We start from the raw sequence: 62,261 nt of genomic DNA, 5'->3' as shown, positions 1-62,261 counted from the left end.
TTGTACATATCCGTTTTGGACTGAAGATCTCTGTAAAAAATTTCACTTAATTTGATTGAGTAGTTTTTTTTTTTACAGCGGGGAAAGCACGTTTTTATGACAGCACATTGAAGGTAGCCATCTTTAAATTTTTTTAACATGCCACCAAAAGATAATTCAGTTTAAAGCGCCGACACTCCCTCCCCATCTTTAATACTAGCTTTTCTTTCTAAAAATTGAACCTTTTGCCCTGTATCATAAATTTTTTCGCTGTAAATAAAAAATAAAACTACTTGATGAAATTAAGTGAAATTTTTTTCCGGAAAACTCCATTCCATAACAGATATGTACAATATAAAATTTTCAATATTTTCATTTTTTTAATGTCTTGATTAAACTATACAAGTACCGAAAACAGAAATGATTCTCTTCATAGTCGCGTAAAAACTACATTTTGTATTATTAATGTTATTAACTTTGTTACATTAAAAAAATTCGTCGCAGCTTTCTTTTATTAATGTTTTGATTTAATAAAAAATATCGTAGCACGGAGCGTCCTAAATTGTGAGATGAAAAAAAATGAACAGATTTCTTAGTAAACGAGAGTTGTTTCCCTCTGCACAATGACAAATTGTAAAACAGCGCCAAAAACAATAGTAGTTGTTCTACTCGACTAATTTTCATAGTTTTTGGATATATGGTAAATGTGTATTTCAGCGGCGTAAATTATTTGACAGACAAAAATTTATAAAAATTATTTATTTTATATAAAACACATTATTAAGACCCTAAGGCTGAAATAAAACCTGAAAAAGAATTTAATTTTTATTATTTTTCCAACATTTTTTATTAGACTAAAAGTACAACAATCGAGGCCTCCAACGTTTTGAAAATTTGGCCTTTGTAAGGATTGCCAGATTGGCCCTTTTGAGGCCAAATGTGACCTTTTTTTTTACGCTCCTACATGGATCATAGTTTCACGCAAGAGCGTAAAAAAAAAAAAAAAAAAAAAGGCCCAATTTGGCATAAAAAAGGCCAAAATTTCAAAACAAGATGGCGGTCTCCGTTGTTGTACATTTAGTCATTAGACTAAATGTACAACAACGGAGGCTGCCATCTTATTTTGAAATCGTCGAAAAAATAATAAAAATTAAATTTTTTCGAGTTTATTTCAACCTTAGGGTCTAATAATGTGTTTTATATAAAAATAAATAATTTTTATAAATTTTTGTCCGTCAAATAATTTACGCCGCTGAAATACACATTTGCCGGATATATTACTATTTTCGACATCACAATTAAGTAATTAAGTAATATTGCTTTTGCTTAAAAAATCGATCTGTCTTAATAAGCACCAAAATTTACCGCAATCGAGAAAGATTTCTCCTCTTCTCATCGAAAACTGTTGAACCCCTCCCCTCACCAGCAGCACTTATCTTTCCATTTTATAAAAATGACTGGGCGTCAGAGATTAGTCTCGATCTGGCCACTTTCATTAATGAAAAGGCGTTGGTATTTATTTGCTTTTCCACGAAAGCAAAATGTGACACAAGATCGTCTTTAATGTAAGGGGAAAATCAGCTCTCCTAAAAGATATATTGACTAAGGACAAATTGATTTAAATGTAGCATCAGAACTTGGATCTTAGACAGAAGGCCAGACCTCTTGAAAAAAGAAGGGTGAGAAAAATACAAAGGATAAAGTACCGCGTTAAAAGTTCAAAAATGAATCAAAGGGGAGATAATAACATAAATTAAAAAATTTATTTTCTTTTTTTTTTAAAGAAAGACTTAATGTAATTTCCTAACATTAAAGAGTTCTCCTTGCTAACATGGCTGCTGTTAGCAAAGTTGACTATCTTAAAAGGTATATGTCGGATGGTTCCGACAAGAAGAAGAAACGGAAAAAGATAGGAAAATCAATTAGGTAAGGCGGAATTATCCTAAGGCACTTTCTTGAACATCGAACTTTTCATTTGTTTTCTTGTTGGCATTATTTTTTTTTTCTGCTATTGTCTGTTCCGGCATGTCATTTCTTCAACAAAGGTAAGACGAAGAGTTCATTTTTAAATGCTCGCGTTATATTTCATTATGAAATAAACCCGGACACGTGCATTTTTCATTTATTTAAATATAATTATCTCTATCTTTATTGTCTAAACTATTTGTGTATATTTAGGTGTCTGTTTCTTATTCTCTGTTATATATCTGCTTTTTTCATTTGAGATTTAAAAAGTAAATTTTGATAATGAAAACCTAATCCACGTTTATTTTATTATTGGCAAACCGGAGAACACGACTTTAAAAGTCAGCAGCAAACGGTGTCCATCAGATTTAGTTCCTGATATTAAAGACCCCCCCCCTCCGTTTTAGATCACTTACTCTGTGCTTCACTGCTTATGCGTTTATTGAACCGCGCAATCTTTAAAATAGTATTTTCGTGTTAACTGCAAGTTTTACGATATCTTTTTGTTATCTTTTTAGTGCAGAGAGTGATCCGGACGTAAATAATAACGTTATTATTTTAAAAAGCCATTCTTAACATGGGGGAGGGGGGTGTTTTTGTACCTATTCTATACTTCAACTTTACAATTGAATAAAAAAACATATCATAAAACTTTAATTAAACTTGGAAATACGATTTAAAAAATAGCGCGGATCACTCTCTGCACTAGCGCCCTTTTTGGTAAGACCCCATGGGAGTGGACTCTGCACACGCGCATGTTTTGCGTAAAGACGCTTTAACGACGCTCCCTTGCAGTTTCGTCTGTTTTATTTACTCATTCTTTCATTTTTTTTTTTTTTACTTAAATAATTTTTCTTGGTACTTCTACACTTTATCGCCAAAACTGGAGACGCCATTTTATTTCGCGCACTGTCGTTCAAATCCAAGGGAGAAATCAGTATTTTAAACTATGACCGAAGCATGAAATAAATAACAAAATTAAACTAAATAATGATTTGGCGGAGTTGTACAACCATCACCCCCATGCGTAATTTCTATACTGATAGTTTTTTTGCATTTTTTTCACTGGATTATTATTGATTGGACACTAATTAACCAGATTATGAAAAAAAAAAAAAAAAAAAAAAAATCATTTTGAAAGGGGTGCTCACTTTTGAGATACAACGTTATGGTAAATCAGTCACCCATTTTGTAACCAATAAAAACGCGGGTATATCGAAACCATAGAAAGTAAAAATGACATAAGCCTACCGCATTTGTAAGTCAAATGTTTTTGTTTCTCAAAGAAGAAACGAAAAAAAAACTATAGAATGAACATGACTATTTTTTATTGTTTTTATGAAAATAAAGTTTAGAGCTTTAAAAAAAAATTATTAGTTTTTTGGGGTTTGTTACTGTACACATAGATTCGAAAAATTTGTCAAAAAATAAATATATAACAAATGTTATCAAAAGCAATAAAAATTACTTTTCTACCTAACTGGATATGTTTTTAGTGTTTTTATTTAATGTAGCATGTTTAAAATTTTTTTTTTTTTAAGTAGTGACATGCAATATGGTTTCCGTTCTGGCGGATCTACAATGTGCTACCGGTTATATCTCCTAGGACTTGTGAATTTCTCGACAAAGGCTTCCTTTCTAGGCCAATTGCTCTTGACATATCAAAGGCCTTCAACAAGTTATGGCATAAAGGCCTACTTAACAAGATTTCCAGCTATGGTATAACTGGAAATGTTTTCTCAATCATTAAATCATTTCTCTCTAATAGGCTCATAAGAGTAGTGGTTGATAGGCAGAAATCAGAGGCCCACTGTATTAATGCTGGAGTCCCTCAGGGGTTAATCCTGGGCCCAACTCTCTTCCTGATCTACATTAATGATCTCCCAAAACACATACTTAAATCATTCGTTGACATCTATGCTGATGACATGACCATCTATGGCAACACATCAAAGGCCGTAAATGACAAAGTTCTCTGATTCTCTCTCCTCTGATCTTGAGCGCGTAGTATAGTGGGGGAAGAGGTGGCTGGTTACTTTTAATGCATCTTCCTAAGCGAAACTGGTATAGGGTTGACCACTTTCCTACACGAGTTCATAATTAAAGGATACTCTAACTTAAGATCTAAATTTGGCCCCCAAGATCTCCATCGCCATGGTATATGTGCCTACATTAAAGATGGCTTTCCATGTGGTAGAGATATCTCCAGAAAAGACCCTAATTTACCTTATATGTGCTTTCAAGTTGCACTTGCTTACACCACCGCATTTATATTTGCCTTCTATCGCCCCCACAACAGCGGAGTTACTATCTTTAAGAGTATATCTGAGAAAATTGACCACATCCTGTCTGCTCATCCTTCAGCTAACATCCACATTTGTGGTGACTTCAATGTCCACAATGTGGAATGGCTGACTCACTCGAACAAGACAGATGATGAAGGGAGGTTCTGTCACGATTTCGCCATTGCCTATGACCTCACCCAGATTGTTCACAAACCCACCCATGTGCCTGATACTTCCGGTCAGTACACTAGCCTTCTAGACTTTTTTCTCGCAACTTCCCCTGAGCTATGTTCCGTTCTATCTCCTATCTTTACATCATCAACGCTCTGATCCCCATCTAGCATCAATTGAAATCGGCTCTCGTCCAGGGGAGGCTCCATGTTTTGATAAGCTTCTGGGATTGACCTTTACTCCTGACCTGAAATGGAACACGTATATCAAGTCAGTTTCCAAGGTCGCTGAAAAAATGGTAGGATCCTTTTACCGCTCCAGAAGATATCTCGCTGCTGATGCAATTCTCTATCTATATAAAAGCCAAGTACATTCAAGGATGGAGTACTGTTGCCACATCTGGGCAGGAGCTGTTAAAAACAGCCTATCCTGCCTTGACAGAGTACAAAATAGGCTTTGTGGTTTAGTGGGGATGCCCTTTTCTCTTCCCTGCAACCTCTCTCCCACAGAAGAGACGTTGCGAGCCTGTCTTTGTTTTATCATTACTTCCATGGCAAGTGCTCGTTTGAGCTCCAATATCTTGTCCCCCCTTGCCAGTCTTTCACGAAAAACACCCGTCTAGCTGAAACCACTGTCATAAATTTCCCCACTCTTTATCTATGCCAAAACCAAAACGTAGATTCCATGAACAAAGCTTCTTTCTTAGAGGTGCACACCTGTGGAACTCTCTTCTGTTTGCCTGTTTCCCACCTGACTACAACTTGGATGTCTTCAAGTCCAACATAAACAAATTCCTGATAAACCACCCCCTTAAGTAAGACACTTTATCAAATCTCCATTACAATAATCTTTATCCCTGAATGGCTTCCGGGCCTTGATAAATGGTGACTACGATGTTAAAAAAAAAAAAAAGAAAATATTATACATTTTGCTAACATGCTGGAAAAATGTTTCATAATATTCCATCCTGTTGTCAATTTTCATATTGTACGCCTCCCGATACATTGCTTCATCAACATGGGACCATTTCATATCTCCCGAAGACACTTCAGTATTTAGAAAAAAAAAAAAAAAATGGGTGACTGATTTACCAGAATGTTGTAACTAAAAAATGAGCACCCCTTTCAAATGTCGAAATGATTTTTTTTTTCATAATGTGGTTAATTAGTGTCCAATCAATAACAATCCAGTGAAAAAATTTCAAAAAATCCTTTCTGTATAGAAATTATGCATGGGGGTGATGGTTATACAACTCTGCTAGTGATTTTTCGGTTTCATTAAAATTAATGTTGTTGACCCTTCAAAGTTGCTTTAATTAAAAAATGTTTCATTAAAATTATCTATTTGTTTGAAAAAAAAACAACAAAAAAACAAAAACAAAAGAAACTATTTTATAAAAATCCAGTGTTGCTTTCATTACAAAATTGTTTATTAAAATTGTATTTTCTTCCGCAGACTTTTCAATAAATGTTTTTACAATTATATATTGATAAATTTTTATACAGTAAATGTTTTGATTAGGTTTTCAAATAGCGCTTGCCCAGTTTAGACAATTATGAATATGTCATTTTCATTATCTGTTTTCAATATATATACTTCAGAATAAAAATCTTTTTATCTGAAACTCAAACATTTCACGTCATAAATTTTAAAATTCATTGAATAACTAAAATTTGATAAATATATGTATATATATATACACACGTTTCATGAAAAACTTTCCCGTTTTCATTAATTAAATCGAAACATTTCCAATTAAACATTTACCTTTTTTCATAGTTCTTTCCGGAAGTAATTAATATCTAGTTTAATTATTTTGTTATTTATTTCTAACTTCGATCATGGTTTAAAATACTGATTTCTCCCTTGGATTTGAACGACAGATGTGCGAAATAAAATGGCGTCTCCAGTTTCGGTGATAAACTGTAGAAGCACTTTTTGGGTTTGTATTACTATACACATAGATTCGAAAAAGTTGTCAAAAAACAAATATATAACAAGTAAATGTTATCAAAGGCAAGATAAGTTACTTTTCTACCTAACTGGATCATTTTTTAATGTTTTTATTTAATGTAATATGTTTATTCAGCTCGAAAAACATAGTGTTTACCGATGTATTGGAAAATTTAAAATGGCGCCAGACTCTCTCTTTGACACGGTAAGTTTGGGAAAAGGAGTTACAAATAAAAAATATATAAAATAATGTTAGAAACCCACCGAATATATGTCAGCCTATGTCACGGTAACATATATTGAGCGAATTTCTAACAGTATTTTGTCTAGTTTTTTATTTTTAACTCCTTTTCCCAAAATTAGTGTCAAAGAGAGTCGGGTGCTAGCAGTGTCAGAAGTCGCCATTACAAACTAGTGAATAAACATTTGATTATTTAGGCTCTCTCTGTTTGGAAGCTTATAACAATATGAAAATGTAATGTCAAACCCTAATTTTTTTCAATAAAATGAGCAAAGACCAAATTTTAAAATGAAAGGTTTAATCGAAAAAAATACAATATTTTTTTTTTTCCATTGGTTTTCCAAAGATTTCACGAGATTCAACAAATTTTAACTTAATCTAATAAATATATATAAATGCCAAAAATCACTTACCTGTAAAAAAAAAAACCCTAAGCAATGGGTGCTTCCATTCTTCATTTATAAGAATTGTCCATATTTATATTTTATATTCCATGTATTTTTTAAATAAAAGGATTTTTTAAAGCAAGAGTCCCAGAAAACCGCAGTTTTGCAAGTCGTTATCCGCCATTATCAAAGTGGTGTTATCAAGTTGTCAAATACGGAGGCCTCAAAAGGACATAATTATTTTCAAAACCTAAAAACAACACATTAGACCAAATACATTTCAAAAGTAATCTCGATAGTAACTATATGAAGAAACAAACATTTAATTTATCTCTCCTGGTCTCCCCTTTGTAATTAATTAGATATTTGAAGTCAATAAAGTTGGTTGATATGGGTTACCGTATGTAAAAAATGCTAACATTTCATTCATCAGTTTTCGTCAATTAAACGCAAACCACTCAACGAATTTTTGATTTTTTTCTTCTTCTCTCTAAGAAATACATGAGTTTTTGATTTAATATATTTTAGGTCTTCTTTATGGAGTGAATTTTTTTTTTTTTTTAAATATCTAAAAAAAAAAAAAAAAATATTGAATGAAATAGAAAAAATTGTCGTAATTGTATGAAACAAGATTATAAGGTTTCACTTAAAAAAAAAAAAAAAAAAATCAACCTATTTTTAAAAAAAAAGGTTTAAAAATTTGGACTTTAAAGGTAAATTTGTAAATAACATTTTTGTTTTAAATTACTTTTATTTGATCTTTTCTCTTCAATTTGTGATATATAAATTGGAGGTGAGAAAATTTTCATTTTAAGACATTTCAAAATGGGGGGGGTTAAAAAAAAACCTTGTCTAGAATATTATTTCGGTTTATTGGAAAGAGCATAAAATTTCATGTTGAACCTGAAAATATAAAGATTGAACCAATAGAAAAATTTTGATAGATTTTTAAAGTGAAAAAATTGAAAAAAATTTAACTCGTAAAATTCAATTTCGTTATGTAAACAAAATGGTGCACAGGCACTTTGTAAACACTGTTTTTTAAAATATTTTTTAAATGACTTTAATAGCTTATTTTGGAAGTATATTCCATAAAGAAAATAAAACTCACTTAAAAAGGAGAAATTACAAGTTTTTTATATTTTATTTGCAGTTTTGTGTTAGGGGTGTCAAAAATTTCCAACACACCTAATTGGTCGCCATTTTAAATTTTCCAATACATCGGTAAACACTGTATGTTTTTCGAGCTGAATAAACATGTTACATTAAATGAAAACACTAAAAAATTATCCAATTAGGTAGAAAAGTAACTTATCTTGCCTTTGATAACATTTATTTATTATATGTTTGTTATTTGACGACTTTTTCGAATCTGTGTACAGTAATACAAACCCAAAAGTTCGATATTTGTAAAAATTTGGAAATAAATTAAAACAAACATGCGTGAAAAAAGTTCTGTATCCATTATTCTCGAAGAAAATGAAAAATTTATTTTATTAAAAATTAAAGGTAAATATAGTAATACGCTACAACAGCATACCGACCACTCTAATTTGTAATTTTAGGGGTATTCGAGGTCGCTGACAACGAATCTGATAATCAAACCTGTCGCAAATTTACCGTTTGCATGGTATAATGCTCCCCTTGGAGGAGCAAACAGTTATCCAGGAAAATCCGTTCTGGCAAAAATTTACTTTCACTATGACTAATGTTTGTGCAAAATTTCCCCAAAATTCAAGGTGTGGTTATTTAGAAAAGTGAAAACAAACAAACGAACGGACGAACAATTTGGGGGCATTTTTACCTCTATAATACCCCCTAGGAAGATAAGATATCCCAGAAAATTTGTTCAGGCAAAAATTTCCTTTCACCATGACTAATGTTTTTACAGGCTGTCTGAAGCTATTGGCTTCCTGAGATGAAATGCACCTAACATAGATGTTTTTGTTTTTCTACTTCTTTTTGCAAAACCTAATTATGTTCTCCAAAAACAAAAACAACCCACCTCTTTCCCTTTTTCCTTCCCATTTCCTCTTTCTCTTTCTATCCCCCCCCCACTTCCTGACTGGTTTCTTAACTTAAAATGCACCATACATTAATACTGTAACCCTTTTCCCTCTTCTATTGCAAAACTCCTTTATGTTCTACAGGGTAGTGAACAAAAATGATAAAATCCACTATAAAACAATCAAACATAACACTGCAAACTAATGATTGAAAATGCAAAGAGCTTGAAGAATATAAATCTTCTACAAAATAACTGGATGCAACATGAATACTATTTCCAAAATAACTGGATTTGGCATTAAATAACACAAAAAGGGTTGATATGCCGTAAAACCAAACAACCAAAACAACCATTTAAATCTTTCTTCTTCCAAAAATGCATCTACTTTTTGCAACCTTGCTTCACATGTAGCGTGTTCATCTAATGGCTTGCAAAAAAATAAATCTTCATGAGGATCGTTGTGATAGTAATTTTTTTTTTTTTTTTCTTTTTTACAAAGAAGTCACCACTTATTAAAGCCTGGAGGCCACTCAAGGATAAGGGTTAATAATTGTAGAGTGGAACAATATCATAGGAATCGTTAGTAATGGAAATTTGGTAAATTGGATTACTTAAGGGGACGGCTCATCAAGAACTTGTTTACGTTGGACTTGAAGGCAACCATATTGTAGTCAGTTGGAAAGCAGGGAAATGGAAGAAAGTTCTGCAAGCATGCAATTCTTAGTTCATACACTAATAATTGTGCCATATTTGTGATATCTGCGAGAACTGCAGTTCCACACACAAGCAAACACACGACACAACCCTAAAACATAATTAAACATAATTAGGTAAACATAATTATCGCGCTTTAATTCTGGCAATATCATTCTTGGCCATAAGGAACATAGCACCTTACTTTTGTATTCACTTTACTTCTCTCACTCTCTTTTCCCTTGGACACAGGACCATGCAGATGTGTCAAGGCCACACTCCTGTATTGCACACATGCAAAAAACATTTGCACTCTCGCAGAGAGACTCTCAAAAGATTCACACAAGTAATGTTTTCTTCAGTATTGTTTCTCATTACCAGGGCTCTACGGACAATAAGTTGACCTTTGATAACTAAATATTTTTGTTTACTAGCCAAATAGAAAAGTTACTAGCCAAACGCCTATGATTTTTAGAATATGACATCTTAGTTCTGTAACGAGTATGTACATTATGAAGATTTTTCTGTTTTTTTTTTTTTTTTTAATAAGTGTAATTTTAAGTATACAGCAAATTTTATATTGATACTTGAAGGTATAAACATTCTAATTTCTTCAGATATTTTTTTAAAACAGTCTTTGTTAAAAGAAAAAAGTATATTCTATTAAACCTTTATTTACTATAAATTAAATAATTTAACTTTGTTCGTTTAAAAAAAAAAAAATGTTGAAAAAGACATTTTTCATTCAGTAGTGAGCTTTGGAAGATTGTCGGCGAAAGAAATACAATCACCAAAAGATAAGCATTCATTATTTCTAGTCACCACTTTAAAAAATCACTCACAGATGCGACTGTTTCACTCGCAATGTAGAGCCCTGATTACTCTTGTAAGAATAACTGTAAATAAATGTACATCGGTTAAAATTATAATCTCAATGAATATTGTGTATTCATTCTTGGCTCAGAGGACCATGCGACTTTTCCTTCTATCCTCTACTCAACAGCTGGTGGCTTCGCCCACTACATATCCATGGTTTCATCCAAACACGAATTTTGAATTATCTTTAATTTTTTCTAGTAATTGTTTATATAAATCCTTGTTAATTTTTGAAATTCTTCTGCTCATTATGGTGTCGGCCATAGGAATATTTTTTATTTGTTTGCATATTTTTGTTCGACGAGAATTTTGGTCATTCAGATGGCTATTGGAAGAGCAAGCTTTTCTTCAATTATAAATGATACTTTTCGCTTTTGTCATCAAAAAAAGATGCTTTGTATGATACCCACACATATCTAAAATTTGTGACAGAATGTGCTTCAATATTTGATTGTTTTCTTGTAAATTGCAACAACCTTTCAAAATACTCCATGTGTTTTGTTAACAAAAGATGTTCAGTTTTAAAAAAATGCTTTTTTCAATTTTGTAGACCTCATGCTTTCACTCAGTTGATTATTTATTCAAATGAATGTGAATCCAAATTGTAAATAAGTTTCGTTCTACTTTGTTTTTTTCACATAAGCTTATTCTTTTTTGTTTCCACTTTAAAACTTAGTTCACAAGTTGCGATCGTACTGGCATCACTCAAATCATCAGAGGTTTTTTTGTTGTTTACCAGCCACTTATCAAGCATCAATTTATCTGAAAATGTGAAATTAAAAATAATGGTAAACATAGGGATATGCTACAACAGAACACCGACCACTCTAATTTTTTTTTTTTATTACATTTTCACCCCAAACAAGGCAAATTGCCACTTTGGTGTAGGGGGCTACTGTCAGGGGCAACAACTACTGGGGTACTATGAAGGGATTTGGGCAGCAAGGTGTCGGTTCACGTTACACTTGAACTTCTGCACGTCAGTACTGTTGGGGAAGCAAGGACCTGGAATGGAATTCCAGAGTCTAGCGGTTCTGGGGAAGAAACTATTGGAGTAAAAAGATCTTTTAAATCTAGGGATCTCTACAGTGTGGGGGTGGGATTTAGCAGCCTGTCGGGTTTGTCGAGGGTGCTCACATCGTGGGGGCACAAGTGATTGCAGTTCGTCAGAGCATTCACCACTAAAATACTTGTAGAAAAGGCAGAGGGATGCAACACTTCGTCGATGGGACAGAGGCTGAAGCTTAGATGCCAGTTCAGGGCCTATCAGGTTTGCGACTCTCTTTTGAACCTTGTCAAGGAGCGAGAGACTAGTAGCAGATGCACCAGCCCAGATGTGGCAGCAATACTCCATACAGTGGCGAATGGTGGCCTTATAGAGGTACAGGATACTTTCGGGTGTTAGTAGTTTTCTAGCACGGTAGAGAGAGCCCACCTTTCTTGCAGCGGCCCTGGCAATACCTTCAATGTAATTGTTCCAACTCATGTTTCCTGTGAACGTTAGGCCAAGGAGTTTGAAAGATGGACTCAGATAAAGAGTCGTTGGCCATTGCTATGGGTGGTAGAGAGGGTTTCTTGTAATTATTGAATGAAACTAGTTTAGTCTTGGCAGCATTGAACGCGACCAACCACTTTTGTCCCCATTCCACTACAGATTGGAGGTCTTCCTCTAGTGTTTTTGCCATTTCTTTAGAAATGTGTTCATTCGTCTTCCTGTCGTGCCTGCCATAGAGTGTAGTGTCATCAGCATATATACCCATCTCAGAGGCAATTTTGTCGGGGAGGTCATTTATGAATATCAGGAACAATAGAGGTCCAAGGATAGAACCCTGGGGCACCCCCGCATTTATATCATATTGTTTAGATGTACGACCGTCGAGGACAACCTGGATTTTTCTCTCATCTAAGAAGGATTTAATTATGTTAAGTATTCTACCAGTGATACCGTATGATCTGATTTTACTGAGGAGACCCTCATGCCATACCCTGTCAAAAGCCTTAGATATATCTAGAGCTACCGCTCTGCCCTCCCCCGCTTTGTCCAGTGAATGGTATATACGTTCAGAGATCAGTTAGGATGTCTGCTGTGGAACGGGCTTGTCTAAATCCATATTGTTTGTCAGTCAGTAGTTTAGCATCTGTAAGATGATGGACTAGAGCATGGTTAATTATGGTCTCAAATATTTTGGCAAAAAGTGGGAGGAGGCTAATGGGGCGATAATTTGATGGGTCTGTCCAATCGCCAGAATTCTTGAATACTGGTACAACAGAAGCAGTTTTCCAACAGCCCGGAAAGCAAGCTTCATTAAGGCATTTGTTTTTGTTGTAGAGTTGTTTTTCTAGGGGTAATCAAGGTCACTGACAACTAATCTAATAATCAAACTGGTCGCAAATTTACCATTTACTGAGCCCAAGAACAATTTAAATAATGTCATTTTACAGCCTCCGTTTACGCTACGTGCGAGTGCGCGGTAACATAAACGACGGCTGTTGAATGTGCCTTCATGTAGCAAACTGCCTTTTCATATGGCATATGAATCTTGTGGAACATTTTAAAATTATATGAAAATGAAGAAAAGCACTCCAAATGGGGGGGGGGGGGCATAATGTCGAAAATACTTTTTTTCAGAATAGAATTTAAGTTTTTTTCTTTTTTTCATTAGCGGATAATTTAAAATTTGAAAAAGTTGTCTAAAAATAAAATTTAAAAAAATACATAATACTTTTTTGGGGAGATTTTTTTTTTTTTTGTCTTATGTAGTTTTTAATGCGGTTTACAAAAACATAAGCACCAAACATTTTTATGTTTTTCATTCTTTTTTGCGGGAGGGATTGATTATAGAACTGGTGTGGCTTAACAGGTGCTTCTGTAGTTTAATTAACCGTTTTTCCGTAAGTAACGCACCGACATTTACCGATTAGAATACATTTTAACATTTTTAGGTGATTTTACTGTTTTCTGTTTACATTCGGGGAGCAGGCGGGAGTAGTGTTGGGGCGTGTGCCCCAACACCATCCCGCCCCCACCTCCTCCCCTAATGTAAACAGTAAAATCTAAAAATGTTAAATGGTGTTCTAATCAGTAAATGTCGGCCTCTTACTTACGAAAAAAGAGGTTTATTAAACTGCAGAAGCACATGTTAAGCCACACAAGTATTATAATTGTAGCTCCCCCCACCACCACCAAAATAAAAAGAATGAAAAACATAAAAATGTTTGGTGCTCATATTTTTGTAAACCGCTTATGAAAACTTTGTCAAAAATGCATTAAAAACTACGTAAGACAAAAAAAAACAAAACGAAAAAAAAAAAAATCCCCCCCCCCCCCAAAAAAAGTACTATAATGTAGTTTTTAAAAATTTTGTTTTAGACAACTTTTTCTTCAAATTTAAATTGTCCGCCAATGAAAAAAAAAAAAAAATTTTTTTTAAAAACTCTGTTCTGGAAAAAAAATAACGTGATTCTGACATTACCCCCCCCCCCCACCCCAACCCTCTACACACACACACTTGGAGTGCTTTTCTTCTTTTTCATATAATTTTAAATGTTCCACAATAGATTCGTATGCCATGTGAAAAGGCAGTTTGCTACATGGAGGCACACTCAACTGCTGTTGTTTATGTTACCACGCGCTTGTGTGTAGTGTAAACGGAAGCTGTAAAATGGCGGAAAGTATTTTGTGGGTTCAGGGGTTAATACCATGCAAATGGTAAATTTGTGACCGGTTTGATTATCAGATTTGTTAGCGACCTCGATTACCCCTAAAAAAAAAAAAAAAAAGAAAAAAAAAAATTAGAGTGGTCGGTATTCTGTTGTAGCATATTCCTATATTTACCAAAATAATAAATACTATTAAAATATTTTTTAAATTTTAATTAAAATATTAGGTGCTTATGTAGTTTGGGACGATTATGTAAGGGGGATAACCAGCATCGACTAAGCAAAAATGGTTCTTCATTATTGTAGCGAAATTCGAAAATTGAAAGAGTGAATTTAAGGTGAAATCAAAGGTATCTACTGAATTGTGTTGTCACAATAATGAAAATATCCAAAAGTTATGAAAAACGTTAAGGTAGAAAATTAATGAAAATAGTTTTCAAAGACAATTAGTAAAATTAAGTTTTGCAAAAAAAAGAAACCGAGCGTTCTAATTGTAAAAAAAAAAGGAGATAAATCTTTTCTGAAAACTGAAAATCTTTGACCAATTTAGCAAAACCTAACCTAAACTTCAATGAATTTGTTAATGAAAAAAAAATCATTGATTCCTGATCACTAGTATTATGAGATGGAATACTTCTCCCTTTTCTGCCAAAGAAATTCTATGAGATAAAAACCTTAATTCTAAAATAAGACATTTCTTTTTTTTTTTTTTTTTTTTTTTTTTTTTTAGTTAATCATAAATACTAAAAAAAAAATGTGAATTTCAATGTTAATTATATATATATATATATATATATACTGTATAATAGATATAATATAGAAATGCTGATTTTATTAGTTTATTAGTGAAGATGACAGGCTTAACCAACTGTTCACAACCTACATGGCTGATCCCTGTTACAGCAAAATGCTTCAAGTTGTGAGGACTATTCTGGTATTCTTTCATGGCCAGGCCAATATTGAGAGAGGATTCTTGGTAAACAAGGAAATAGAGGTGGAGAACATGAAGAATGAGGCTCTAGTGGCACAGAAGGTCATCTGTGACTAGGTCAAGGCAGCAGCAGGAGTGTCTCAAGTGCCACTAATCAACCCCCTCATTGTTTCATGCTCCATGGCCAGGCAAAGGTATGCAATGTACTTGGAAAAGAGAAGAGAAAGAGATGAAAACTCAAGAGAAAGACAGACCTTCAGTAGGTGCAACAGCGCATATGAGCATGTATGAAAATAGCAGCAGCCGCTGAAGGATGGATAGCAAACGATTGTATTAGCAGCAGGAGCAGCATTTGAACGTGTATGCAAATTGGCAAGTGTGCTCGGGCTTGTGCCTGAAGAAAAAGAAAGGACACCACGTGGTAGAGAAGAAAACAATCAACGCTGAAGGAGACTGACGTGTAAAGTGAAGGCGAAAATGGGCTGGCTGTGACTAGCATGCAGTCAGAAGAAAGCGATTGAAAAAGACAGATGTATAAGAAATGGCTGTCTACGGTTGGCGTGTAGTGGAGCAGAAGTGAGACTTTTAAGCTGATGTTGAGTCGGAGGAGTAATGGTGATAAACGTATTTTGTTAGAAAAGAATGCCGATTCGGATTTTATTTATTTATTTATTTCCAGCTTTTTATGAATTACTAAAGTAAAGTGTAACACCACGTAATGTTACACAGGTAGAAAAATTGAATAAGAAAATGGAGACTTAAAAGTGATATATCATTGACTTCATTAGTAGATACCTTGCTCTGAAAGCAAAGAATTCTGATAACTTGACTCTCTTGACAAAGTCAAATGGTTCAGAAAGTCAGCCTGTGAAAAAAAAAAATAGTGTTTTGTTGGTCGCCAGATTTATCGGAGAGGGACCTATGTTTTCAGTGGCATCCATTCATTAGTCCGGACGATTGCCAGATAACCGTCCATTAGTTTTTCCTGAAATTTTGCCACAAATTGTATTTCATTAAATAGATGTGCACAGTAAAAAATTTTTTTGCAAAAATTCCTGTTGCTCAAGAGGTAAAAAATGGCATGTTTTGCCCCATAACTTTTGATTCATCCATTAGATTTTTCTGAAACTTGGCCAAATGTACAACCCATTGTTATCTATAAATTCAGTATGGGTGACCCTGGCAAAATTTTGGTTTGCGTCCCCGGAGACTTTTAGTGCACTTTTTCCATATTTCTCAACAAAAACTTTGTCTGACTATTGTGGTTTTCATAATGGTCAAATCAAATATACATGTGTTAAGGCCTGAAACTGCACCATTATCCATTTACACTGGGATTTCGTGTCACCAGGGTCTCTAAAGAGGTAAAAAATGGCCAAAAATGACACTTTTTGCCCCATAGCATTTGATCCATCCATTAGATTTTTCTGAAACTTGGCCAAAATATGGTGGCCATTATTCTTAATATAAATTCAGTATGGGTGACCCGGGCAAAATTATAGTTTGCATCCCTCTGGGACTTTTAGGGCTAAAAAACTTAAGGTATGAAATGGCACCATTTGTTCATTTTCACTGGGATTTGGCATTCCCAGGAGCTCAAAAGTGGTCACAAATGCCCAAAATTGCAAAAAAAAAAAAAAATGACATTTTTTATCCCATAACATTTGCCCCATCCATTAGATTTTTGTGAAACGTTTGTGAAAATGTGAAACTTTGCAAAAATGTGAAGGAAACGTTGGCCCTTCACACTTCTCACATTCAACATTTCTTCACTATTTTTTGTGGCGTCATCTCACATGCAGCACCAGAGGGGGACCACACATGCGTGGCTTGTTTGAAATTGTATGTAGATTCCTAAGTTTAACAAGATGCACATGAAAAATGTTGGCGGTTCATCATCTGAAACATTGTTCGAATAACATCCAAGATGAGAAAAGTGGTCCGAATAATTTAAATAATCCGAACCATCATAAGAACGACAAATCTTAATAATGGAATGACATGCCACCTCCACTTTTAATTCTTGGATGGCATAAGTCTCATTCAATCATTTTATTTGAATTTGAGTTTTAAATTTATCTAAAGTTGTTTTCCTCAGTTCTTTTATTTTTTATTTATTTTTTTTATTCTGTTTAAATCTACTCTCATTTCTTTCAAATAATCGTCCATTTTGCATGCCGGCATTTGGCTTTTAGGTTAGCTTGAAAGTCGATTTCTATCTCTGGCTATTTAAACTGCATAACTTGAAATTCGACAAGATTTTTATGTCATATGCCTTTCTTGACGCCAACCCAGTGAGATGATAGAAATGTTAATGCTAAAGGTTCATTGTTTAATTATCTAGTTCTATCTGCTGAATGAGCCCGCTTTTTTTTTCTTGGTTTTTAGGCAGAATTGCGCTATATTAAAAAGACAAATACAGAAAAATCTCTATGTACATAACTGTGGTGAAACAAAAATAGCATATTCCAAAAATCATGTAAATTGATCAAATAGTTTAATTTTTATAAAGGAGAAATATTTTTAAACTGTGATTGAAAAATTGTAGGCATTACAAGGTTGATCTCGCAAGTTTGAATTATCTCCCCTTGTTTCTTTAAGATTGTGATGCAAGTCAGTACCATCCTCACTTATAAAATTTAACCTTCCTAGTTAAAAATAGAACTGCGCGAACAATTTGTGATTTTTGGATTATGACATTTATTTCTATCTCAGGTACATCCTACAGATTTAAAAATTTTTTATTTTTTTAATATTGAGCGTAATTCCGGACAAGAACACTTTCATAAAGGATGATTATTCAATTAATTTTTTGTATGCAAAAGTCGTTCCAAAAGTAAAGCCTCTTCTTTTGTAACTCCAAAACTAAAATGTTGAAAGGCTATGAAGATGGAAGTAGTACAATTAAAATGAGCAACTATTTGTGTTCCAGAAATTATTTTGTAACTTAGTCCCCACATTTCTCAATGCACTTTTGCAAGCCTCTTTTGATACTTTGGTTTATAACTTGTATCTTTGGTGCCACTCCGAACCCATCTCCAAATAATGCTGACATCAGCTGCATCAGCTTTGTAAACATTGAACAGGTGCCATTGAATATTGACTGGTTCAGTTTTTTTTTTCTGCATTGTGGAATGACACATTTCTTCTTCTGATGCATGCCTATGACAGCGATTATTTTCTTCGTCTCACGCCGTCAGTACAACAGAGATGAAACTTTCAGGTCATGAATGCATAAGTTCGGTCATCATAACAATGAAATTTGCAATTCCGTTTGATCCATTTGAGCAGAATAAAAAATAGGAGGCATTACTTTTGAAACATTCTATTGTATATATAGATTTCATAAAAATAAGCCAGAAAAGAGATGAGATGTCACGAGTTGAAACTCATTTTTGCACTCTGGCTGGTTTGTGATACTTTTAGATTTTATAAATATATTTCTCTGGAATTTCTTTAAAAATAAAACAGACATGTGTCTGTGTTTATGTAAATGTTTAACCGATAAACTCTTAAATTATGGGTGACATTACACTGAAATTAACAGGAAATATTAATCCTACACAAAGGATGGTTTATAATCTGTGTTTCAAAGGACGAATAACGTACAAAAGTTAAGTTAAAATGTTCATCTCAACTTGCCAATATTTCTATTAGTTTTCGCAAGTGTGAAACTAATCATAACTAAAAGTAGTTTAATTTTATAACTTTTTTTTATCTATTTGTCGGTTTAGCCCAAATAGTAGCGAATGCGGCTGGATTGTTAAATGTTTTGGTTTTGATTTTCGCTGATAGCATGCAAGTTTTTTTTTTTTTTTTTAAACTTTTGAAATCAGTACTCTCTCTCTCTCTCTCTCTCTCTCTCTCTCTCTATATATATATATATATATATATATTCATATATTCATTCAATAGAGAATGGTTTCTTTAATAATAAATACAAAATCTGCAATAATTATATTTAAGTGTAGTTGACAACCAGGCAAAGCCTTGTGCCAACCACTTGTCATATTCATATTGAGAAAAAAATAATCTCATTGTTGCAACTTTATTAATTAGCTTATTAAACTGTTTTTATTTTTTTTTTTGACATAAGGAAACTAATGAATCTCCTTTTTAAATGTTTCTCATTTTTTTTTTTTTTTTACAGTCCTCGTATCTTTGATGACGACGTGGACATCAAGTCTTTGCTGCCTGAAAATCAGGATGCTACCGTGGATGATGACTTGGCTGAGAACGCCCCCACTGTAGCCGAATTTGTAGATGAGCGTCCACTCCATGTGCAGCAGCTGGAACAATACCAAGACACAGTCCGATGGAAGTCGGTTGAAGATAACAAAGCTGAAGAAGGTGAAATCGTGTCTGATGAAGAGAATGTTGAAGAAAAGAACGATGTGGAAGATGATGGACATATATCATCCGATGGTGAATTATCGGACACTAATCATAGTCACGAGTCTGGTAGCTCTGATGCCTCTCCATCTAAACCGAAAAAACTGTTTTCTGATGACACCTCACCCCAAAAGTCTTCAGCTCAAGATTCTCTGTCTAACATAAGTTCAAAGACGAAAGAGGGAGTCAGTAAACAGGAAGAACAGAAACCCTGCCATGATTCTGATTCAGATGAGAGCATGGAGGAAGGTCGAATTCATGACGACTCTGGATCGGAGCCGTCTCCTCGCAGACGCGTCCGGCATAACCTGGAGTCAGATAAATCTCCAAAACGGAGACATGATTCTCGGTCAGAATCTGAGTCCTCACCATTGCGAGGTGGTCAGTCCCGAAGAGTGAGACATGACTCTGATTCTGATAGCCGATCAAATCCCCTAAAACGTTCTCTTCAGGACTCCGATTCTGATGGTTCCTCTTCTGACTCTGATCAGCCAGCACCCCGCAGAAGACGGCAATATTCAGACTCAAAGCCAAGCCAGACCACTAGCCCGTTATCAAGTAAGAGAGCATCTAAGGCACGCACAGCGTCCGATTCAGATGCCTCCCCAACCCATCGAAGGAGGCCTGCATCTGACTCTGATCATTCTCCTCCTCGTCGGAGAAGACACTCTTCAGACTCTGACCAGTCTCCGCCTCACCGGAGAAAGCCCACGTCAGATTCAGACCATTCCCCTCGTCGAAGAAGACCCACTTCAGATTCAGACGCATCTCCTCGACGGAGAAAGTCTCCATCCGACTCTGATCAATCCCCTCGTCGGAGAAAGCGGAATTCTGATTCAGATAATTCTCCACCGCGACTACCTCGCCGTCACAGTTCAGATTCAGATTCGTCCCCCCCACGAAGGAGAACTGGCAAAGCTGAGCGCAGCCCCCCACGTCACCACAACCATTCCGGTGCTCTATCAAAAGAGAGACGGACTCAAAGGGACGGTTCAGATTCAGATTTATCGCCCCCTCGGCCTGGTCGCAATTCCTCGCCAGTCAGACGACCTCAACTTGACAGCAGGGGAAGGCGGCAAAAGACACTGGGTGGTGCAAAAGCGGGCTTGTCTACTGCTGAAGACATGCGCAGAGAAGCTCGGCACATGCGTTACAAAGAGGATAAAATGTTCCGACAGGTAAGATGTTTAATCGTACTTGGTATTTGTTAGTGATATAAAAAATTGCATGGTAGTTGACTATTAGAAACGTATCCTAGATGCAAATCTCTCTCTATAAATAAATGTCAATGTGTGTGGCTTCCTTGTAGAAAGATAGGTTATAAAATCTACATAAAAACTGATCGTCGTCTTATGTAAGATTTTCCAGAGAAAGGTTTAATATGTATATCTGATTTTAATGTGATTTAAACTATATCTATAAGAAACCAATTTAGAGTTATTCGGAATTGCAGCTTCAGACTAAATTCGGAAGCAAAAACGAAAAAAAGTAATATGGTTCTATGAGCATAGCAAAAAAGGACATTCAATCCTAAACAACATCAGGTTAATTTAATATTTTGTGCCTGCATATAAAGATTTTTTTTTTTTTTTTAGGTTTTATTTCTCAAAATCCTTCACTTTATAATAAAAATAATTTGGATTTATATATATACTAGCGGGGGTATCCGGCGTTGCCCGAGTGTTTGTTTCCGGGACGGGGGGGGGGGGAGTTTTAAAAAATGTTATGGTAGGTAAGTAGGAAGGATCAAACCCGGAGTCATGAGTAAAAGTAGGAAAATAAAGTGTGAAAAAAAACAAAAAAAAAAAACATCTGCAACGTTAACAGTTCGGCCACCAAGAAAAGTCCATTCCAGTTGTTTAGGAAAAAAAAAAAAAAAAAAAACGACTACGGTAGGTCGGTGTGAACGTGAAAATATAATGTGAATTGTCCAGCACGCTAACCACTATGCCACAGAGCACTGCAGCTTAGTTTAGTGATTTTAAATAACTTCACATGAAAGAACTACGAAGCCAAACCGGTGTTCTCTTCTCAACTGTTCCTTGTGAACGATCCCCAAATGGTGTTAAGTGGTGGCAGGGGGAGGAGGAATTTATTAGAGAGAAAATATTTTACCACTTCCATTGATCTTAACCGATTTTGGCCGTGACTTCTCAGCAGAAAAAGTATAGAAATCTAAGATTATCGAGGAATTTGAGAAATAATAAGCCAATAACACACCTCAGATATTGTTCTGCCGTTTGTGCATATTATATTTGCATGAAATATCTTGATTTTTAATCCTATTAATGTCAAAATCAGACGGGGGAAAAAATGAGTTCATTTTATTTATATATATATATATATATATATATATATATATATATATATATATATATATATTAATTCCAACACACAAGTGAGTAAAAAAATATTGAATGAAACCATTTAAAGTATTTAGGGGAAGGGAGAAAACAAATATTAAGTTAGACTCCACAACCAATATTTTTACTATTATTGGTCAGGCTAAATGGGTACAATGCTGCACAAACTTAACTAAAAACACAACCTTCACCTTGACATAGGTAATAGAATATAATCATGGCTATAAAAATTGTAATATAAATAAATAAAAATATGAAAAAATAAGGAATAGATAAATGCATGTCATCAACTGCAAATAATCAGGTTTCACTCACATCATCACGCTGTAAATATATGTACACTTTCCTTGGTTGATAGTAATAATGCTCTACTAGTAAGTAATGGCAGAAGTTTGCACAGTTTACTCCACTGCTAACTTTTGCAATCAGACTAGTGCTCCTTCTTATGCATCAATGGTTTCATCAAAGTAACTAAACTCAAATAAGTCCCACGCATAACTAATAAAACAACAATTTTAGACAACATCTGGTATAATTCACCAATGTAGTCTCCTTCTAGGGCAAGTGATTTTTTTAAATTTTTTTTTTTTACAAAGGAGTTACCACTTATAAAGACCCAGAAGCCACTTAAGGATAAGGGTACAGTAGTCAAAGGGAACATGTAAGTAATCGTTAGTAATGGAAATTTGATAAATTGGATTACTTAAGGGGATGGCTCATCAAGAAATTTGTTCATGTTGGACTTGAAGATGATCATATTGTAATCAGTTAGAAAGCAGGAAGTGATAGAGAGTTCCACAAGCATGCAGTTCTAAGAAAGAAGCTTTGTTTATGGAATCTACGTTTAGGTTTAGGCATAGATGAAGAATGGAGGAAATTATTGATAGTAGTTTCTGCTAGACGAGTGTTTTTATGAAAGTCAGGCAAGGTGGGACCATAAATTGGAGCTCAGCTGAGCACTTGCCATGAAAATAACAATAAAGCAGAGACAGGCTCGTAACATCTCTTCTATGGGAAAGAAATTGAAAAGGGATCCCCTACGAGGCTACGAAGTCTATTTTGAACTCTGTCAAGGCAGGATAAGCTGCTTCTAACAGCTCGTGCCCAGATGTAGTAACAGTACTTCATCATTGAAGGTACCTGGCTCTTATACAAGTAGAGAATTGCTTTAGCAGTGAGATATCTACTGGAACGGTAGAATGATCCAACCATTTTTTCCAGCAACCTTGGCAACAGATTTGATATGCATGTTCCATTTCAGATCAGGAGGAAAGGTCAGACCCAGAAGCTCGTCAAAACATGGAGCCTCCCCAAAACGAGAGCCATTCATTTCAATTGATGCCAGCCACCTCTTTCCCTAGTGCACCATGTGCTCAAGATTAGAGGAGAGATAATCAAAGAGAACTTGGTCGTTTACAGCCTTTGAAGTGTTGCCATAGATGGAAGTGTCGTCAGCATAAATGTTTACGAATGATCTTAGGATGTAATTTGGGAGATCACTGATGTAGGATCAGGAAGAGAGTTAGGCCCAGGATGGACCCCTGATGGACTCCAGCATTAATACTGTGAGCTTCTGATTTCTGCCCATTAACCACTATTATGACCCTATCAGAGAGAAATGATTTAATAATTGAGAAGACATTTCTAGTTATACCATAGCTGGAGATCTTGTGGCGTAGACCTTTATGCCATATCCTATCAAAGGTCTTTGATATGTCAAGAGCAATTGCCCTAGAAAAGAAGCCTCTGTCAAGAGATTCGCTAATCCTATAACTGTTAACACATCTGCTGTAGATCTAGCAGAACGAAAACCATATTGTATGTCACTGTGGAGGTTATTTTTGCTGAGGTGGATGATATACTAATTCCAATACTTCTCTAACAATTTATTTATTATATTATTATTTATTATAGCTTGATTTATCTTCAACCTCAAAATGCGCCTCAGTTTCTAATATCATTTCTTCATTGGATCTAAATCTCTTTCTCTTGAGCATTTATTTGAGGTCTGAAAATAACTAGTCGCCGGGGACCAGATCTGAAAACATACTTCATTTATGTTTTTTTTTTTTTTTTTTTTTGTGATTTCTTCTGTCAAACGCAATCATAATGCTATGTAATATTCGCTAGTGATGGTTCTTCCTTTCTTGAGCTAATCTACGAACAAAATAGCTTGTAATTTTCAAGAAATAGAAGCCAAAACTTTGCCTGCTGATGTTTGTGTCTTGATGTTGGAGTTCACTCCGCTAATTACTGATTTGACTACAGAATGAAATGGATTCATTTTTCATCTATTGTCATTTATTGACGCAAAGACTTTATTTTGTTGTATTGAAAGAGTTGAAAAAAACGCTTTGATACACTTTTTTTTTTTTTTTTTTTCATCAACTATAAGCAAATGTGACACTCAGTTTTTTAAAACACAGATTTCTCATTGACAAATGTTCATGCAAAATGTTAAATAAATGGCTTTCTGGTATCTGCAACTCTTCTACTTCCTTATGCAGCTTCAATCTATAATCAGTCAAAACAAGTTTGTCAAATTTGTGCCTGTACAACTGTTTTCTTAATCATTATACCACCTCTTAACCATTGTTTCCGATGAAGCCATCTGAATGAAATTTTAAGCTTTGTTTGGTGTAATGGTGTTTTTTTTTTCTACCAGAAAGAATTGCTGGCAATTCTGCATTACACGGACGGCATCATTCACTAAACTGTCACCAGGTGGCACTTCTCTCCATTCAAATTCTTTATTAATGGTAATTACCAGATCTCCTAGAAATTGAAAAGATTTTTGTTTTTTTTCTTTAGTGAATGAAAGCGAATTGTAACATAAAAATCTCCAATCCGTGTTCGCCACTTCTGCATTCCACAGACTGCATTTTTTTTTTTTTTTTTTTTTGCATTTCACTAAACTGTTGTTAGGTGGCACTTCTCTTTATTCAAATTGTTTATTAATTTAAAAATTAAAATTAATATATTGTTGACCCTTTAACAGGTGTCACAAAAAATTTAAAACTATATTTTGTTACAGTGCCAATTTTACTTTAATTCAAAAAATATTTTGGAAACAAACCCCAAAAATCCAATTTTGCTTTCAAAAAATGTTTCATTTAAATTATTAAATTGCTTGAAAAAAACAAAAAAATTCCAATTCCAATTTTGTTAATATATATATATATATATATATATATAAGACATGAAAAAAATGGCTTTACCGATAATAAATAAGTTAAAATAACGGTTTTGATTATTGATAATCAGTAATTATCGGAGGTATTCTGGAACAAAACTTCACTAAGATCACTCCTAGACTTATACACTAAAGTTCTGTAAATTTTAAAGAAAATTTGTTCAGCCGTTTTGGAGTCTATAAGGAACGAACTCACACACAGACAAAGTTATGTTTATATAATTGTGTGTATGTGTGTGTATATGTATGTATGTATATATATATATATATATATATTCCTAAAATATCTGGCCTTGATAGAGGGAAGACTAAAACTTTCTGCTATGATTTCAAATGATCTGAAATAACAGCAAGGGAAGACTTAATTCCAAAGATTTCTCATATGTTTTTGGTTTTCACACATAAAGTAAATTTCACTAGTACTACTACACACAGACAATAAAATGCTTTGAATAATCACAGGTTTCGAGGTAGTTCTACTAAAATAGCCATATTTTAAAAACCAAAGCACTTGAAGTTTTCAGAATACAGCTGTTGTGTTTGGAAATGAATACACGTTCAAATGAATTAATAAATATGAATGCACATTATATATTTTTTAAGAGTTTTAAGCAAATAAAGTGATAAAAATGTGAACGTCATAAAACAGCGTTTTTGGTAAAATTTTATAAAGATCCCCCCAATGTGTAAAGGTTTGTACCGCATTTATATGAAGAATTTTGTCATGAAATTTGGGAACCAATCAGAAGAGGTGCCAATTTTAATAGTTTGGGGTGTGTGAAATATTTTTGACCATTTCTTTTTTGTCATGTTAAAAATAAAACTTCAATATGGCGAGTATCGAACATTTTCAAAAATATTTTCTTCTGAGACCCACTAGTAAGTAAATCAATCTTTTTACTATTTTTATCAATTAAAAGTATAATTGTGTGCTGTGTAAGACCGCGGTAATTGATAACAATTTAAAAGGACCTACCTGAAAAAAAACAAAAACGTTTCTATTTATTGAGTTCGGAAAAATCAAGTTAGTATTAGCGGCAGCAGCTGTAGTATTAGTGATAGCACAGTAGTAAACAACATATGTTCTTTAATTTTTATTCAAGAACAAATTAAAAAGAAAATGAAAATATGAATATAAAAAAATGTTCTTACATGTTTAATTAGAGCTATTTTGTTATCGGAATAACATTAGTTTAGAGCTATTTGGTTTTCAGAATATATAATCACAACAATCCCAACCAATCTGGCATTATGAACCCGTTACAATTTCTCACATTTCTGGTCAAATTTAAAAAAAATATTTATATGGTTGAAAAGACAAGAAAATAAGCTTTTGTAAATATATAGCTTGCATGTACTTTTATTCCTTGCATTAGTTTTGAACAGCGAATTAAAACAGTGTTTTCAAACAGCTGAAAATGGTTTTGTTAAACTTATTTTTTTTACACAGTCGTTTTTTGTTTTGCTTTTTTGTTTTGTTCTTTTTTTTTCTTTGTAAAATAAGTAGCAAAATCCATATCCATATTCTTGAAATTTTATAAGAAGTTAGAAAACACATCAAACTGCAATTAGGAAGTTTTTTTATTTTTTTTTACTTATCTGACCTATTAAGCGAAAGACAAACCAACAAATTGAAGGAATTTTCTTCAAAATTTTGTAATTTGAAATTTTAAAGCTGCTTTTTATTAAATTAAAATTAAATATAATATTTGAGTTATTTACCTGTCAAACACACACACACATATATATATATATATATATATATATATATATATATATATATATATATATACAGGGTGTCCCAAAAGTCGCGCACCATATATTTATATTTTTTTGTTTCAGATTTTATTTGGCTTAGAAGTCGCGCACCATATATTTATATTTATCGATGCATGTATTCAGGCTGAAGGTGAACAATTTGAGCATCTATTGTGCTTTTGATTAATAAAATTGATATTCATTGATTTTCATATTTGTTTTTATATAAATCTACATGGTGCGCGACTTCTGGGACACCCTGTATATGTATGTATGTATATATATATATATATATATATATATATATATATATATATATAAACATAAACCTTTCTGTAAGGTATTTATTTGAAATGGAAACGGCATTTTGTAGTTAAGACAACAAAACAAAAATGGAGTAAAAAAAAAAATATGTGGCAAATAAATTATTAAAGGCAAGGTGAATTACTCTTCTACATATCTGGATAAGTTTTACAAACTACAGAGGTACGAAAAAGTTGTCAAAAAAATATATAACAAATAAATGTTATCAAAGGCAAGACAAGTTACTTTTCTACCTAACTGGATAATTTTTTAGTGTTTTTATTTAATGTAAAATGTTTATTCAGTTTGAAAATTAATATTGAGTGCTACCAGATAACAAGAAAAAAATGGCCAGTGTTTCTTTACATCTTTGAAGTCTCGACAAAGATGTCAAAATAAAAAATAAAACAAAAAGGTGGTAGAAACCCACCTGATAAATGTTACTGTGATATTTATTGGATGGGTTTCTATCACCATTTTGTTCTTATTTTGAAGTGATTATCAAGACTTCAAAGATGTAAAGAGAAATTGTGGCTATATTTTCTTATTCTCGGGTAGCATTCGATGATACTTATTTTTCAGACTGAATAAATATCTCCCTCATATATATAGTTTTTGAAGTTTTTAACATTTGAAACTATACAAAAAATTATTTTTTATCATTCGTTAAGAAAAAAAAAACATCTAGTCAGTAAGTCATTTAACCACCTGCAATCACTGCATCAACTCTCAAATTTACTATAATACCAATTTTTTATTTTTTTTTTATTTTTCAAGGGATCATCAGTTGTTTACCATGAAACACTGTTTCGGGGATTTAAAAACAAAACAGTGTATTACATCATGGCTCCCCAGCAGTGTTGATCAAACACCACCACCCTTAATCTTAGGAAGAAGACAAGTTACAAAAATTTTGATCCAATTTCCTATTAATTGCAATTACTAACCTTTTCATAGTATAAAAATGAATTTCTTACCTGTGCGATTCATCAATTTCCACATTTAAAATGGATTATATTTATTTGCTGTCCACTCAGCAAAATGTGGCACAAGGCCGGAAAGTGGTAACCTAGCAGGCTCCCCTAAAGGAGGGGCACTCCTGCAATTTTAAAAATTGCCTGAGTAACCCCGTCGGCATTCCCCGGTCGGGGCGCCTCAGGCAACAAGCAATAAACTTGCCCCACCGGAAAGCCCAGTGGCAAGGCCTGGGAGGGTGGACCTCCTAGGTATTACCCAGGCGGTGTACCTCAGTCCAACAGGTGCTGGGCCGGTCTCCGGCCCCTCACCTGTTGAGCTGAGTGTCAAGTGACGGATCCTTGACTGGTACTATCCATTTGAAATGGATACATTTTTTAATTTATCAGTCTTGTATTTATAAGATTTGGATTAATCCATTTAACTACTTATCACCCCCACTATAGTTAGTAGTTTGTATATTTACATTCTTATTTATTTAAAATTAGATATATCAAGGTTAAAAATATTTTATTTTTACATATATACATTTTTTTTTTTTTTTTATATATATATATATAAATTTATTATATGTAATTATAAATACATTTATACATTGCTAATATAATTTTGGATTTCCTTTATTAATATAGTCTGGTTTATCTTAAACGATTCAAAAGCATCAGGATAACGAACAAATGCTTTATTTAACTGTTTAAATATTTTATTTTTATCTCCACCTTGTTTTATCATCCTTATTATTAAGCTAGAAACTGGTGGTATAAAATCTGTTAATTTTAGAGTAATACGAGCTATTCTCAAAAACTCTGACATAATGGTTCCATAAAACACAAAAACAGGGCAGGTGCTATCCTTATGGGGCATACGTACTATTTTAAAGGGGAATGCGTTTCTTTTATCAAATATTTTATAAAGAAAAATCCCATCCTCAATTTTTATATCTAAATCCAGAAATGTAGCCTGTTGTCCTCTATGTTCACAATTCAATTTTAGTTCGTTTGGATATATAAGATGTTTATTTTTTTCGAATTCATCATTATCGTTTATGCATATAAGGTCATCTATAAATCTCCTACACCCATGAAAGTTATGTTTTAGATATATCTGTTTTTAATAATGATGACATATATATATATATACTCGAGTCTATGTAAATACATATATATATATATATATATATATATATATATATGTGTGTGTGTGAAAGAGGAAAATAGATTTTGTTCAGCCAGTTGCTACAATATTGTGTGTGTGTGTATATATATATATAATATATATATATATATGAAAAAATTTATTTATACAAACATTTTATTTAATAAGGAAATTTATATTATTATACCCTGCTTTACTTGTTATTGAGCATTGTTTTATAAACACTGTAAGTTTCATTGATCAACATCTAGGAAATAATATAATCAATACTATATATATATATATATATATATATATATATATATATATATGTGTGTGTGTATGTAATGTGAGAGAGAAATAAATGTCACTACTTTTTTATTATAAGTGTGCACAAATAAAAATAATGGAATTTTTTCTTTTCAGTATTCACACTAGTATTCATATAAAATGTTGTCTCAATCATTGAAGTTAAGAAATAAAAAATTGTCTCCAACTAAAAAGTTTAAAAACGAAATAATGTGTCACTTGGTATAAAAAGGACAAGAAATGTAATTGAAAATAAAGTCAAATTGATCCAAAATTTGTGAACAATCAACAAAATAAGCATAAAAATGTCACTGTCCTCATTCTACAATTGAACAAATTTTTTTTTTTCAATTTGTCTGAACCCAAGCTATACATTTAATCAATAGAATACAATATTTTCAGATGTCAGAGATAATGTACAAAATATTATCTTAATGTTTGAAAATTAACTAAAAATGCATGTTTTTTTTCCATTTTAGAATATTAATTACAGGCATAGCAAATATGGGTAGACATAGATATTGGATATGTCACATATTACAAAATACTAATAAAATGTGAAAAATATGTTAATGCGAATGTTGTTAGAAGGAACGTGAAAATTTTGCATATAATGTATATTTCTCCAAAAATAGGTGGAAATATAAAGGAGGGCTGCAAACTATAGTATTTTCTTAATATTTAATCATTCTTGCCATCATCTGCAACAAGAAAGCCATTTTTTTTTTTCATTTGAATATTTACATAGATAAAGTCAGCATAGCATCTAATAACCATACATTTTAATTCTAACGCTGAATGTTATAAAATTAAAATTTATTTTTTTCTCTTCAGCTAAAGATCAAATAGCACTTTATGGTGATGGAAGAAATATTACTAAGTGTATTTCCCATATTGATCGTGACTGCATGCAAAAAAAAAACCAAAAAAAAAACGAGCCTGCCAATATACCAGCCCTAATAGTGTGTGAATGGACAGCCAGTATAGAATGTTTATGAACAAAAATGAAAAGAGTCTTTGAAAGATCAAAAAAACGAATTACATTCAACGCCTTTTGTTCCTTCTTGGGAAACTCTCCCACGATCTGAATCCAGAGAAAAAGAAAATGAGAGCAATAAATGCTCCTGTACTCCAACTCTTTCATCGTCTGTATCAAGTGGCAATAAAGCAATGACATATGAGGAGCACAAAAATTTGAATCTTAAATTTAAAATTGAAAGAGCACAAAAATATCCGAAAAAAAACAAAAACAATTGAAATCTGACATTAAAAAAAATATATATAGAAAAGTCCTGCTTCAAAAATACCTATTATAATCCTGTAAATGTTTGAAGAGTATGGCACAATAATGTTGACACACCGGTTCTTGCCAGATCACCAAGTTAAGCAACATCGAGCCTGGCCAGTACCAGGTGGGTGACCATTTGGGAAGGCGAGGTGCTGTATGTACCTTCTGGGAAGATTGGGCATGGGGCCAGCACCCTGACCCCCAAAAAACAACTTGCTACAAAAGTTGTGGATGGACAAAGTCTCTCCAGGGCTATGGATGGATGGAAATGTTCGAAGAAGGGAAAAGTCCAGCTTATTGCTTCTGGATGACATGAGGAAACGGCTTATTTTGAAAGGATAGACAAACTGATGCAAACTATTTTAAAAGAACGTAAATTAAAAAGTTACTACAAAAGAAAAGCAGAGTGAAAATTACTTTCAAAAATGGAAAAGGAGAACAAGAAGTCAACACAGACAAGAAATCCCCTTAAGGAAAGAAAACAAAGTATAAAATAAAAAATAAGTGTTTCTCTACACTCAAATTCAATAAGAATATGCGTCTTTGTGTGTATGAACTTTTAGCTTTGGAAGTGTCATCATCTCATTTGAGTGATGTCATTAATGCTGTCAGTCAACATATTTTTATTTATAAACTAGCATTTCAGTCCGGTGTTGGCTGGGTGTTTGGAGGTGTATGTTGAGCAAAAAAAAAGAAAAAGCGGTCAATTTTTTTAACTTTGACCCTTACTATGACCCCTTAAAATTTATTGTTTTGGGCTCAAATCAAGTGACTAAGTTAGATCCATGTTCAAGGAACCTATATCTAAAATTTCAAGTGTTTAGACCAAAAATTGTCGGAGTTTGGTAGAGTTCTCAAAGGTCAAATAGTTGAACTTTGACCCCTTAACGGCCAAATTTCTGTCCGAAAACGGATTTCGAAAATTTTCCCAAATCTCAGTACCCTGTATATCAAATTTCGAGTTTTTAGACTGAAAATTGACAGTATTGCGAAGGGAAATGTACACATACACACAGATACACACACACACATTCACTTTTATAGATATATAGATGTAAACCAAAAACTTTGCCTTCCAGACAGACAGTTTTAAGAATGTCCGATGAAGCACATTTTTTAATCAAAGCTTATTACAATGATCGTTTGAATGAAACCTCTGGATTTAGGGTAAATAAAGATGGAACTAGTCAGAAAAAGAAAAAAAAAAAAAATACTAGAATGCAATATTACCTTGGATTTTAATGAGGCTCTAGTGTACAACAAAAGAGGATGCATCCTCTATTACGGAAAACACAGTCAGATAACTTGAGGAACTAGCTGCTTGTTGCATAGATGGAAAGGAGGAGGGAAAAGCTATAATTATTGAAAAGCTAAACTACTTTGAGTGACCGTGCGGAAAATGGAAAGAAATCTTCACGTCAACTTCAACAGTAGATAGAAGAAGAGAGGATCAAGAAGAAAATATTGTAGACCATTCACTGCATGGTTCATGTGCTTTTTTGTTTTCAGCGATATCGTCTTGAAAGATTGTTTCAACTGCAGGATATACGTTTTTAAGACGGTGATCCACTTGGTCGGGATGCTCATCTCCTTTTCAAATTTTGGTAAAAAGAAAATGTGACTGCAAGAATAGTAAGGATGACATCAGATCTTGGACCAAACATAGATGAAAAGAATGGCATTAAAGATCGGTGTCTAACCGACTGTAGATCAAGAAATCAAGTCATTTATTAATTGTTTTAATGGAATGTTCCTTGGTGCTGCACAGATAATTTTTCAATGAAATTCTCAGTTTAGAGAGAAGGTTAAAAAACAATCAAAAAGTAAAATGTATGTTTTCAGACCTTAAGGATTCAAGGATTATTACCATGGTTCAAGCTGTTTCAATTATTTATATAAAAATTACCGAACCATATTGGCGCCTTACAATAAGCCAGGAAATACATTTATCTGAAATTATTTTTTTACATATACAGCCATTTTTTTTTTTTTTTTTAATTTTTTTTTAAAGTAATCTTCAAAATTACTCTGTCACCAAACTGCTTTTGGAAGAAAATTGCTCCTCATTTGTATCTTTTCCACCACATAAAAAAAATCGCCTTTCTTTCAAAGCTCATCTGAAATCCGTAACCCAGATCGTATGAACCTTCTTCTCCAGGCAATCCAGTCAATAATTAATGGAATAGTAAAAAACTGTTAAGAACAAGTTAACAGATTTTCTTGATGGTGGGAAATACTCTACAATGAACTGTGCTGCTTCACCTGCCACTAAAGGCTCAATACTCACAAACATATTCAGTGAACGAAATTTTGGCTCGTTTTAATGCAAGTCAAAAACTACAGAAACATGCAAGTTTGCACTATGACAGTACAATCTTGATGCTGAAGTCCAGTCGCACCATCTTCTTCAAATGGTATCTTTGCAAAACTAAATAACAAGTTTGATTTAATTTTTGAAGCTCAGAGAAAAGGTTGATCGTTGTGTGAGAAGTACAGGACTGAAAAAAAGGAGATGAGACAAAAGGAGATACAGCTACTGAAGGAGACCAGCAACATATAACAAACAGGGATTCCAATACATCAGGTGATGATGAAACTAGTTTTAAACTAATGCATCGTCAGCCCAGGGCAATATGTTGCAGTGGCATATGAAACTAGATGGCTTCCAGGTAAGACCTCTTTATTTTAATAACTTCAGATTTTAAAATCTTATGAATTTTGCATATTGTTTTTACATTTAACATGCAAATCTTTGATAGTTTTTTTTCTTTTCTTTCTAGGAATGGTATTAGATATGTCTACTGGACAAGCAACAATAAAGTTTCTTCATCCATCTGTTTCTCCTGGGGTTTTTAAATGCCCCTCTCAATCAGATATTGCAGCAATTGAAATAAGTTTTTTAATATCTGATGTTGATGCACCAAACCTGTGTCAGGGGGCGGATTGTATGTTTTAAAAGAATATATGCAAGTTGAAGAAAAATTTGTCAACTTTAGCAAAAAGTTTTTTTTGATGTTTAAATAGGTGGGCAAAAATATTTGATACTTTACCAAAAGACACGTTTTCTGATAGAGTAACGTCACTTGTTTTAAATAAATTTTTGTTGTAATTCTTGTTAAGTTTCACACTCCTCATTTACATTTTTTTTTTTTTTTACATAGGCGTCATCAATTATCAAGGCCGAGAGGCCGTTCAAGGATAAGGGTTAAAGAGTGTAGAGTAGTCAAAAGGACAATATAGTAAATGATAGTTCGGTAAATTTGTTAACTTAAGTGTAATGGCTCATCAGAAACTTGTTTACGTTGGACTTGAAGACAACCATATTATAGACAGCTGGAAAGCAGGAAAACGGTAGACAATTCCACAGGCGTGTAGTTCTAAGAAAGAAGCTTTGATCATGGAATCTACGTTTAGGTTTAGGCACAGATAAAGAGTGGGGAAAATTATTGATAGTGTTTTCAGCTAGACAAAGCTCAGGCAAACACTTTCCATGAAAATAACGATAAAGCAGAGACAAACTCGCAACATCTCTTCTGTGAGATAGAGGTTCCAGCGAAGAGAAAAGGACATCTCCCACAAGGTCACAAAGTCTATTTTGAACCCTATCAAGGCAGGACAAGTCCTTTCTAGCAGCTCCTGCCCATATGTGGCAACAGTATTCCATCCTTGGACGTATCTGGCTCTTATATAGATAGAGAATTGTATCAGCAGTGAGATATCTACTGGATCGATAGAAGAATCTGACCATTTTTTCCAGCGGCCTTGGCAACAGATTTGATGTACGTATTCCATTTAAGATCAGGAGTAAAGGTCAAGCTTGTCAAAACTTGAGGCCTCCCCAAGACGAGAGGCATTCATTTTAATTGATGCAAAAACTCGCTTAACCTTACCTCTAATCCCAGCTATGAGTGCCAAGCCTTCTCCTAAAACGTTCTTTAATCCTAACAATAAAACTAGGTTCAAGTGGCAAGCCAACTACCTAATAAAATACCTCTATCCAAAACCCAACTTCTGCGTTTTAAAAATAAAAATGAAAAGGAAAAAAAAAAAAAATCAATCTTGAATTTTGTAAGGGTTATGTCCCTTTAATAGGAAAATACTTTTTATTTCTTTCTGGACATTTTGTTTGCTTTTATTTTAAAAAACAAACACAAAGTTTTGACTAACAATTTTGCTATACAAAATGCACACGAATTTAAAATTTATGTAACTTTTATTTGTAAAAATGTTTATATCTACAGTGTTAAAATATAAATGATAGCTTAAGGGCAAACTGAACATCTACAGAATGCCAACATCAATATATTACATATGAGTCCCCTGTGGAATTTCCACAAGTCCCGCTAGTGAGACATTTTATTTCTGCCTTCTATACCCATTTGTTATTTTCTTTCGTTTTATTTTCAAACTTTCCAGCTTAAGATGTTTTCTCTAACTTTACTGATTCAGCTGTTATTGTATATAAAATTTAATATGAATATTGAGTGGGGGAGGGGCATGTTCCATCAGGTTGAGAAATTCATTTTGATTTAAAATATTTTTTGTCATTGGACACTGGCATCCTTATCTAACCTGTCATCATGTGATCTTCTCAGCCAATCATGTTTTAGCATTTCTTTCCTTCAAAGAAAGAAATGATAATCATAAAGAGTTTAACAGTTTTTTAATTTACTTCATGTTTTTCATTTGTCTTTCAGTTGGATAACACTGTATCTGGGAAGAATGCCGAGACAATTGTACGAGATCGATCAACTGGAAGGCGCCGAGATCTGAAGCAAGAACAGATGAGAAAGAACGAAGAGCAAAAGAGGAAGGAATTGAAAGACCAAAAATATGCTGAATGGGGCAAAGGGTAAGTCTATCTTCATTTGCTTAGATAAAAATATCAATTGCCTTGCAATTCATGAAAGATGTCCCTCTTCAGCGTCTCTCCCTATATCAATAGAACACGTTAAATGATAATTGAGAAACCAGAAAATTCATGATTCAACTGCGTGATCGGGATTTATACTTACAAATGTTAAAGAAAAAAAACATTTTAAAAGTTTTTTCCAATTTACAAAACTCAAAGAATTAACAAAATAAAATATTGACAGTTGAAGTACCAACAGTATCTTTTTACATGCCGATGAAAGTTCAATTTTGTGACAAGATACTTATCACTTCCTCCCATGTCGGGTCAGTGGTGTGCATTCTCTTCTGATGACTCAACATTATCTGGAGACTGAAATGAAATACCCCACACTGTTTCTTCCAAACAACATTCTGTTGATCACTTTATAGCAAGTTTCTGTTACTGTTTTGGTAGCAAATATCGTTCTAATTTTAATTTAACTTTTTAATGATGTCTGGATTCTGATCTATTCATGTCAGATCAATATTATGGACTTTTGATTTATAATTTACTGGCGGGGGTGGCCAGCGTTGTCTGGAGTGTTTGGAGGTGTGTGTTAAGAAAAACAAAGTGTTAGCAGGCAGGCAGGCAGGCTTGAACTTGTGACGCGAAAGCAGAAAAGAAAGTGAAAGAAAACCTGATATCTTACTACTACGCTATGACGCCACAGAAAGTGAAAAGCGTTCAAATTTAGCGATGTCAATCAAAAAGTCGTCAACTTAATGATATTTAAGTTAAGAATCATAGGAGTCAGCGCAGAAATGAAAGTGGCTTTTAAACCTGGCCTGGGGCCAGTCAAGCTTTCGCATTCTCTTGTGGTATTTTTCTTCCTCACAAGGTCGTTCCCCCTGTTTTGGGAGAACTCTGGCAGCATCCAAATAAATAGCAATTGTCTGATATGAAGGGCTTCCTCGACATTGATCAAAGCTGATTACTTTCAAGACGTCCTGGCACGAAAGGCCAGGCGCTGTACCTTCGCTCCAATTAGGTTCGCTTTATTTATATGAAAAAGACCAACAAACACGCGAAAGAACGGAATAGAGGGAATTTCTTAAAAGTCGATGTAATAAATGTAGATATGATATCCATTCACAAATTGTAGATTTTATAATCTAGAGAGTATATAAAAAGTTGTAAAAAAATAGTAACCTCCCTGAGAACCCCAGCGAAGAAAAAAGAAAAAAACCCTTTTTGGATCTACTAAAAAGGGAGTGGCCGTTTTATGAGATTTTGCCATTTGCCTAGGCTTGAATTCATGGACATCATTTTCAATATCGAAGATAATACTTTTTGTTTGTGGATGTATAAAGGCAAATAGATTTTGTTAACGCTTTTCTTGTTGTTGAAAAACTCTTGACTGACCGATAACTGAATACATTGTTGTTCTTATTGATGGTCTCAATTTTACGTACACATTATCAGGTTGAAGCAGAAGGCTAAACAGGACCAGGCCGTTCAGGATACGATGCATGAATTGTCTAAGCCTTTAGCTCGCTATAAGGATGATAAAGATCTGGACCAGATGATGCGGGAGCAGGATCGGGCAGGTGACCCCATGTTGGCCTTCATCAAGAAAAAGAAAAGGCCGGAAAAAGATGGCAAAGGTAAGGAAAAAATTGTTTTAATTTTCCCCTGGAGATGCAATTCAACTAAGATTTCATTTCCGAACTTATTTCATTGCCAATTATAAAAAGATTGTGTGATGAATTAGAAATTTTTTTTTTCTTTGATGTATAAATTTTAACTTGTAAGTTTAAGAAGACAATAAACATTTATTTGAAAATTTTAAATAAACTTTTGATGATATACACCTTCATCAAGTATAGAAATAGTTTTTTTTTTTTTTTTTCTTATTCATATTTGTGGCATGGTGCCACTAAAAAAGCACAGTTCGTGTGTAGTGATTGTATCATAAAAAAAAAACACTAGGATTGCATGTGGCTTGCATGAAATGAATTGGAATTTATTTTATTTTTTTTCATAAAATTGCTTGATGATCTATGAAAGAATCTTTTTAAAATCTGACTAAAAATAAATAACTTATAACTATTTCTGTGCCCTGCATGACTGGATATTTTTCAGTCTTTAAGATCATGTGTGTTTCATAAGATTTTTTTTATACTACTTTTGCAGTAGAAATATTAGGGAAGTTTTTCTACGAAAGATGAATCTTTTTTTTTATAGTCTACTTCTGATTTTAAGAGTTTTTGTAACTTGCCACTCTGACTTATGGTTAGTGGTAGGATTATAGAAAGGTTTTTGGACTTAGAGTTAAGTTTTTTTTTTTTTCTTTAGAGGAGAGATCGTGGCACAACACATTTAGGGGAAGGGATTTTTAGGAGGTTGTCACTTGGACCTAGAGCTTGGATAATTATTTTTTATACTAACTTTAAAGCTTAAAAAAACAAAACAATTTGGAGTGCTAACTGCTCTAAAAGACAAGAGTAACTGGGAAATGGAGGCATCATTTTACTTTAAATTTATATGTGAAACTGATTTCCCTCTATTCTAAATTATTTTTCGCTGTGTTTTCAAGATTTTTAGAGTATTCACACACAATCACCTAAAAAATAGAATTTAGTTTTATAAATTTGCAATTTTTATAAACTGTTGGCAGATTGGCATTATGAGTGATAATAGTGTAGGTAAACAGTAAAATTGTTGATTTTCGTTGAAAAGGCGATATTTTTTTCTGATAGGGTAATTAAAACTTGCTACTACAAAAAGAGAACAACATAAAATTCTAATTTTAATGCATAAAAAGGGTAAAAATATTTTTTTACTAGTTCAGGTACAAAAAATATTTAAAAAATGTTTAATACTCATGTTAAAGTTTATTTTTAAAACAACAAAAAAGAATAGGCTAGTTTATTTTTACCCTCATAATGTGAGATTGATTTTTTCTGATTGGTTTCTAAATTTCATGATAAAATTCCTCATAAGAGTGGTAATGAACTTTTATAAAAGAATGGCATTTGTAAAAAAAAAAAAAATGTTATGAAAATGAATACTTAATGGCGTTAAAATTATCAGTTTATATGTTCAAAATTCTTCAAATATATTCATTTAGGTTAATATTTATTAATGCACATGAAAGGATATTCATTTCTAAATAAAATAGTGGTATTTTGAAGACTTAAATTTTTTTTTTTTTTTTTTTTTTTAAATATAAAAATTTAAGTAAAACTATCTTGAAATCTGATTATCCAAAACGTTATTAGTCGAGAGTATTATTTAAAGCTGTCAAATTCTTAATTTGATTATATCCTTTGATCTGTGTATCCATTGTTTTCAATATAAAATCTTTTTTACTTTTTAGAACGGCCTACTTACAAGGGACCTGCACCACCACCAAACAGGTTTAATATTATGCCAGGCTACCGCTGGGATGGTGTAGACCGTTCCAATGGTTTTGAAAATCAGATCTACCAAAAAGCAGCAGAGAAAAAGGCAACGGCTGCGATGGCATATAAATGGAGTACAGAGGATATGTAAATAAATCGGGGTTTTAAAAAACTAAGAATCTTTAAAAAATTTATTCTTTTAAACACTCAGCTGATGGTATCTGTGCAAAGCACCCAGAAATATACCCTGGCCTCTGAAGGCAAATACATAAATATTAGAATAGTTTGTATTTTTAATATTTATAAATTAATGGATATATAGACATCTTTTAAATATCCATCAATTTATAAATATCAAAAAGAATTCTAAACAATTCCAATTTTTAAATCATCTTTATATGCTCATATAGCTTATGTTTCAATTAGTGTAACCTTCCCTTGGGCAAAGAATTTTAAGTGGAGTGGACCATCTTTATGAATGTGCAAACATGTAGAAAACAGTATTAAACAAAGACTAGTTTTGTTCGTTTTAATTTTTAATAAATCAAATTTGTCTTGTACAATTACATTTGAAATTTTATAAACATGCAAACAATTATATTATATATAAAAAAGTTCTAAAATATATGAAAATGTGAAACACTAAGATTTAAAAAAAAAAATGTCTTTAATTTAAAAATTTTTTTCCCAAAAATATGCATTTAAATTTTTATTTTTTTATTTTTCAATTATTCATACATTTGGCTCCTGCTAGTTAATATACTGAGCCCTGAAGCATAAGCTATATGAGTTAATAAAGAATATTAAAAAACAAAAAATTGTAATTTTGTTTTTCTTTTTATATATGTGGTGACCCTAAGTTCATCAATATTCCTCTTGTTTCAAATCATTAAATTTTTTTTTTTTTTTACATTTTTGCATATGTGCAATTTGGGTTTCCATGTATGAAGAAACACTTTCAGCATCTAAAATATTTTTAACCTCCTTTTAATTTCATTATCAGTAAATTAATTTACAAATAAATGATCTTCAGCTTTGATTTAAGCAGAGTTCAAAAGGTCAGGAATTTTAAAACTGATTTGAGTCTTTTATTTTATTTTATTTTTTTTTCTAAGAGTCAACCATTTTTGTTGGGAGCTAGTATTTACTACAGGAAGATGTGAGACAAGGTTTGAAATTGAGAGTTTAGTGCCTATAAAGGGGGAGCACTCTGGCCTTTTAAAAAATTGGGTCCTTGTTAAGATAATTGACAGCTTGATTCTTTTAAATGTCATTTTAAGCAAAAACAATATTACATACTTAATTGTCATGCTGAAAATAGTAACATATCCAAAAATTACGAAAATTCATTCAGTAGAAAGTTACTTCTAATTAAAAGTAATTTTTATGGAAAATTGGGTAAAATTGCATTTTTCTTAGTTATAAAGTAGGCTATACACAGGGGACATAACCCCGAAAGGAATATTTTAGATTACTTGTCATGGCTGCAATATTTGTTGCCTATAGCGATAGACTTATTTTTTAATTTTTTTTTTTTTTTTTTTATAAAACACAATAGCAGTTGTTCTACTACATGAACTTTCGTAATTTTTAACAAGCACTAGAAATTACCTGAGCAACCTCATTGGCATTCTCCCAGTAGGGGTGCCTTAGGCAGTAAACAATAAACAATAGACTTGCTCCACCTGAAAATGTATTTCATGGAATTGCACACAATCAAAGCCAGTAATACCTCCGCCAACATGGAAAAAAAACCATTTAAACAATAGCATAGATTCTGTTGGGTCTGGGACCAAAGGAAAATCTCCAGTTTGGAAGCTGAAACTGTTCTTTTTTTGTATTGGAATAGGAGTTACATTTCAGACTAGTAGGGCAACCCGACAGTCCGTTGGGCAAAAGTAGGTGCTTATTCAAATTCGCACTTATGGCAGCATTTAAAATTAAAGAAAATGGAGAAATGTCTGTATGATGTTACGTACTAGTTGTGAGACGAAAATGAAAAATTCCAAAAATTACGTAATTTGATCAAGTATTTTTTTTTTATTCAAGAAAATCAAATGTTACTGTTTTGATGTTGATGAAAAAAATAAATGTCCAACGAATCGGAGGACAAGTACAGACGATCCTAATGGTCATGAAATCTGTTAAATCTATTACTAATTACCTCTCATGTTCTCTTGTAAAACATGGCCTCGTCTATCATGGCAAATTTGTTTTTCGCAAATGAAATTAAAACAATAAACTACTTAATTGATATTTCATTTTTTTTTTTTTTTTTTTTTTTTTTATAGAATATAAAATCTTCATTCCGTGACAACTAGTACAATATAAAAGTTTTTTTTTTTTTCTTTAGGCTGTAGTCAGGTAACTTCTGCTACGGGAAGTGGTTACAAAGCAAATCAGTTCCTTCAGTATTTTTTTTTTTTGCTCACGCCTATATCTCTCCTATGCATGTACTCCTTTTTTTTTTTTTTATTACGTTTTTATGATTCAATAATGATTGAAAAGTTTTTTTCTGTCTTATTTTAATTAAGAATTATTATAATTTTTTTTTTTGTAAGAATCATTGAAAACACTTTAGAACTATTTTGGGAATATTATTGAGTACGTTTTTAATGCTTTTTGAAATTTTGTTATTGATTTCAATAATTTTATTTTTATACTTTCATAAATATATTTATTATATAAATATACTAGCAGGGGTGCCCGGCGTTGCTCGGGTGTTTGGAGGTGTATGCTGTGCAAAAAAACAAAAACAATGGTTAATTTTTTAAGACTTTGACCCCTATTATGACCCCTTAAAATTTATAGTTTCGTGCTCAAATCACTTTATTAAGTTAGATCCAGGTTCAAGGAACCTATATCTAAAATTTCAAGTGTCTAGACCCAAAATTGTCGGAGGAGTTTGGTAGAGTTCTTAAAGGTCAAATCGTTGAAATTTGACCCCTTAACAGCCAAATTTCTGGCTGACACCCGTCACATCGATTTTCCCAAATCTCAGTACCCGGTATTTCAAGTTTCGAGTCTATAGACTAAAAATTGACAGTTATTGCGTAGGGAAATGTACACAGACAGACAGACAGACACGTTCACTTTTATAGATATATAGATGTAAACTTATTTTCAGAATTAAAGAAATTTATTTTTATAATTTCATAAACATATTTCTTATAAAAGTGCAAAGACTAATTGTACTATTTTTATCTGTACAGTTTAAAATTTTTTTTATTGTATATTTTACAATAATCTCCTTATCTTATATTTTATTTTAATAAATCGCTTAAAGTGAAGGAACTGATTTGCCTTGTCACCGTTCACCGAAATAATTCAAGATGTAATTATCAAAGTTACGCTAATCTGATAAATACTGATACACACACATAATGTCTCATAATTCTAACATAGGTGATGACGGTCTAGTATGTTTACATAAAACTCAGAATAAACATGTAGGCTTCCACTGTGATGATGATGAAAAGTGATTGTATTACTATTTTCAGCGCTTATTCAGAACCTGCACTCTTCCCCCACCCCAAAATAATTAAGAAAAATCTTTATGAAGTACATACCCGTGATGGAAAAATAATATTGTCCACCAAAAATCATACAAATTGTATTATCTTTATGAGGAATATATTTTAGACGAAATCGAGTTTTTACAATATGCCCCACCCTATGTTAAAAATGGCTTTCTAAAATCTTTCAGGTGCCGTGATGGTATTATGAAATTATGAAAGGCGTCTCTTTTAGTTCTGAGTTTGAATTATTTGGAGTTATCTCCTTTGTGTTCCTTTAGTCTGTTTTTGAGATGATATAGTAAAAGCGTTGTTGTTTTAGTCACAAAATTTCGTTTTCTTATTTAAAAATAAATCTATTTGATCAGTTGACATGATTTTTGGTATGCAATATTTCATGGTGGGGGAAGAGAATTCTGGACAAGCACTCTATTTTCTTGTCTAAGTTACACTAAATTTTTACTGTGCAATCTTGTGATTGGGTTGTGAAATGAACTAGCTTAATGCCTTTAACATTAATCAAAAGAATAAAAGTCCATTTAGTCACCATGATAAATGTTAATTAAAAAAAATGTATCAACGAAACTCTGTTAAAGAAATACACTTCATGATTCTGGGGCCATAACTGCCACAAATTTTAGTATTTATTTTTTTCCCCACCACAAGAGAATGAGACACAGGGTCAGGAGATGGAGATAGTCAAGGCAGCACCCTTAAAGTAGGAGTACTCTGACCTTTTAACAAGGCTGATAGTCATTAGTCACGTGCTCTCGTGTAATGAATGAATGCGTGAATGTAGGATTGACATGAAATTCTTAAAGATAAACTAAAATGACCGAAAAATGCGCTGAAATGACTTAAATAAATAAAAAGTAAATGACTTTAATGAACTTAAGGATGAATTGAATGACCTTAAGAATGACTTGAATGCTTAAAAAATAACTGGAATCCTTCAAAAACATCTTGAATGATCTGGAGAATGACTTGAATGGCTTTGAGACTGACTGGTTGTAAAGTGGGTGATCATTTTACATTAAATTAATACAGAGAAGTGATCCCCCACTTAATATCACAAAGTTACAAATATAATTACAGCATGTAGTAAGAACAGATACTACACTTTGAGATATTAAATCCTTTATTCATGTTAAAAGTACATTGAAAATCAACAATGAACAAAAAACTTAGGCACATGGCCAACTCAAAAGGGGGGGATTGTGGGTGTCGTTGTTCATCCTTGTCACTCCAGAACTAAACAAAATCAAAAGTTTCTCCCAGCTAGTATCTTTCACCATAATACCACATTCACCCTTTCATACTGGGGGACATCCTACTTAACTCCCAATTTTTTTTAAAACATTTTTTATTGACGTGTAAAAACAAAACAAGATAACAATAAAAATGGTGCAATAATTCATTTGTGTCGAGCGCGGGGGAAGAAAAAAAAAAGGGGGGGGATTAGTAGGACCCTCCCAACCCCGTCTAGTTGATAGACTACCCGTTCCACTAGGTTTGTAAAAGGAACCTGGCTTCTGCGGATCAGTCTCTAAGTGGGGATACCCTCTAGATGGGGGTGAATGGAGAAAAGAAAATTTTGTGGGTAAGGAATGGGGGTTAGTTTGTATTTCTTTCTCTCCAAGATGAATGAAATTTAGAGGAGGGGGTCAAAATAAAAATTGCAAGAAAGAGGGGGTGGGGATCTTGGACGCTTCCTAATCAGGGAGGGATGGAACACACACTCAGCTAGCTGAGAGGCTATTTGTTAAATTTTACTTTACGGAACTGCGCGTTCCACACCTAGGTGGGGAACACGTATTCAAATTTGGCTCCTCTTCGTACACACAGACTTGCTACATGTATCCATCTTCTGTCAAATGGCGCGCGATGCAGCCTTCTATCAACTCTGATCTTCACCCGTAGTTGGTGTTTAAAGAAAGCGATCAGATCCTGATTAGAAAAAGACCCCCCCCCCCCCCGCCAATTTTGCAGACGCAACGTCCAAATCACCATTCTCGCCACGGCCAGGATTGTAACGTAGACCATTCGTCTTTCCCGGTCCTACGGTGGCCTCACATTGTCCACAACATTGGATATGGTAATTGGGCGAGGATGCTCAGGATCAATGCGAGCCGTCACCTCACCAACATACGACCAGTACCGGCGGAGTTCGCGGCAATCAAAGAAAGCATGATCAGTCGTTTCTACGGCCGTTGTCCCACAACGGGGACAATCAGGCGACTCCAAAAACCCAGAACTGCATTGTACGTTGTTGAGTGGAAGTGCATTTCGCCAGGTGAGAGAGAACTCTGAATTGTTTAGATGACTCGAACCTGGCGCCCAGCTCCACACGGAGCGGATCTCACTCTGCTGCCAACCCAAACGCGCGCATAGCGGGTCGTCAGCAGCCCCGCTTACTAGATCCCTGTGGAGTTCCCTACGGGTAGCAGTCACAAGGTTGCTGGACCTTGGTAGTTGTTTTAGGGCGGCTCGGCACTCTTTCATGTAGGCAGATTCTCCCCGTGGCCTGCGACGACTCTCGATAGAAGGGTCAAGAACGAGGTCGGGGAAGGTAGCAGTAACCACGGGGTGCCACAGTTGGTCATCCTGCATATAGTGGCTCAGGAAGGCCAGCCTCTCAGCGTCTCGATGACACTTCAAGTCCGGCATTCCCAAGCCTCCCTCACACGGACGTTGAATACAGACCTGTCTGCTCACCCAGTGTCTTCCTCTGTCCCAAAGAAGTGAGGACAAGAGTTCGACGAGAGCTTTTAGGTGTTGTGCAGGCAGGGGAAGTACGGCCAGTCAGTAAAGGATGAGAGGAAAGACGTAAGTGGCGCATGTCTCAGCTCTACCCTTTAAGGAAAGTTTCCTAGGAAGCCACGAATTGACTGCAGCCTCCACCTTTGACCATACCTCCAACCAATTTTTGTCAATCTGGAGACCTGGTCCGAACCACACGCCGAGGATCCGAATCGGGCCATCTGTCCAGCTGAAGGGCGCCGGGAGGTTGGCGTTGCCACTCCAGGCGCCCAACCGCAGTCCTACAGACTTGCTACAGTTTATCTGGGTCCCTGTAATTCTTTCATACTGAGCGAGTGCCTCCGACACGATCTCGATGTCTCTGAAGCTCGACAAAAAGACCGTGACATCATCGGCGAATGCGGATACCTTGGCGGCTGAGCCACCGGGTATTGCAATTCCGCGCAGGGCCGAATTTGTCTCCCCACGTCTCAGCTTGTGGAGCAGGGGTTCCAAAGCCAGGACATAGAGCAGAGGCGACAGCGGACAACCCTGACGAACCGACCGAGAGATAACAAAGGGTTTCGAGCGCTTTCCGTTGACTTGCACGACGGCTGTGGGCTGTCGATACATCATGGAGATCCACTTGCAGAAGTCCGGTTTAAAACCGGCGGCCTCTAAGACAGATGCCAAGAAACGATGGTCGACCCTATCAAGAGCTTTGGACTGATCTAAGTTGATCAGCGCGGCTTCCATGTCGTTATCTATCCCTTCCTCTAGGATCGTGCGGATCAGGTGCAAGTTGTTCTGAATCGATCTCCCCTTCACAGCATAGTTCTGTTCTGGTTCAACCAACTCGCCGATAACAACCTGCAGCCGATTCGACAGGACCTTGGCCCAAATCTTCAATTCTGTTAGTAGAGTTATGGGCCTGTAATCGTCTAACTCTTCCCCACTATGCCCGTCACCTTTCCTTAGCAATGTGATCACTCCCTTGGTGACTTGCCCTGGGATGGATCCCTGAGCAAACCAATGGTTGAACACATCCATCAGAAGAGGCAGAAACATGGGCGACAACCTCAAATACAGTTCGTATGGCAGACCATCGAGTCCCGGCGATCTGTCACAGCTGACCTGCTTTAGCGCAGTAAAAACCTCCTGCTCCGTCACCCGGCCCTCGCAACTAGCCGCTCTGAGGCAGGGAGAGTCGGCCAAATAGTCGCTAAACTCAAGGACCGTAAGATCGGGCTGCTGTGTAAAACGCTCCTCGAAATGTTCTCGAAACCCCTCGCAGATCTCCCGAGTCGATTCAAGGGTGCGTCCATCTGGATGTCTTACCTTTGCAATGTACTTGTCCGAGCCATGCCTAGAGATTTCACGACGCACGTCAGTGTTGGAATTGACTACTTCATTGCCTACCTTTCTAAGCCTAGCTCTGACTCCTTGACCTTCATAACGCTCGCTATTCTCACGCAGAAGGTCCTGCTTAGCTAGTTCCTGACTAACCCTATCACCCTCCCCCGTAGCCCGGGCTAGTTTCTGCTCTAGCTTCTTCATCTTGGTCTTATCTAGTGCGAGGCACTGGGCATATTTGACAGAGAAGGTTCTAATTTTGGCTTTTAGACCTACCCACCACTTACTCCCTGTAACCGCCCCCACTACTGCTTTTTGAATTAATTCTATTCTCTTGGAAGTCTTGTATCTCCAGAAGGGAAGTGTTTAACTTCCAGTGAGCGACTAACTTAGGCCTATTTCTTAGCTTCAGCCGGGCCATAACTAGTTTATGATCCATCTGGCCTAGCCAAGTGAACGTGGGACAAGATAAGAAGTCTACTTCGCCTCTCCTAACTAACATCCTGTCCAAGTAAGTGTTTGGATAGGAGGAAACACTATTGGTCCACGTCCACATCTCCCGCCTCGGATGCTCGACCCAAAACCTGTCGACCAGACCGCATCTAGCCATCAGATCGGCCAGGCTGGATTCGCACCTCTCCGATCCTCTAACATCGCCTCCTACCTTATCTATCTCGGGGTCTAAGATCGCGTTCCAATCTCCCATTAGCACTAACCGCTTCTGACAATTTACAAATGCGTCAAGCATGAGACACTCTCATTTTGTCTTTTGGGCCTGATTCTCCTTGGTTAGAGTCTTTTTCGGGAGCAGCTTCCCGTTTTGGGGAGTCGGCCTCTTGGGGAGCATGATCATTTTTGTTTACTTTGAGGCCATCTGCCCCTTCCTCGTTTGTGAGGTCCAGGCGGTATACCCCCTCACTTTCTTGATCTGCTCCCCTTTTGGGAGAGCAGCCCTCCTGGGGAGCGCTGTCCCCTTTCTTGTCCTTTTGGTTTGGCACCTCCTCCTTTTTGTGGTCGGAGTGAGATGCTACGACCGATTTTGGTTTTGCTCCCCTTTGGGGGGAGTCGCCCTCGGGGGAAGCTGTTGCTAAATTTTCCCCCTTCTGGGGAGCGTCCAATGCTGTCTTATCCGGGCGGTACGCCCCATCAACAGTTGTTTTTTCTCCTGTTGGGGAGTCGTCCTCTTGGGGAGCAGTAGCCCCTTGGCTGGGGGTATCCATATTGGTGGGCCCCTGGCTGAGGGTATCCATATTGGTGGCCCCCGGGCTGGGGGTGTCCGTTTTGGTTCCCTCTTTTAAAAAAAAAATCACTGAAAAAAGTGACGTGGAGTCAGCGTCCAAAGTGGGGAGCCGACTTTGGCGCCAAAAAGAAGTGGCGCCAAAAGGCGGCAAGAGGGGAGATAGAACTGAGAGAGGGAGTGGGAAGTTAGTGGAGGGAAGAGAGAAGGTGTTCCGGGCACGAGAATGTGTCGCCAGAACAGCACTGCTTCGCGCGGTGTATGTATCAGAACAGATACTACACTTTGATCTTTATATTTAATTTATTTCGTTTAAAGAAAAAATTACAATAAAAAAAATTCCAATATAAAATTAAAACATTTAAAAAAGTAAAATCTCCAAAAGACAAAACAAATTTAGGCACAAGGCCCTATAAGAACTGGGGAGGTGAGTGTTGCAGAGTCTTTGTAACTAAAGTAAAAATGGAGTCTGTGGCGACTTTACTCTTGACTGGCAACATTTACCACAATACCTCATTCACTCTGTGGGCTCTAAACTAACTAATGCAAACTCCAGCGTTTTTGCAAAAAAGATGTATATACAATTTCTCTATGTGTGTGCATTTTTTTAAATTTTATTTTTATTTTTATTTTTTTATTTATTTATTTTTTTTTTAATTAAAATGTGTGTGTGTGTGTGTGTGTGTGTGAAAAAAAGTTCAATTCATTGGAAAATAAAAAGTTCTTGAATTTGGAAGAAAAACAGTTCGTGTTGGGGAGTGGGAAATCTAGAAGAAATATACTAAAAAAAATAAAAATTCCTAGTGCATTGTTAGTAAGGTCCCTCCCTGAGCTAATCTAGAAAGTTAGATCACCTACTGTTTTCCGGGGCACCGAAAACAAGTGGGGAGATCCCTAATGGGGGTTGGGAAGAATTCATATCGGGTGTAGGGAGTAACGCTTGCACGCGACTAAAAATTACCTGGGCAGCTTTCCTCAGTTGGGACATCCCAAGCAGTAAGTTATAAACTTACTTCGCCCTAAAGAGGAGAAGCAAGACCTGGGAGGGTTGATCTCCCAGATCTATACTGTGTCAAGCTGGCTTAATAGTTATAATGCTTAACTCACTGTCTTTTAGGTTTTGGTTTCAATCACAGCTTGAGTATTTGTATTTTTTTAACTTACAAGAAGGGAACTGTTTACAAAAATCAATACTCGCATGCACATGTCTCAGTTTTTTTCGATTTTTACTTCATTATTTTAAAGGAATTTAATGTTACGTTTAATACTGGATAACGCTGAGTACATCTGCTAGTTTATATATATATATATATATATATATATATATTAGTTTTTTCTGTAAAAGTCTGAGGAAACTACAGACGGCCAAAAAACGGCCGGGTAGCTGAAACAATAATGTAACTTAACAGAAAGATACGGTAATAAAAAAGAAAACGTGTGTGTATATATATATATATATATATATATATATATATATATATATATATATAAATTTTAATTGTAAGTCAATCTTTTGCAATCATTTCATTAGTTTGCTTCCACGAATACACGCAAATATATCCACTATCATATAAAAGGAATTTTGTGTGTCTGCGAGTTCATTCCCTATGGACTTGAAAATGGCTTGGTCGATTTTTATGAAATTTTGTATGAAGGTACTTTATGTGTGTGGCAGTGTTCTTATAGGTTTTCTGTTGGAATTTCTGTGCTAAGGATCAATATTCAAAATACTCCGATGAAAGAAGGAAAAGGACTATTTTGACCAAAGTTAACATCTTACACAGTCTAACATCACAAGTGCACTTGAGAAGTTTTATTATCACACAAGCTGAAAGGCCCAACATATAAAATCAACAGTAGGTTCTTTGAAATGACAGAGGCACAATCGAAATGAATGTTTTTGTGTAAAGCACAATTTCACAATGATAGTTGATTTTTCCATTTTAAACTTTAATGCAAACCATCTATATATATAAAATATATGTATGTATGTATGTTCGAAAATGTATGTATGTATGTTCGCTTTTTGTGTATATCTGTAAAAGGCTTTTTTCCGAGAAGCGGTCGGTCGGCTCACAACTTCTTAAAACTTTTTATATCACATATAAATCATAATATCTACGAGTTAACAACGGAGGTCGCCTGTCTATATAATTTGCTCGACTGTGGAAAGATAAATATTCAATATTTTTTGCTAATGTGGATTAGGCTTTTTCGTATAATAAAAGCGGCACTAATTCTGGAGGTATTTTTCCGGTCGCGATTGCTGGAAATGTCCGAAAGCAATCAGATTTGATCAATGTGGAAATATTTTCCTTATATCAGACAATTGCTATTCAATTTGGACAATCCCCTTTTTATGGGGAGCTGGTCTCCCCCCCCCCAACATCTTGGGGGAAAATAAAAATAAAAAAAGCGTTCCCGCAGTAAATGAAATACTATCCTGCAGTCAAAGTTGACCTCATTAAAATGTGCACCTGTCAATTCTAAATAGTTAAATAAATTCAAACGTGTTTCTGTTAATATTTTGCGGTGGCCCAATGGTTAACGTTGCACGTTTTTTTTACACTTTAATTTCCAACTTCGTCTCAAGGGTTAGGGTTTGATTCTCATACTTACGTACGAAAACTTTTTTTATTTTACTCCCCCCCTCCCCGATCCCCGGAGTTTTGATTTACCCCAAACCACACACACCTCCAAACACCCGTGCAACGCCGGGTACCCCCAGTTAGTTATATATAAATAATTTTATAAAATCAACAGTAGGTTCTCTACAGTGCAATGTAGATTACAATATATTGTGAACTTAGTCACTGAAGGGCATGTGAAGCTTTCTCCAATTAGAGCAGACAATCGATTTGATTGAAAAATGGGCTATTTCATCAATTTCGGTGACAATAAAAATATAGGAGTTTGAAACATTCGTTGATCATCATTTAATTCCGGTAATGTCTGGTCACTCTACTAGTATATATATAGTCTTAATAATGAATTGTACATAACAATTTAGTGCAGTCCATAGCTTGTCAAATGAAAAATATTGTTACAAATTTGGATAAAATTTCAGTTTTTGAAAGATTGAAATTTTATCAAACATTTTGGTGACATTTTGAATGATCAGAACAACTGTGAAACAGCAGTAAAATGTTAATCAAAATACATTATATTATTATTCATGTGCATCATTTGAAAGTATGTCAAGCCGTTTGTTTTTCAAAAGTTACTGTCTTAATATGATCCGGTTCTGATTTTATTTAAAATAACTTTTTAACTAATTCCAAAAGAAATTAATCACAGTCTTTGTACAATTTTTTTACAGTCATTTTACTCCTGAAATTCTCATTTTTAAAATACAAATGTAAGGTTTTGAATTTTTTTATGATGATAATCTGAAAACAACAAGTCAAGTCATAAGTTTTCAGAACAAAAAAAAAAACATTAAAGAAAAATTCATATAAAAAACATTCATATACAAAAAACTTTCATATAAAAACCTTATTTGGACAAAATATGTAATCATCACAAATATTCCTTCCAAGTCTTTTTTACCAGTCAAACATTCAAATAGTCGATATACCATTTTTTAATTGGTTTTCTTAACATAGAATTAATTACTGTCTTTGATTTTACAAATAATAGTTCCACACTGGCCTAGTCATGCAACTTAGAGGGCTGGCAGTTTTGTTTCTTTTACTAAGTTCTCCGTTCTTCATCTACCGTCAGTCCACAAGAAGGGATCAGCGAAAAAAGACACCAATTAGCCAAGTGTTTTGTTTTTATCAAATCAGTAATTCCTCTGTCCACCTTTTTGGAGTTATTCTTTCTTTCTTTCCTTTCCTCTCCCTCTCTCTGTTTCCCTGATTTCTACTCCTCCTTTCGGCTTTATCTATCCCCATTTTTAACCCTCATTGCACTGAGGTGTTCTTTATTAGGAGCTATTAGTCACTCCCAGGTCGACAATGCCTGGCGGCGACCCCTCACCCCTGATTCCCACCCCAAGCTGTCAGCTTAAGAATCTCGATTTCTTCATATCGCTCAACAGAGGGCCCAAAACAACCTTTTCGTCGTTAACGGATTTCCAACAATAAGATAAGAACAATTATTTGTTTTTTTTTCTCTCTCTGACAAAATCCCATAGAAATTTCTGTTTAAACAACATCAAACCATCATCATCATCATCAGAATTCAGCTGTGCGAATTTCTCTGAATTCGTGTCAACTAGCAAGGTCACTCGGCATCGCTCGGTCTGCATCATGTCACAATCAGGCTGGGCGGCTTGCCTCTGACACGACCTCTTGTCCTTGAGAGTGGATGTGGCTATGATTCAAGAGACGCATTTCGTTTCTTCTGTGGACTGTCAAATGCTGGCCCGAGATATGGCAGCCCGCGGGAGGTGGAGGGTTGTCTCCTTGCTAGTTAAACATACTCTGTCCGCGATGGTCGATGTTGTTCATAGGGATGCAGAGAGCAGGCTGGTCATGGCTGATCTTGCTGTAAAAGATTCTGTGTTTTGGGTGATCGTAGTTCATGCGCCCAGCACCGCTTGTGAAAGGGTCTCATTCTTTAGTCAGTATGACGCGTTTATAGATTGTCAGAAGCGGGTAGTGCTAATGAGGGATTGGAATGCCATCTTAGACCCCAAGATAGATAAGGTAGGAGGTGAAGCTAGAGGGTTGGGGAGGTGCGAATCCAGCCTGGGTGATCTGATGGCTAGATGCGGTCTAGCCCACAGGTTTCGGGTGGAGCATCCTGGGCAGGAGATGTGGATGTGGACCAATAGCGTTTCCTCCTATCCAAATACTTATTTGGACAGGATGTTAGTTAGGAGAGGAGAAGTAGACTTCTTATCTTGTCCCACATTCACTTGGCTAGGCCAGACAGACCATACAGTAGTTATCGCCAGGCTGAAGCTAAGAAATAGGTCTAACTTCTGGAGATACGAGACTTCCGAGATAAGTTAAGAGAATTAATTAAAAAGGCACTAGTGGGTTTGGTTACTAGGAGTAAGTGGTGGTTAGGTCTGAAAGCCAAGATCAGAAGTATGCCCAGCACCTTGCACTAGATAAGGCCAAGATGAAGAAGCAGCTAGAGCAGAAACTAGCCTGGGCTACGGGGAGGGGGTGATAGGGTTAGTCAGGAACTAGCTAAGCAGGACCTTCTATGCGAGACTAGCAAGCATTACAAAGGCCAAGTAGTAAGAGCTAGGCTTCGAAAAATAGGCAATGAAGCAATCAATTCTGATGCGGACATACGTCGTGAGGCTTCTAGACATGGCTCGGACAAGTATATTGGCAAAGTGAAACATCCGGATGGACACACCTTGGAATTGACTCGGGAGACTTGCGAGGGGTTTCAAGAACATTTCAAGGAGCATTTTACGCAGCACCCCAATCTTCCGGTCCTTAAGTTTAGCGACTATTTGGCCGATTCTCCCCATCTCGAGGTGGCTAGAGCGGCTAGCTGCAAGGGCCGGGTAACGGAGTGGAGGGAAGCAGGTCAGCTGTGACAGGTCGCTGGGACTCGATGGTCTGCCATAGGAACTGTATTTGAGGCTGTCGTGCATATTTCTGCCTCTTCTGATGAATGTGTTCAACCATTCATTTGTTTAGGGATCCATCCCAGGGCAAGTCACCAAGGGAGTGGTCATATTGTTGAGGAAAGGTGATGGGCATAACAGGATAGAATTAGATGACTACAGGCCCATAACTTTGCTAAACACAGAGTTGAAGATTTTGGCCAAGATCTTGCCGAATTAGCTGTAGGTTGTTATCGGCGACTTGATCAAACTGGAGTAGAACTACACTATGAAGGGGAGATCGATTCAGAACAACTTGCACCTGATCTGCATGATCCTAAAGAGGGGAATAGAAGATGACACAGAATCCGCGCTAATCAATTTAAATCAGTCCAAAGCTTTCTATAGGGTCGACCATCGCTTCCTGGCATCTGTCTTAGAGACCTCCAGTTTTAAACCGGACTTCTCCAAGTGGATCTTCATGATATATCGACAGCCCATGACTGTCGTGCAAGTCAACATAAAGCACTTGAAACCCTTTGTTATCTCTTGGTCGGTTCGTCAGGTTGTCTGCTGTCACCCCTGCTCTATGTCTTGGCGTTGAAGCCTCTGCTCTGCAAGCTGAGATGTGGGGAGGCAAAGTCGACACTGCACAGAATTGCTATACCTGGTGACTCAGCCGCCAAGGTATCCACATTCGCCGATGATATCACGGCCTTTGTGTCAAGCTTCTGAGACATCGAGATCATCGCTCGGTACGAAAGAATTACAGGAGCCAAGATAAACCACAGCAAGTCAGTCTGACTGTGGTTGAGCGCCTGGAGTGGCAATACAAACCTCCCGGCGCCCTTCAGCTGGTTGGATGGCCCGGTTCTGATCCTCTGCGTGTAGTTTAGACCGGGTCTCCAGCTCAACAAAAATTGTTCGGAGGTATGGTCAAAGGTGAAGGCTGCGGTCAAGTTGTGACTTACTAGGAAACTTTCCTTAAAAGCTAGAGCTGAGGCATACACCACGTACATCTTTCCTCTAATCCTTTACTGACTGGCCATAGTTCCCCTGCCTGCACTACACCTAAAAGCTCTTTTTTGAACTCGCTCCTTTGGGACAGAGGAAGACACTGGGTGAGCAGACAGGTCTGTATTCAACGTCCATGTGAAGGAGGCTTGGGAATGCCGGACTTGAAGTGTCATCGAGATGTTGAGAGACTGGCCTTCCTGAGCCACTATATGCAAGAAGATCAATCATGGCACCCCGCGGTTACTGCTGCATTTCCTGACCTTGTTCTCGACCCCTCTGCCTAGAGTCATCGCAGGCCGTGGGGAGAATCTGCCTTTCTAAAAGAGTGCCGAGCCACACTAAAACGACTACCAAGATCCAGTGACCTTGTGACTGCTACCAGTAGGGAACTCCACAGAGATCTAGTAAGGGGGGGGGAGCCGCCGCCGACCTGCTATATGCACATTTGGGTTGGCAGCAGAGTGAGATCCGCTCTGCGTGGAGTTGGGCGCCAGGTTCGAGTCATTTGAACAATTCGGTGTTCTCTCTGACCTGGCGATTGGTCCGAAATGCGCTTCCACTCAACAACATACAATGCAATTCCAGTTTTTTGGAGTTGCCTGCTTGTCCCCGTTGCGGAACAATGGCTGTAAAAACGACTGATCACGCTTTCTTCTTCACTGATCACGCTGGTCGTATGTCAGTGAAGTGACAGCTCGCATCGATCCCGAGCATCCTTGCCTTATTACCGTATCCAATGTCGGTGACAACGTGAGGCTGCCGTGGGACAGGGAAAGACAAATGGTCTACATTACGATCCTGGCTGTGGCGAGAATGGTAATTTGGACGTCGTGTCTGCAGGGTGGCTGAGGGGTGTTGTCTTTTTCTGATCAGGATCTGATCGCTTTCTTTAAACACCAACTATGGGTAAAGATCAGATGTGATAGAGGAAGGCTGCATCTTGCGTCATTTGACAGAAGATGGATACATGTAGCAAGTTTGTGTGTATGAAAAGAAGCCAAATTTGAATATGCCGAGGAGTGGAACGTGCAGTTCCGTCAAGTGTAATCAATTTTTAGTCTCTTAGCTAACTGAGTGAATGCACTATCCCTCCTCAACTAGGAAGCCTCCAAGATCCCCTACTCCTCCTATCTGCAATTTTTCTTTTCATCCCCCACTCTAAATTTCACCCCTCTTGGAGAGAAAGAAATCAATCACTAACACCTTCCCCTCACGCAACAATTTTTCTTTTCTCCATTTCGTCCCATCTAGAGGGTACCCCCACATAGAGACTGTCCCACAGAAGCTTAGGTTCCTTTACAAACCAGAGCAGAACGGGTGGTCTATCAACTAGACGGGGTTGGCCGGGTCCTACTAACCACTTTTGTATTTTTTCTTCCTCCGCCCCCAACACAAATGAACTATTGTACCATTATTGTTATCTTTTTCGTTTTTACACATAAATAAAAAATGTTTTAAACAATTGGGCTTTAAGTAGGACGTCCCCCAGTATGAAAGGGTGAATGCAGTGTTATGGTAAAAGAAGATACTAGCTAAAAGAACCTTTTGTTTAGTTCTCAAGTGACAAGGATGACCAACGACCCCCATTCCCCCCCCCCCCTTTTGAATTGGCCTTGTGCCTAAGTTTTTTGTTCAGTTTGAACTTACATTGTAATTTCACCCTGAATAAAATAATAAAAGATTTGATATCTCAAATGTAGTATCTGTTCAGATGCTACACTTAAGTTAATTTATCCTTGGTCAATAGAGGGGAAACCCTCTATACTGATACAATTATTAATTTTGGATACTGCCAGAGTGCCCCGTTTTGCCCTTCTTTTGGGGAGCTGATTTTCGCCCACTTTAAGAACGACCTTGTGTCACATTTTGCTTTCGTGGGGAAGCAAATAAATACTAATAGAAAAAAGCCGTTTTTCATATGAAACATACTAAATATATACGTACATATATGTGTATATATGCATGCATATTTAAACAAACTTATCTCGGAAGTCTTGTATCTCCAGAAGGGAGGTGTTTAACTTCCAGTACCCCGCTAGCTTAGTACCCCGCTAGCTTAGACCTATTTCCTAGCTTCAGCCGGGCCATTACTAGTTTATGGCCTGCCTGGCCTAGCCAAGTGAATGTCGAACAGGATAGGAAGTCTTTTGGAAAAAAATGAACCATTGGCTTTTGTACATTTAACTTTAATTCAAGTAATGATGTACAAATAATTTCATAAAATCAACAGTTGGTTCTTTGATAAGACAGGGGCACCTTCAAAATGAATGTTTCTGTTTAAAGCACAATCGAACTAGGATACTTGACTTTTGTATTTTAAACTTTAAGTTAAATCATTATTTATGGCAATAAAAGTGTGGGAGGGTGGAACATTTGTTGAACCTCATTCAATCCCGGACAACGTCGGGTCTCATTGCTAGTTGGTTTATAAATATAAAATTTAAAGACAGTCTTAATTTTATACAGGTAATAACGGTAGTAATAAGATAGTAGCAATTCTATCAGTGTATATTTTATTTATCTAATTCGCGTAGCCATATTTACAGTTGTTTTTACGAGAATTTAAAAAAAATGAAATTACTGGAAATGTCGCTGTTCCATAATTGGATATGATGTGTTTATGGTTTGTGAAAATCGCATTGGAAGAAAAATCTCTTTTCAGTTCTCAAATCAGCAGAAAATATATTTCAGAACATTAATGTCTCTTGTTTTTTTTTTTATTTGGCACGAAAATGGAATTGGATAATCTATTCTTCTAATAGTGATTGAATAATCCATCAAGTTTTCCACATTTTCTAATAAAAGAAAGATTAAATTTTCATGGGATGGTGGAAGCCAATATAGTAATTACACCACTCCGCAAGAAGACTAAAGCACACACACACACACGCACGCACGCACGCACGCATACAAACGCGTGTATACACAAATGTACAGACACTCAAATGCACATATAAACAAACACACCCATGTGGCCATGTGGTGGCTGTCGATTCTTTTTTGTTTGCATTTTTTTTTTTATGTTTCCTTCTGAAGAAGTTTATTAAATAGATTTATTCGAACGCTGGCCACTGGTTTACCAGTTTCGAATCTCACTGGTTTTAGCCACACTGATAGGCTGTAGAGATGCCGAAAATCATGTTTGTTGACAAAAATATATCAACTAACATATAAATAACACTTTGTCTGCATGTGTATCTGGCTCTGTGTGTGTGTGAATTCCTTCCCTATGGACACCGAAACGGCCAGGCTGACTTAAAAAAAATTCACACAAATATACTCTATGTGTCTGGGAGTGTTCTTAGATAGATTTTGTATTGGAATGCCTCCATTAAATACAGAAAATCGATAATCGAAACAATCGGATTAAAGAAAGAACAGTACGATTTTGACTAAAGTTAACACCCTTATACAGCCCAACATCACAAGTGCATTTGAGAAGTTTTATCCCTACACAAGCAAAAGAGCCCGGCGTATAAAATCAACAGTAAGTTCTTTAGTAAGACAGGGGTGCGTTTGAAATGGCTGTTTCTGTTTAGAGCACAATCAGACCATGGTGATTGACTTTTGCATTTGAGACTTTAATTCAAGCCATTTGAGTCCCCAACTAGAGCAGCCCAGCACTCGATTTGATAGAAAATTAGGCGATGTCACTGATTTCAAGGATAATAAAACATGGGAAGTCTGGAGCATTCGTTGAGCCTCATTCAATCCCAGGCAACGCCGGGCCCTTCTGCTAATTATATATGCATGTATGCATTCATACCTGTGTATAAATATATGTATGCATATAAATATGTACGTACATATATGTGTATATATGCATGCATATTTTAACAAACATTGTTAAAAATAACAAAGCTGTTTAATTATACATTTTATTTTTTTGATTTTTCTTATCTTTTTTTGTGTGAAAAAAAAAAAATTAATTTAAGTTCTATAGATGTCACAAACGTTTTCGATTCTATGCCGAATCATGTTCGGGTGAATAAAGCAAATAAATGCCGAGGAAAAAGGAAAACAAGAATCTCAAAAGCAGCCACGAGCCATTTATAGACAGTTTGACGTCAGAGTGTTGGGATGTTCGGGGGAAATGTTAGCAGTCTAAATGCTATCTGTTAGAATCTGGGTTACTGAATAAGAGTAGTATTACGCCAAGCCTTTTAAAATATTGCCACTAATTTGGTGGGCAATATTATTAATTGTAGGTTTTTTAGTTTTCGATGTAAGTAGCTTCAAGTGCTTCCAACTTTTTAAAATTCGTTTCGAAATGAAATTTTTCTTTGAATTTTTGAAGGAAAAGATTCCTTTGCTGAGAGATACTTTCATCATCTGTTGTATTTTTTTTTCTTTTTGGCTGTTATTAACAACCACAAGGTTGTAATCAGCGCTTCTAGTCTTGGATCGCACCTGAAGTTTTTCAACGTGTTTTTCATTGGATCATTAGTTTCATTTCACTATTATGCTCAGTTGTATTTGTGCATATTTTCTAAATTGTGCATAATTGCATAGCTTTTGGAGCTGCATTTAGAGTAAATCTCTATAAATAGCTGTAAAACGATCGCTACCAAACTACTCTGCCAATTTTTGATCTACAGACTTGAAACTGGATATATAGGGTATTCGGACCTATAGAACCAAAATCGGTTTGGTTTCTATCCGGAAAAATATCTGCTAAGGTTTTTAGATTGAATAAACTGGAACTTGGAAAGCGTAATTCGATGCAATGTGTATGCTCTTCGGATGCGCAAATATATATTTATACGTTTAACTGTGTTAGTTTGTCAAGTTTTGATAAGCATGTAACATTAACTCAGATAGTAGTGAATACCGCTAGAGACCTAAATGCTTCGGTTTCGATTCTTGCTGATTGCACAAAGTTATTTTGAACCACTACTATATATTGAGTACAATATAATAATCAACAGAAAACTGACTCTATAGTAATAAGTACGAAATTAAAATATCATATTAAAGCGAATTTTACGACCGGGCAACGTCTGGCGGCCTGCTAGTATATATATATATATATATATATATATATATATATATATATACTTTTATATATATATATACTTTTATATATATATATACTTTTATATATATATATATACTTTTATATATATATATATATACTTTTATATATATATATATACTTATATATATATATATACTTATATATATATATATATACTTATATATATATATATACTTTTATATATATATATATATATACTTTTATATATATATATATATACTTTTATATATATATATATATACTTTTATATATATATATATATACTTTTATATATATATATATACTTTTATATATATACATATATATATATATACATATATACCCATATATACATATATATATGCATATATATACATATATATATACATACATATGCATATATATACATATACATATATATACATATATATATATATATAAATATATACTTTTATATATATATATATACTTTTATATATATATTTATAAGTATACACTTATATATATATATATATCTATATATATAAAAGCGAAAATGTATGTATGTATGTATGTTTGTGTCTGCTAAAAGCTTTTGACCGACAGAACAAAAATTCACAATCTCATATGAAAGCCCCACCCTCCGAACGACAAATATCGAAAAATTGGCCCAAAAGGACCATCAGAATTGCGTCAACTGATCGATTTTCTGCAGGGGGGGGGGCAAAAAGTGACATTTTAATGTTAAACATTACATATTTTTAAATCGATTTATAACCGCCTCCCACAAATACGGGCGCCAACTCTTCTACATAAGTGTAAACGGGGCCGTTTATTTTGGTTCAACTTGTATTTCAAACCCGCTGAGTCATGTCACGTGATCTTGACGTCAGCAAGCTGTAATGGCAGTCTGAATTTAAAAACATCATTGTTATCGGTAAAAATTTTTTTAACCCTCACACAAGCTAAACTATGAATTCCTACGCTATGACAACGTTACCAAAGTTATTAGCACCTTAAAAATAGTTAGATACGATAGTTAAACGAAAAATAACAAGCCAAAAATGTGAAGTAAAAAAAAAATACGCTTACAAAAAAATATTAATCGAAGTTTTTACAAAAAAAAAACCAGCCAGACGCCATTTTATTTTTTAGTAACACTCTTTAGAGTAAGGAAGACGAAGTGAGAGAGAGAGAGAGAGAGAGAGAGACAGACAGATAGACAGGCAGACAGACAGATAGACAGACAGACAGACAGATAGAGAGAGATGTCTAGACAGGAAACGAAATACGTAATTTAATAAACGCTACACGCTGAATCATGAAAAATGTGAAGTAAAACAAAAAATAATACGCTTGTCTATGTCTCCTATTTGTCCTGCATTTTAGTATAAATACAGTGAAAAACGTTGTGTTCTCGGCTTTCGCGCTGCTTACCCCCCCGTCCCACCATCATCTGGGGGAAGTGAAAACTAAAAATAACGATCCCGCGATGACCTAATTTAGCGTCGTCCTGTCAATCAAACCTCTTTTAGCTTTATAAGCTTTGACTTAACACGCTAATCAATTACTCTCACTCGTGGTCGAGACCGTTAAGTAGTTGCCATTGGTTTCCGCGCCAAGGCTTCTGGGTTCAATCCCTCCTCCCGACCAAACGTTTTTTTTATTACTTATTCTTTAGTTTACCCCCCTCCCATACACAGGTTTATTTATGCCATTTTTTTCCGTTTTGGTTTTGGGTTTTTTTTTTTACATCGTCTTTTTTATAATATTTAAGCAGGATTATTAATTACCCCCCACCCATACACACACCTACAAACTCCCGGGCAACGCCGGGCACCCCCCGCTAGTATATATATAAAAGTATATATATATATATATATATATATATATATATGACGAAGTTTTAAACATTGAATAACATTTCAGACAAACTTTTGTTGATAAGCATGGAAACAGATTAGTTGAAAAAAATGATAATGAAAGGTAGAAAGCGCAGAGAAAACGGGAAAACAGTGATAGTTTTATGAAAGTAGAAAGGGACAGAAAAGGGTGTAAGGAATATAGTTAGGTATTTGATTGGGAGTTTAGTAACATGAGCGATACCGGTATGAGATGGCGATGGGACGAGTGGTGTATGTCATCATGGCCGTCATTCGAATCGAGTATACAGGTTGCCAGAGGCTTTATTCGTGCATTCTCATCTGAAAATTCAATCCAATTCGAAATTCACAAATCCTATCACAATTCAGAGTGGCTGATTTTCGCGACTCAATCTTGATGCTCTCAGCTCTTCAGCATGATGGTGCTGTTCAGTTTCGAACCTTTGCACACCAATCCTTATACCATTCCTTGCCAGCTAAGGATTTTTATCCTTGGGCCCCTAAAATCAACAGAGATTAGACCATTCCTATAATGACCAGGTCCCTGTCGATTGCGGTTTAATGTTGGTTCTGTGCAGTTCTAGGAGATCTACCTCCCCAGGCTTCGCCTTCTCTCATCAAGAAAGTGTTACTTTATTGCTAATCATCCGAGGCGCCCTTACCGGAGAATGCCAACAGGGCTATCCTGACATGTTTTACAGGTTAAAGTGCTCCTCCTTGAGGGCGCTGACTTTCCAATTCCACTTTCTGACGCTGGTGTAACAGTTTTTGCAGTGGGAGAGAATTAAATACTCTAATTTCATTCCTGTGTGTAGTAGCGATGTTAAATCCAGTCATAGAAGTGAAAAGAAGGAAGACGGCGATGGAAGTGATAAGAAAGGAGAAAGAGTCCATGTATGTGTCTG

At 35.3% G+C, this 62,261-nt stretch overlaps 1 protein-coding gene across 1 annotated transcript; it reads left to right on the top strand.

Annotated features, from left to right (window-relative positions):
* Positions 1-1,749: 1,749 nt before the first annotated feature.
* On the top strand, positions 1,750-40,179 carry LOC145277719 (uncharacterized). The gene is made up of 5 exons (XM_080129419.1): positions 1,750-1,905; positions 19,299-20,718; positions 35,561-35,715; positions 37,180-37,361; positions 39,077-40,179. Exons 1-5 carry the CDS (start codon positions 1,811-1,813, stop codon positions 39,250-39,252), a joined length of 2,028 nt encoding a protein of 675 aa, XP_079985545.1. The 5' UTR covers positions 1,750-1,810; the 3' UTR covers positions 39,253-40,179.
* Positions 40,180-62,261: the final 22,082 nt, after the last annotated feature.

The sequence above is a fragment of the Euprymna scolopes genome, chromosome 6, assembly GCF_053919585.1.
Source record: "Euprymna scolopes isolate OS-2025 chromosome 6, ASM5391958v1, whole genome shotgun sequence".
Taxonomy (NCBI): Eukaryota; Metazoa; Mollusca; class Cephalopoda; order Sepiida; family Sepiolidae; genus Euprymna; species Euprymna scolopes.
This window is presented reverse-complemented; position numbering and strand designations above follow the sequence as displayed.

Coding starts and splice junctions, on each gene's coding strand:
- LOC145277719 (XM_080129419.1), top strand. CDS start 1,811: ATGGCTGCTGTTAGCAAAGTTGACTATCTTAAAAGGTATATGTCGGAT. Junction 1,906..19,298: donor AAGATAGGAAAATCAATTAG/GTAAGGCGGAAT, acceptor TTTTTTTTACAG/TCCTCGTATCTTTGATGACG. Junction 37,362..39,076: donor GCCGGAAAAAGATGGCAAAG/GTAAGGAAAAAA, acceptor TTTACTTTTTAG/AACGGCCTACTTACAAGGGA.